The 72,089-nt window shown below is 40.1% G+C and overlaps 3 protein-coding genes and 1 long non-coding RNA gene across 5 annotated transcripts; 2 read left to right on the forward strand and 2 right to left on the reverse strand.

The window, feature by feature from the left end:
• Positions 9,832-12,127, forward strand: LOC8065903 (ATP-dependent 6-phosphofructokinase 6). The gene is made up of 4 exons (XM_002439370.2): positions 9,832-10,231; positions 10,341-10,387; positions 10,489-11,611; positions 11,702-12,127. The coding sequence occupies exons 1-4, from the start codon at positions 10,016-10,018 to the stop codon at positions 11,924-11,926; spliced, it is 1,611 nt and encodes a 536-aa protein (XP_002439415.1). The 5' UTR covers positions 9,832-10,015; the 3' UTR covers positions 11,927-12,127.
• Positions 13,995-14,303, reverse strand: LOC110430394. The gene has a single exon (XM_021448058.1). The coding sequence runs from the start codon at positions 14,301-14,303 to the stop codon at positions 13,995-13,997; it is 309 nt and encodes a 102-aa protein (XP_021303733.1).
• On the reverse strand, positions 19,643-22,488 carry LOC8055712 (phosphoribosylformylglycinamidine cyclo-ligase, chloroplastic/mitochondrial). The gene is made up of 8 exons (XM_002440708.2): positions 22,124-22,488; positions 21,641-21,735; positions 21,459-21,560; positions 21,310-21,369; positions 20,744-20,916; positions 20,484-20,595; positions 20,248-20,406; positions 19,643-20,131 (listed from the first exon to the last, which is right to left on the reverse strand). Exons 1-8 carry the CDS (start codon positions 22,413-22,415, stop codon positions 19,961-19,963), a joined length of 1,164 nt encoding a protein of 387 aa, XP_002440753.1. The 5' UTR covers positions 22,416-22,488; the 3' UTR covers positions 19,643-19,960.
• Positions 28,703-32,241, forward strand: LOC110430161. Of its 2 annotated transcripts, none has more exons than XR_002447464.1 (4): positions 28,703-28,852; positions 30,603-30,714; positions 30,867-31,721; positions 31,990-32,241. It is a non-coding gene; the product is annotated as an uncharacterized LOC110430161 (long non-coding RNA). The 2 variants fall into 2 exon arrangements; XR_002447465.1 differs by having other exon boundaries at positions 30,939-31,721.

Consider the following 72,089-nt stretch of genomic DNA (forward strand, 5'->3'; position numbering starts at 1 on the left):
CTTCGCGGGTGAATTTTGCTAAAGAGCCCCTCCCTTCTTCTCCATTAGAACCTGCAGTCCTTTACACCTTTAGGAAATACGCCTTGTTCTGTTGAAAACGTAAACTATCACGGCTTGCTTCAAAATACGTTTTCAGTATTTACAGTTTTGCCACCGAGTTTGTTTTGGCCATAAAATATTCGTTTTAGCTCTGATTTGAACCGTTCCAATTGCGTTAGATTCGTAGTCACGAGATCTACATGTTAGTAAACTTGGTTTAACAATTTGAAACTTTTTAATTTTGTGGCCCTATTTAATTAATTATTTTTCTATATAAAATCTTAGAAAATTCATATCATCTCCGTTTTAGCTCCGATTCGATCCGTTCAAATTGCGTTAGTTTCATAATTTTATAAGCTTCACGTTGGTATCCTTGTTGCCTAGATTCACCACTGTTAGGTTTCCTAGATAAATACAAGTCCGTAGATAGCCTTTGCAGTCCCGTTTCCGTTTAATGAGTAGATTTCGCATCGTAACTCCGTTTTCCATGAATTTCTCGTTGACGTGATCGTAGCAGCGTGTAGATGATTTTGGAAAACTTTTATTTGCATTTATTTAATCCTGGTGTACTGTTCTAATTGTAATCTTGTTTGCTTCGTGTATGTCTGTCTCCGATTGTTTTTGTGTTGATGATGATGATCGAGAGTAGACGGTGAGCTTTACTTCGGTGATCAAGATCAGAGCCTTGGAAGCAAGTAAGATCAGCAGGACCAGCAGGAGCAATTGGATCAAGGCAAGTATAGCATTTGGGTTTTAATTCTATGACCATGATCTTGTGACTAGATTGATATAAAGCAACAAATGATAATAATGACTTTTTAACAACTCAGGATTTATTCGTAAGTGATAACCGGGATGAAAGTGCAACCATGAGGGCTATAATGGCTCTGGCTTTAGTCAAGTATGAGTAACTTTTCTAGCTTGTTAGAGGTTACCCGTGTGGCTCAAATGGGGGATAGCAGACCGTGGATCCCCTGCGGGGTACAATCACATGGACTGACTACCGAAACCAAGCGGCCCTAACTTGTTAGACGAACCTTTGAAAGACTTCATAGTGATCCCTGCCGACCTACCTTGGTAGTGGGTTACGAGGCTGATCACCTCGGGCAAAAAGGTAAATCATGATTCATGGGTAAAGATGTACAACCTCTGCAGAGTGTTAAAAACTGGTATACTAGCCGTGCTCACGGTCACGAGCGGCCTTGGGGATTCTTACATTAAGGGTGATGAATCTTGTTGTGTTAAGATACTCATTGTTTATTGTTTAATGCTCTATATTATTTATGTCACATTGATCATGAGATTGTGGGATCTATACAATCTAGTTGTTATACTTGCGGAGTTCGTCTTGGACTCACTCTTGCTATCTCCCCCCACACCTCAGGAGAAGTATTGGGCTTGTGATCAACGAGTCAGTTGGATCCTGTAGAGTGAGGTTAACACCCGAAGTTTGGAGTTATCTTCCGTGTTTGCTGCCCAAGGTTGTTTCTAATTTATTATCTACGCTATATAATTTATGTGTTGTCCTTTGATATTACCCCTTATTTGTAGCTATATGTGAGGTTTGTCCTCTAAAACTCACATATGGTGCATATCTGATTTTGTTCTTAAAATCAGGTGTTACATGATGCCACATCCAAATATGGCTCTGTATTTTGAAAATCATCTAGTTATACTTTTTTTAAAAAATGTTTCATTTTTGAAGGAGAAGACGGTACAGCATTAATTTTTAGGCGGGAGAGAACATTTAACAGCCAACTAAATGGTTCTTCTTGGTCACGTCACAGAGGCGCTAAAAAATAGTAGACGTGAGAAGACCTCTCGAGACTATATGTGCTAGTCCTTCTTTGGTGTCTACGTACACTATCTTATTGTTTCATTATTAAGCATATTTTTCATTCCAAAACAAACAGTTGATTTTTTTTTTGTTGGGAAGATGTTTGTTGTATAAAACATTATATAGTAAAGAGTACGCGGAATCAAATTTTGGATGCTAATACTTCATGTAAGTACAGTTAAATCAAATATTATTATGAAATGTGGTTAATTTATACCTAGTATTTTGATTAGTGGGCATAGTTTAATGAAAGTCCACTAGTCCCTTTTTGATGCTAAAATTTATTTTGATTTTGACAGCTTGTAGAAAAAATCAAATAAATGGTCTTGGAGTTAATGGCTACGCCTAGTTTTGCATGGACACTGAAGGATCGACGGATCCGCTCGACAAATTTGGAGTACATTTATGTTCCTTTGTAGTGAAATAGCCATGCTTCTTTAATTGTCTGTATGATGGGGACAAATGTTTATAGTGGAGTACACCCAAAAACTAAACAAAGCATGCATCTGTATATTCTCATCCCTAGTGGAACTATGTACGGCATAGGCACCTCCAGCAAACTTGGCGGCCCTTGTTTTCTTCTTCGTTGGTTTTGTTTGAAGAAAACAACTACATGCATCGTTCAACTGTTCAAGGTATCAAGACAAGAAGATCCTTATTCAATTCGGGTCAGACAGCATGTTCGTCTCTGCGGCTCTTTTGTCTCTCACTCTCTGCTGCATGCAAAGTCCACCCAGGCGGCCAGGCCAAGGTATTGGTAAACTTGCAAAAACATTCTCTACAATAAGCATACAAAAATTAGATAATATAATATTTTCTCATTCCAAATTATAAGTGGAATGCTTTTCTCATTTCAAAACACACCTTACAATTTGGTTTGGTGGGAGTATAATATAAGCAGTATAATATATTCTGTATTTTCTGTTTTAATAAAATTAATATATTTCTGGTTAGTTCACCCCAAAAAGCAAAAAGTTTTCAAGATTTCCCGTCACATCGAATCTTGTGGCACATGCATGAAACATTAAATATAGACAAAAGCTAAAACTAATTACACAGTTTAACTGGAAATCGCGATACGAATCTTTTGATCCTAGTTAGTCCATAATTAAATAATATTTGTCACAAACAAACGAAAATGCTACAGTACCGAAATCCGAAATCTTTTCGGAACTAAACAAGGCCCTATTTGGCAGAGCTCCACCACTTGAAAAAGTGAATATGGATCCCTGATTTACCTGGATCCACCATGGATCTGATATTCGTAAAAGTGTTTGATACAGCTTTACCTCCCTCTCTATGTCACTTCCACATGGGCCCCAAGTGTCAGGGGGTAAAATAAAAAAATGAAAAAAAGACTTTTCTTCTTCCTCCCTCTTGCATGTGCAGGAAGGGTAGGTGCTCGTGACTGGCGGCACTGGGCCGGTGCGGGCATGGCTCGGAGGGGCGCGTAGGATGGTCGAAGCTCCCGCGAGGAGCTTGCGCGCAGGACGGAAGGAGACAAGCACGCGCCCGTGGTTAGGGTCCACGGTCGGGAGACCAGGGATGGTGGGTCCTCACAACCTGGCCCTTGTCCTTGTGGAAGCTTTCCCGCCGTCTTCGGAGGACGTGGAGCACGGGCCGCAGCTGGGCTACCTCTGCATAGCCGGACGCACGGCTGTAGCCACTACAAAGAAGCGCTACACAGGTGATGGAATATAATTTTTAGGGTTTAGGGTTTAGGGTTTAGGGTAATTTTTACAGGCGGTTTTAATTAAACAACGTCTGTGGAAAAAATCGGTTTGCCCGACTAAAAAACCGCCTATGAAAATTAATTTTCACAGGCGGTTTTTCTAACAAAACCGCCTATAGAAATCATGTATTTCAACAGGCGGTTCTCCTAAGAAACCGCCAGTGAAAATTATATTTCTACATGCGGTTTCTTAAGAAAACCGCATGTAGAAATAATTTGAAATTGAATTTTTTGAGCTTTTCAAATGATCTCATTTGAAAAAACCATCAAAATGAAAGTTATAGATCTCAAAAAGTTATGAAACTTTATAGTTGATAAGTTTTTCATTTGAAATCTTCTTGTCGTCAAAAACTACGTTTGAATTTCTCAAATTTGAAATTCAAATTTTATAAATGACCTCGGATGGAGAAACTATCAATACAAAAGTTGTAGATCTTGAAAAATTGTGAAACTTGTAGTTGACAACTTTTCTATTGGAATCCGTTTAGGGCTTCAAATAATTAATATATGCTCGGTTTAGGATAATATGTGGGGAACTAAACTCTAATATAGACATAACTGAGTGATAGGTGGAGTGGTAGAGGAGGCTATGCACGAGGGCGAGGTCTGTGGGGGTATAAACTCCTATACCCTCATGGGTCTATATGGGTCGCACCATCAGAGGTGGCTCGGCCCACAGGATGAAGACGTGCGGCGCACGACTAGTCGGCGTGCACCGCAAGGCTACAAGATATTGTACCAAATAGGATACTTTGCTTGTAACTCTGTCCCTTCACGATATATAAGGAGGGGCAGGGGTCCCCTAGAGGACAGATCATAGACAGATCATACACACGATTCTCTCAACACAAATCAATACAATCAGACGCAGGACGTAGGTATTACGCCAACTCGGCGGCCGAACCTGGATAAAAAGCTTGTTCGTGTCTTGCGTCACCATCGAGTTCGTAGTTTGCGCACCGTCTACCGATAAACTACTACCGTGGGTATACCCCAAGGTAGACTGCCGACTAGCTTTCGTCGACAGTGGCGCGCCAGGTAGGGGGTGTGCGTACAGCTCTCTAAGACGAACAAGATGGCCATCATCCCCGACTTCGCGGCCATGGCGGGCGACTTCACGTTCACCGTAAGCTTCAACAGCTTCACCGCCATGACCACGGAGGAGGCGTAGATCTGATCTGCGCCAATCACTTCTTCATCGACGTCGGTCGCGACTCCAACCACGCTGGCTACGACTCCAACTACTCCAGCAACGTTTCCGACCACGTCGACAACGCGTCACCTGCTTCCCTGCTACAAAGGGAGGCAAATCGACAACACCGACCTGCTCGGGCTATCGACCAAATTGTTTGGCCTACTTGCTCTGACCACCAGTCGCAATAATAATCGCCGCGAAGAACGGCGCTACGACAACAGCGACCACCGTCATGACAGGTCGAAAAGCTCGAGGGCCAGACAATTTTGTCGTCACCGACCAAACTTCCGTCCAAAGATAAGTGCACTCCTAATATTTTATTTATTTTTGGCATAATATTTTTAATATTATTATTCTTCAAAATAACTTTTTTAGCCGGCTAGTTTTTTCTCCTACACGAGCTTTCCAGAGCCGGTACTGTCTCCGACTCCTCCCTACACGTGCACGAGATCCGTCCTCTGCGTTCCGGGTGGTCGGCAGTAGCTCTCTGACGTGGCTGACAATCCTACACGTGCCTAGGTTCCGCACCTCATGCTGATTGTTGGCTAGACCAGAGCTGGTACAAGCTCTAGGACGAATTAACTACTCGTGCTAATTTTATAACAAAAAATCTAAAACTTAGTACTGATTTTTTATCTAAAGGTTATTTATACATCATGTACTACCTATTCTTTATATTTATTTTTCAGGAGTTTGGTCCAGTCGACAAGCTACGCTCGGGGACTCGTCGACTATTCCCTACGCTGTGCCCGGGGACTGCTCCGACCACCGAGCACATTTACGTTCCCAACCACGCTCGGGGACTTGTCGACTAGTCTCTATGCTGTGCTCGAAGACTGTGCCGACCACCGAGCACGTTTACGTTCCCAACCACGCTCGGGGACTTGTCCACCGGTCCCTACGCCGTGCTCGGGGACTGTGCCGACCACCGAGCACTATACGCTTGGGGACTGGTCGACCAGCTCACCAATTTGAGAGTTTGGGGATTGCACCGACCACCGAGCACTATACGCTCGGGGACTGGTCGACCAGCCCACCAATTTAAGAATTCAGGGACTGTACTGACCACCGAGCGTTATATGCTCGGGGACTGGTCGATTAGTCTATTCAATTGCAGACGAGCATGATATGCTCGGGGACTGGTAAATTCAATTTTTTTAGACCTTGCTACAAGGCTCATACTTCGCCTTCCAGCAAGCTCGGGGACTACATCGGTACGATGCATCTGGCGATGCATCTCAGTTTTAGAATTTCTATAATTTTCTTTTTAGACCCTGGCACCACATGCCTACGTCACCTACTACCAGGCTCGGGGACTAAGTGGGCACACTTCACCTTGCGGTGAATATGCTTGCTTTTTTGAGGTCTATACTTTTCAGAAAAGTAAAGTGGGCACACTTCACCAGGAAAGAAATCTTTTTTAATTAAGAGCACCATGCATTCTTCGAACAACCTGCTTCTTCGATGTCAATGTTGATCAACTGTCTTTTGAGTTGGTCAAAATACCGTTGCAACTGTTTGGGTGACTTTCCTACTTATTGAAGACGTCAAGCCTCACTGATCGAAGAAGCTCAAGACGGCGTGTTACATCACAATACATGGTGCTCGGGGACTAGCTGTGGGGGTATAAACCCCTATACCCTCATGGGTCTATATGGGTCGCACCATCAGAGGTGGCTCGGCCCACAGGATGAAGACGTGCGGCGCACGACTAGTCGGCGTGCACCGCAAGGCTACAAGATATTGTACCAAATAGGATACTTTGCTTGTAACTCTGTCCCTTCACGATATATAAGGAGGGGCAGGGGTCCCCTAGAGGACAGATCATAGACAGATCATACACACGATTCTCTCAACACAAATCAATACAATCAGACGCAGGACGTAGGTATTACGCCAACTCGGCGGCCGAACCTGGATAAAAAGCTTGTTCGTGTCTTGCGTCACCATCGAGTTCGTAGTTTGCGCACCGTCTACCGATAAACTACTACCGTGGGTATACCCCAAGGTAGACTGCCGACTAGCTTTCGTCGACAAGGTCCGTCTGTGGAAATGCACTTCTACAGGCGGGTGGCATAACTGAACCGCCTGTAGAAATGGATTTTAATAGGCGGTTCCTGATTATCTGCTTGTGGAAAAATTTATTTCCACAGGCACCTAGCGCAGGTGGTTCGCCAATCCGCCTGTAGAAAGAGGTGACGAACCGCCTATACTACCTTTATGTACTAGTGAGCTCATGAACGCGTTTGGTGAGCTTGCAAGCGCGGCAGCTGGCCAAGGGGCTCGCGCGGCAGGCAATGGGTGATGCGGCAACCAAGGGCACGCGTGGCCAGCGATGGGCGGCATGACGACCGAGGACGGTCGGTGCGGTGATCAGGGTTGGGAGCACAAGCGAGATGCAACAGTGAAGAGATGGAAAATAATAGAAGGAACTATTTTTTATGTAATCAATGGTATGTGGGTAATTTTTCTTAGCTCCATCAAACTTGGATTTGGTGTATAGATGGCCATCGGGCCATGCTGGCCCGGCCCAGCGGCCCGGCGTGCTGTGCCGGGCCACGCTGTGCCGTCGTGCCGGCCAGGCCGTGCCATCATCGTGCCTCGTGCCGGGGTATGGCCCGAAGGCACGGCGGGCCACCAGGCCAAGGTCGTGTCAGGCCAGTAGCAGGTCTATATTTTCTTTTTTTTATTTAGAATTAGTAGGCTACATTTCTTAACAGGCCAATTAGGATGGATGAATGAGCCAACAGTCCTACATTTTTTTTAAATTAAAAAGCTATATTTTTTACTGGACAATTAAACATCGGGCCGTGCCTGAGCCATGCCACGGGCCACGGTGGCGGCCCAGGCACGGCTCGATGCCTCGGGCCGGGCCGGCCCGGTCCCGGGCCCGGTAGTTGTCGGGCCGGGCCAAAATGCCGGGCCGTGGGGCGGGCCAACGGACCACGGACTGCATGTCCAACTCTAATTTGGTGGTGCTCCACAGGTGTTCCACCAATTTGGTGAATCTTGGGGGAAGATCTATTGTTTTGGTGGATCGGATCTATGGTGGAGCTGGAAGCGTTTGGTGAAAAATTAGATCTAGGAGTTTAGTGAATCTAGAGCTAATGAATCTCTACCAAACATGCCCTAAAAATTTATTCTCCGAGAAATCCGCTCTACTCTCCAAACCTCAACCAACAAATAAGCATGCCATAATGACGCCGTTCATGTAAAAGTAAAGTCATTCTCTCAACTTCTCTTATGCAATATGCATTATTAGGATAAAGCATGTGTAGAGCTTCTTCTTTTTTAGGACTAATAAACAACTTGGACAAGCTGCCATAACAATGTTCATATGTAAAGAGCTAAAAAAGAATACCACAGAAAAGCAAAGGACTTGGAAGCAATATAATATGGTCTACTAATTTTTTCGCCAACCCCGGCCCGTCTCCTCGGCCCCTCTCTAAAAGTCTGGTCTAAGTTGACACCAGAATCCCATTTGCAGTATTGGAGTCATTGCACGACCGGCAGCGGCAGGCGGCAACTTGTTTTGTTTCTTTGGTTGCGGCGGCCGGCGGCTCCCTCCAGCACTCCAGTGATTAATTAATTACGAATAGTTGAATTAATTAACTTCAAGCTTGATGGCTGCCTGATTGACCAATGGGGCCCGTGGCCGTGGGTCATCCTCGCCGCATCTTCCCGTTGCTGATGAGGCCGCCAGCCCCCCATTTCTTCCTAATATGTCCACGTGATTAATCGCTTACCCGGGTCAAAACGGAGTTTTCGGTATTTTCTATTCTGTTAACTAATATATAATAACTGGCCAACCGTCGCATGCAGCTTTTGTAAATATAGACCATGTAACACTTTTGGACATGGGAACCGCCGGACATGTAAATTTAGTTGCTATTCCTTCATTTCAAATTATAAGTTATTTTGACTCTTCTAGATGTATAGTTTTTGTTATATATCTAAACATAGTATATATCTAGTTGCATATTGAAAACCATGTGCCTAGAAAAGCCAAAATGACATGTAATTTGGAGCAAGGTATGTGAAAATGGTAGCTAAATAGTATTCCCTCTTTATCAGTCAGAATTATAAATGTATTTTGTATAGGAAAAGATCAAAATTTGACAAAATTTGACCGTCAATTAGTCAAATTGTACAAAGTATAGGACATAAAACCTAAACCAAAAGATCGGTATTCAAAGTACATCTAAGATGATATTGATTGTTTAGCTAAAAGTAACATATTGTAAGAGAAACTAATGATTAAAATCTATTTTATATGATTTTTTTCTTGTCATAATATTCGTATCATGCAGCGACGGAGAGTAAATATATATTATGTTCTTGTCAAATGAAATTATACTGTTCTCACCAAACCTAAATTGTACAGCATGGAACTGTCCACATTGAAATAATGATGGTCACCCTAAAGATTTTCAAGAACATTTTAATATTTACTTTTTATTAGATGTACACACTATATAGGATTAGTGTACTGCCGCGGTTGACATTAAATCATTGATGAACTAATGGTCCGTTTATCTCATTTTCAAAATTATTTCACAAAGAATATGAAGTGTTCAATATTTATCTGTTTTTTCCAACTAATGATGTTAATGGCCCTAAAATACCTTCTCTTATAAAGATAAACATATATATATATATTTTTTTTGTTAGCATAATAAAGATAAACATATCATAAAAATAGTTAGGAAATACCATTAGTATGATTAAGGTAACGCCACAATGGTTAGCTACGAAGAATCGAATCTGCCAAATGATTTCACAAACTCACAAAGGAGTTTGAAACGTCCAGTTTTCTTTTACATATATAAAAAAATAAATAAAGAACAAACAACGGGAGAAAAAGACGTGAGCTGAGAATCCGAGGGCTGAAACCCACGCGCTGTCCAACTCCGATACCGAAAACGCCGACTCCGACTCCTCTGTTTTGTCTGTCCTGCACGCGCTCGCCGCAACGCAAACGCAGCAGCACTTCGTTCTGCCACCGCCCGCCCCGGCCGGCTATATAAACCCTGCACCCGATTTCCCGCCTTCTCACACCAATCCCAAGTCTCATCACGACTACAAGAATTTAGTAGCGCTCCTCGCTCTCCCCATCAATTCCGGCGAATTCAGTCGTCGGACAGCGCCCCCTCGTCCAACCGATCCGTGAGTCCGCCGATCAACCATCCCAAGCTTTGCTTGACTGCGATCGATGGAGACCGCCACCGTCGTCGTCGCGCCGGCTCCGGTGTCCATCACCCAGCCGCCGCAGCACAAGCTTATGGAATTGAAGCCAGCCTTCGCCGCCGTGGCGAAACCGTCGCCGGCGAGGAAGGCCAAGCCGGCCAAGAAGAAGCTCGCCGGCGGCTGCGGCGGGTATGTCCTTGAGGACGTCCCGCACCTCACCGACTACCTTCCCGAGCTCAAGGTGAGTCGCAAGTCAATTCATCTAATCATCTTGTCGACAAAGATTGCTTTAGTTAATCAGATGGATTGGATTGCGTTTGCTCATGTTCTTGATTCTTGTTCATGCGCAGAGCTACCCGAATCCCCTGCAAGACCACCCTGCCTACTCTGTCGTCAAGTAAGGCAATCTGATGAATTCTTGTTCTACCGTCTTGGATTTCTTGTTTCTTGAATGAAATAAGGGCAACAAATTCAAACCGGGTTTGCTGAATCGCGCAGGCAGTACTTCGTGAACCCTGACGACACGGTGGCGAAGAAGATCGTGGTGCACAAGAGCAGCGCGCGCGGGACGCACTTCCGTCGCGCCGGCCCGCGGCAGCGCGTCTACTTCCAGCCCGACGAGGTGACGGCGGCGATCGTCACCTGCGGCGGCCTGTGCCCGGGCCTCAACACGGTGATCCGCGAGCTGGTGTGCGGCCTCCACGACATGTACGGCGTGAGCAGCATCTACGGCATCGAGGGCGGGTACAAGGGTTTCTACGCGCGCAACACGGTGGAGCTGACGCCGCGGTCCGTGAACGACATCCACAAGCGCGGCGGCACGGTGCTGGGCACCTCCCGCGGCGGCCAGGACACGGCCAAGATCGTGGACAGCATCCAGGACCGCGGCGTGAACCAGGTGTACATCATCGGCGGCGACGGCACGCAGAAGGGCGCGGCGTCCATCCACGAGGAGGTGCAGCGGCGCGGGCTCAAGTGCGCCGTGGTCGGCGTGCCCAAGACCATCGACAACGACATCGCCGTCATCGACAAGTCGTTCGGCTTCGACACCGCCGTCGAGGAGGCGCAGCGCGCCATCAACGCGGCGCACGTCGAGGCCGAGAGCGCCGAGAACGGCATCGGGGTCGTCAAGCTCATGGGCCGGAACAGCGGGTTCATCGCCATGTACGCCACGCTCGCCAGCCGCGACGTCGACTGCTGCCTCATCCCGGAGTCGCCCTTCTTCCTCGACGGCAAGGGCGGCCTGCTCGAGTTCGTGGAGAAGCGCCTCCGCGACAACGGCCACATGGTCATCGTCGTGGCCGAGGGCGCCGGCCAGGACCTCATCGCCAAGAGCATGAACTTCGCCGACACCCACGACGCCTCCGGCAACAAGGTGCTCCTCGACGTCGGGCTCTGGCTCTCCCACAAGATCAAGGAGCATTTCAAGAAGAAGCCCAGCTTCCCCATCACACTCAAGTACATCGACCCGACGTACATGATCCGCGCCGTGCCGTCCAACGCCTCCGACAACGTCTACTGCACGCTGCTGGCACACAGCGCCCTGCACGGCGCCATGGCCGGCTACACCGGCTTCACCGTCGCGCCGGTGAACGGCAGACACGCCTACATCCCCTTCTACGTAAGCCCCCCTCAACTCAAATCCAATCCATGTAGCTTTTCTACTCTCCCTGCAGTAGTGAACTGACATCTATTGAATTGGATCTTGCAGAGGATCACCGAGAAGCAGAACAAGGTGGTGATCACGGACAGGATGTGGGCGCGGGTGCTGTGCTCGACGAACCAGCCGTGCTTCCTGACGCACGAGGACGTCGAGGGGGCGGCGGGGCTGGACGAGGAGGAGCCGCACATGCCGCTCGTTGAGGGAGAGTACGCATTGGTCAGGAGCCCGTCCATGTGCAACGGCAATGGCCACCTCTGCAGTGGCGCGGCCTGAAGGCGCAGCAGGGACAGTTCATTCAGATGTCTATGCAAATTGCAAAGCTAAGAGTCCAAATGTGGTTTGTGATGTAGGATTTCTTGGTAGCTTCCTTTTGTTCATTCTTTGGATGATGTAGTAAGATGTATACCAAGTATTGGCAAGAGGAGAATAACTTATTTCTGCGCTGAATCTATCCAGCAGCCATGGTTCAACTTATTCAGGCAGCGGTACAGTGATCACTTGCTCAACAGAAGTTTTGACACAATTTATCACCAAAACAGATCATCGAACAAAAAAAAAGAAATCCATGTAATGCTGCCAACACTGTATTCTAGTTTCGCTCCTCCATAGCTGTATAATTCACTGTATTTGCAATACAACCCACCAGAAACCTTATGTTTCAAGCACAGTATCAACAAACCAAACATCGCAACATCGCCTGAACAGATCCAAAATTTCATGCGACTGATACATAGGAAAAGTGAGAAAAAAAAGGAGCAGTTTATTTCACGGAAAATTCAATTCTTGGCAAAAGCAGAATGTTGACCAAACGATGTGGAGCCTGAAAAAAGATAAGCAAGGCATTAGGAAAAATACTGGAAACAAAATATTGTAATTTTAGTCCTAGTGATCTATATGTGTGATACTATTGATGAAAAAAAAGGAACGGGACCAAGTTTAGTCCAAGTGATCTTCTACTATAACCGTTGTTTTCTTTTTTTAAAAAAATCAAATTAGAAGAGTGTCTCAAATTTGATATATATTAAGGAAAACAAAAGCCTATCACTAGCTGTTCTCACATTGTGAAAGTCACATATTTAGGGTGAAATTGAACACCGTTGTGCCATGGGTAGGGATGAAAACGGATCGGATACGGACGGATATCATCGATATCATATTTGTTTTCATATTTCTGGTCGGATTCGGATTCGAATACGGATAATATCAATCATGTCGGATAAGATACGATTGGATGTCGACATCATAAATATACTAGGTCAAAATGATCTCCCTTTTGAATTGATGATTCTCCTATGGGAAGTTCCTCGGCTTTGCCAAGCAGACCTTTGTTATGGTGTCGATGTAGACCACAAATATAACCAGCCAAATATGATTCTTTCCACAAAGAAAATGTAATGACAGAGTTATGGCCATCCCTTTTTTGTCACTCCGCGAGGCAACTCCGTCCTTACGCCTACATCTTTCGCATCCCCTCCCTCTTTCAATCCCTCTCTCTCTCCTAGCAACCTCCTCTTGACAGCATGGCCACGCCTGGCGGGCTCCTCCCCGCGCGTCGCGCACCACTGCCTCCCCATAACCGCGCCAAGCTCCTTCCCCCCATCCGCGCCAAGCTCCTTCCCCCACACCACACCAGTCATGGCAGATCTGTTGGATATGACGATGGCCATGGCGGATCTGACGAGGTAGGCCTCCTCCTCCTGGATCTTTGAGCTAGGCTTGCGAGGAGCTCTCTCTATCATCTCCCCTATTTCTGGCAGGCTTCCTCCTCCTGGATCTCTGAGCTAGGTTACAACGAGCTCTCCCTATCATCTCTCCCAACTCCGGTAGGCTTAGAAAGAAATGTTTAGGGAGGAGGATGGCTGACCAGGCGGTGGGGATGGTTATTAGAGGACGCTTGGCCATAGGGCCCTAACGATGGTGGAGGCGGCCTAGTCAGGTCGGGACTAGGGAGTTCCAGCAAGGGTAGGCTCTAGCTAGGGGAGGGGAGGTGGCCACTGCGGGCGCACTTGGGCTTGGCCGAAGTTCCGTGGTCATGGCCGTCGCAGAGCTCCGACCAAGTCCTATTGTGCCACAGGCCCACGATGGTGGGAGGGGGCAGTAATGGGGGGAGGGTCACCGGCGACAACGAGGAAGAAGGGGAAGGGGGCAGCACGATGTACATGACAGTCGTGCGTTAGGCAAACACATAGACGGCCGTGTGTTAGCCGTGTCCTAAAGAAAACGCAAAGGTTGATTCATGATATGTTATGCAGATGGTACAATACACATTCAAATCATATATAGACCTTTATTCCATTATACTGCCACAAGTGGCGTTACATAAAGCTAGTCATTGTGCAGCTCAATGAACAATGTAGCCAGCACAGTTGGTTCCTACGGGCAAGGCGTTCCCACACACTCTTGTTACCGCAGCCCATTTCCATAGATCAATTTTTGCCTTGTCTTGGTCAGTAAAGTCATGACAAACATTTACAACGTTTGCTCCTCGCACGTCCTGGCAGCAGGCACTAGATGATGGCGGGAACGGTGAACCGATATTTTTGAAGATGTAAAACCTGCAGTGAACCATGATGTCATCTTTCACAGCTAGCACCTGGTACGCGCTAGAGGTAGAAGAGAATATCGCAAAGATGACGAGCATGATGCACATGGACACTCCTGTCGCTCTAGCACTACCCATCTTTCTCTTGTGTGTTTTGATCGATGTGATGTGCAGATGAGTTATTTTTTTGAGAATTATGTACATATGACTTATGCACTCTATGGTTCTATATATACCACGGCAGTGCCTGCGGTGTAGATCCTTTTAATGGAATTAGAATCAGAATCTATTTGTTTTTATTTAGTATTGTTATTATGGAATCTATGATAGCAGCACTATATCCTAATGTATTTGCACCTTCGGATTTAATAATAAATCTAATATATAATAATAAGCATGTATGTATTATATGTTACATAAAAAAACTTAGATATCTAATCATTAATTTCAACTGCTTATTAAAGATATAGGCCCGTGGAATCTTCAAATATAGTCGCATCTATTATTAGTAATATATTAGTAATAGATACTCCATCCATTTTAAATTATAAGTTAGTTTGATTTTTTTGGTACATCTATTTTGCTATGTATCTAGACATATATTATATCTTGGTACATAGCAAAATAAATATAGAGGGACTTTATAATTTGAAATAGAGAGAGTAGTATTTAACTAGAGTATACTAGCTCCACTCGTCGAATAAATACAGGGTATACTTGCTTCGTCTGAAATTTTTTATGTTTTAGGATTTAGTAAGATAGATTAATATAGATAAATAAATTGTGGTATCCATGATAGCTGCACTGTATCCTAATGAGGATAACATACATCTCCAACAACTCCCTAAATCCACTTGCTATTCTATTTTTTTTGGCAAAAACTCAAAAACACCTCTCCAACAACTCCCTAAATCCACTTGGTATTTTCCCAACTTGGAAAAAACCACCCTCCGCGCGCGTATCTATCCGCGCGCGTAGAGCGTGCGTATCGCCCCTGCTCCGTCGCGCGTGCCGCTCCGCCGCCGCGCACCGCCCGCCCGCACGCCAACTCCGGATGGATCGCAAGCCAAGATCCGATCGATCCCTCTTCTCCTCGCCGAAGCCTGGTCGGCCGATCCATCGCTCTTCTCCTCGCGAAGTCCGGCCGGTCTCTTCCGTACGGTGCCTTCCGTACATACGGTGCTAGCCGCCTCTTCGGTGCCGGCACTGCATGAATGCATGGCCCATCGTAGCTCCATGCATATCTCCGTCGCTGAGCGAGACAGAGCCGGACGACGACGACAGCGACTGGAGTGGCCAGTGGCCGCCCGCGCCTTCGCCTGACTGGACAGGGTCGTCCGTCTCCGTCGCTAGCTCCTCGACGTCGACGGACGGGATGACAGAGAACGCGTTAAGGGTTCAAACTTTTGACGGTGACTTATCCCGATGGCTTCGTCTCGTCGAGACGAAGCCAACAGTGGTGGTGGTTTCATCGGAAACCTTGCCGTCGTCGAAGAAAACAGCCGGCGACGCTCGTTCCTAAGGCGCAGGGACTAAATACATGATAGATTTTCTTTTTCGGACTTTTCTAAAAAAGTATCAGACACAAAGAATTTTAGATACGCCCTTAGTTGATTTTGGAAAAGTTTAGAGACTAATATGCAAAGTGGTTATCACGGGATTTACCAAGTAAGGATACAAAGTTGTTGGAGATACACCTTTTTTTTACTTGCAAAATAAAATAGCAAGTTGCTAAAACACAAGATATACCAAGTGAAATATTGGGAGTTGTTGGAGATATAAACCCTTGCATTTAATAAGAAATCTAGAATATAATAATTAGGATATGCAGAATATATCCATCCAAAATACTAAGATACATAATCATTTATTTGAATCGCTTATGGAATATATAGGTCCATGGAATTTTCAAATCTACTTGCATTTATTAGTAGTCGATAGTAGATAACTAATTAACTAGAGTATACTCTCGTTCGATAAGTATAGGGTATATACTTCATCCATCCTAAAGATACATTTTAGGATTTAGTAAGAGAGATTAGTGGATATGTAATGGATATGTAATGAATTGTGGTATTCATGATAGCAGCACCGTACTGAGGATAACATACATACATCCTTGCATTTAATAAGAAATCTGGAATATAATAATTAGTATATATATTTTATATATGTTTCATCGAAAAACAAAGATATCTAATCATTAGCTTGAACCACTTATGAAAGATATAAGCCATGAAAGATATCTAGGTACATCTATTTATTAGTAATAGATAGTACTCCATCAATTCCAAATTCCAAATTATTTTGACTTTTTTGGTTCCTTTATTTTACTATGTATCTAGACATATTATTATACCTAGATACATAGCTAAATAGATGTACCAAAAAATTAAAACGACTTATAATTTGGAACGGTGAGAATAGATAACTAGGGTATACTCTTCCATCCCATAGATATAGGGTATATCCATATGGTAGCAGCACCATATCCTAACGAGGATAACATATACTTACACCCCTTGCATTTAATAAGAAATCTGAAATATTTACGCTAAGAGTAAATTAAAATTGTTATGTTAATGTTGTATTATTTAATATAAAATAAATTTAGAGACAAGATGAGACTTGTATTGCCAATGGTGTGAACTACATGTTTATGCTAACACTTTGGACTTGGTGATAGTCATCATAAAGATGATATGTAGACCTCTAATGATGTGAACATCATCTTTATGTATAGTAGATGCCAAATGTGTATGCAATTTGTGTAACAAATTTTAAAATAATCATCAAAAGTTTATGTAGACCTTTGTAATTCACAAAGGAATTAGGTATGCACATTGAGGATAGTCACTAAGTCATAAACTTAGTGTAGCTCCCATAGTAGTAACTTGGTACTACCTTGTGTATGGCCAATGGAAATGTGAATTAATGGTAGTTATCTTGTGAAAAGTATTTTATGTTAGGTACACACGTTGAGGATAGTCACTTAGTTGGAACTTAGTGTGGATCTTGCAGTAGCAACTATGGTGCTACCTTGTGTATAGCCAACATATAATGTGGAACATTTGTGTTATACAGTACAAATTATAGTGTAATACACTTAATGGACTTTGCAATAAAAATGTAAGCACTTTGAGCTATAAATAAAGTATAAATGAGCTTAACATAATATAAAAATTCAAATAACAAAGTAATTACAATAAAAGAGTCGTGATAATAATATTACATGTTTTTTGGGTTTGTGAATTTGGACACACACTTTGAACAATGTAATGATAATACTACATGTTTATTGGGTTCGCCAATTTGAACAAACACTTTGAACATGTATGTTAATAATACATGTTTATTGAGTTTGCCAATTTGGACAAACACTTTGAATAGTACTAAAAACTCCAAAAAACATAGTATCTAGATAGCGAATTTACATGAGGTAAATTAGAACATTATGCAATGACATAAGTTATTATGCAACTTCGGAAGATCAATGAGTCCCGAATCATACTTACGTAGGTAAATATGGTGCATTATGGTTTGTTTTTAGCCCAAGAATAGGCTTTGTTATATCTTTTGCTTTTTTGCAATAAATTTATAGGATATTTGGGACTAAAAACATAAGCTAAATATATGGTACCAATGTTTTTACTTTTATAACCTTACCACCATAGGTTTATTTCACAGGTGGGGACTTCATCGCTCCTCGCTCGTCCTTGATCTCGTATGTTGAAATTGAAGGTTACAGGCTGTTGTCCAGTTAGGCCTAGTTTAGTTCGTGAAAATTTTTAGGTTTAGCTACTATAGTACTTTTGTTTGTAATTATTCAACAATGGACTAACTAGGCTCCAAAGACTTGTCTCGTAAATTACAGACAAACTGTGCAATTAATTATTTTTTATTTATATTTAATGTTTCATGCATGTGTCTAAAGATTTGATGTGACAGAGAATTTTGAAAAAATTTTGGAACTAAACAAGGCCTCAGTGCCTCTACACCTCCAAAAAGTTGATGTCATAGGAGTTTTGGCAGCAAGTGCCAGTGTGAGTGTAGGATGTTAGGCTACACTTCTATTGTTTTGCATACTTCCATCTACTTGATGTTAGGCTACACTTCCATTGTCTTGCAGACTTCCACCTACTTCTATGAAATGGCCTCTGCCTCTCTCTTTGCAGATAGAGCTAAGCAGTACGGTGATGATACAGAACTTCGTGCCTCTGTTGTTCTCCTTCTTGTTCGTAGAGCAAAGTGCTAATAACGTGTTAGAAGTGAAATGAAATGAACAAGTGATTGAAAAAAATTGTGGTTTGCATTAATCTGAGACTAAATATTGGTGTGAGGAAACGATGTCTTGTCACGAAAAGACAAGACAACCATTCCCACTCATGCCAAAGGACATGCCCCTTTGGTGGCCATGTTAACTATTTAGGCCTTGTTCAGTTTACTAAAAAATCAAAAACTTTTTAAGATTTCTCGTCACATTAAATCTTACGGTATAAAAATTAATTGCGCAGTTTGCCTGTAAATTACCCATCACATTAAAACAAAAACTAATTGCATAATTTGCATGTAAATTGCGAGATGAATCTTTTGAGTCTAGTTAGTCCATGATTAGAAAATAATTATCAAATAAAAACGAAAGTGCTACAGTATTCCTGAACCAAAATTGTTTTGGAAACTAAGGCCTTGTTTAGTTCCGAAAAGATTTTGGATTTCGCTATTGTAGCACTTTCGTTTGTTTGTGATAAATATTGTCTAATTATAGACTAACTAGGATCAAAAGATTCGTCTCGCGATTTACAGGCAAACTGTGTAATTAGTTTTTTATTTTCGTCTATATATAAAGCTTCATGCATGTACCGCAAGATTCGATATGACGAGAAATCTTGAAAATTTTTTGGTTTTTGGGGTGAATTAAACAAGGCCTAGGACAGTTACTAATGCCTACTCTCTTGATAAAATCACTCCTGAAGTGGTGTAGAGGTGCCTGTTCGAAGAGGCACATGTTTAGCAACATAATACTACGCGGAATTGACATAACCACAAAACTGCACTTCCTTTTAACTCAGACAACGCATATTATCACAACTTGTAAAATACCAATTTTTTGAGCGGCATATCACCTTATGCCTGACCCAAACAAGTTCATTTTTCATCGCAAAGAAAACGCACAATCTTGGAACACTTCCCGTGATAAATCTGCGAAAAATCACTAAGGCCCCGTTCGGTTACGTCGGAATGGGCTGGGAACGGCATGGAACAGTTCCCGACTAGTTCAAAATTGCGAATGAAGTCTGTGGCTGGGAATCATTCCCGTAAAACCGAACCAAGCCTAACAGTGTTCCACTTGTTGACCTCAAAATGTCTATGGCATATCCAGGTTTGCACGTTTTGTTTTGTGACAACATAAGCCAAGTATGTGCAGTTAAATGCAAACGATTAAAATGTACCAAATAAATAAATTTAGTTATTTAAATTTACTCAAACGAAACTGATACCGCTCTGCATGAAAATTCTGGACATCTGAATTTCACCCCAGTGGCCTTCTCTGGACAAAAGGACCATGTCCCAAATAACAGTATCAGCCGTTTCAGGGCAAGTTCCCGTGGAACCACTCAAATAATTATTTGGTTACCCTTCGCTTTCTAGCGGTAGCAGTGGTGCAGAACTTAACCCCACAAGATTATGTTGTTACATAAACTGGGCTGCTTTGCCCAGCCAACCAACAAGTCTCAAGCCACTACAAGCAATGAAGGCATAAAAGGTCAGACATACTGAACCCCGTCACCCTCGATCACCTCTCCAATGTGATAAGCATGATTTGACCCATGGGTGTCTTCGATAATTCTGTCCGCTGACTCTCTGCTTACCACAAGAACCATTCCAATTCCCATATTGAATGTTCGCCGCATCTCTGCATCATCAATGTTTCCAGCCTACAAAATATGTAATGATAGATGTTAAAGGTAACTAGATCTAGGTACAGAGTATCTATCCAGCACATGCAGATGCTGAAAATCATAGGTGAAGCTTGAGGATCATTTGTCCTTGCCTGTTGAAGCCAGTTGAAGACAGGAGGCACTTCCCATGACCCAGTAAAAATCTTTGCCCCGAGTCCAGAAGGAAATACTCTTGGGATATTGTCAGTAAAACCACCACCAGTGATGTGGGCTAGTCCTTTCACACCACCTTTCTTAATAATCTCAAGCACCTTTTTCATTTCAAATTAAAATTTCTGTAAAAGCCTGAAGGAAATATGAGATATAGATACACATAAGAAAACCCAACCTGCTTAACATAGATGACAGTTGGTGCCATTAGAGCTTCACCAACAGTAGTTGTTATGCCATCATTTCTTGGGAGCTGGTCACTCAAGGAAAGTCCGCTTTTCTCCAGTACCCTTGAAAATTAAGGATTTTCAACCATCATTAACCAGATACATATAGTGTTCATCAAACTGGAAGTACGAAGAGATAAATAAATAAATTCATAAATCCAATGATATATTACAGATTTGAAACGAATGGAATTCAAAAAGGGTACAATACCTTCTAACAAGAGAGAACCCATTAGAATGAACCCCACTGGAAGGAAGACCTATAAGGACATCTCCCTTAACAATGTTTTTTCCGTCAATGACTTTATCCTTCTTCACAACACCCACAGCAAAACCACTTAGATCATATTCACCCTCTGCATAGAAACCAGGCATTTCTGCTGTCTGTAACGATCAAATATTCAATGATCAGTTCAACTGTTTTTGGCTTTTCGTAAAAGTAATAAACATGCAACGCTTCATGTGGATTCAATTGAATTGATATGGAATTAAAGGTATAAAAAGCAAAAAAAAAAGTGAGAATATTTTGTTACTCTGATATTATTAATCAACAAGCATAAACATTAATATCCCTGCTTCTTAGTAAAGGGAGTTATCCAAATGATTGCAGATAAATAATCAAGCAAACAATTATAAGATAACAAACATGCAGCAATGGTAGACAGTCTGGCAGTTGGAGACATTTGATCCATTCATATACAGCTAATGAGCTTACAAGGATAATAGTACCGCATCGTTGAATTGCTAAGTAATGGTAAATTCAATAGGAAATCTTACCTCCCCTCCTAGGAGAGCACAATCTGATTGTTCACACCCATCCCTAATCCCCTTGATAACCTACAAAATTTTACAAAGTATTTATGGGTAAATAAATATGAACAGGGCGAAAATTATTTCATTTCAGTGAGAAAATAAACTGTAAGTACCTTCTCTGCAAGATCAACATCAAGCTTGCTCGTCGCATAGTAATCTAGGAAGAACAATGGTTTTGCACCTAAAGTTACAATGTCATTGACGCTCATTGCCACCTGCCACAATAACCTAAATCCATTCAGCAAATTTGCAACAGAGATAATAAAAACAGTGTACATCGCAAGTAAGCTCATACCAGGTCAATGCCGATTGTGTCATGAATGCCAGTTTCGAAAGCAAGCTTCAGCTTTGTCCCCACCCCGTCGGTGCTACCAACAAGATAATCGTCATCTGTTCAAATAAAGCAACAGGAAAGCAAAATTTCAGAATTAGCAGTGCAAGGAAGGATCACAAAATTGGTATTATATTGCTGCATCAGGTGAGCAGTAGCAAATAAACCGTCCAAAACACTACATGGTGCATACTGCAGACTTCTCCTACAATTGTCGCACTGACATATCTCTAACAAGATCATTAAATTTGCATCTTTCACCAGCTAAAATTGATAATTAATTCACATTTAATTGACAACCATTCTTCACCCAACTTATTTTTGCTCACTCCCTGCTTGAGTTGCAAATCGCGGCACATGTAGAAGAATCCTCAGAAAAAAAAAATGGCTGCTTCAAACAAAAGTGGATAATAAGTTAGCAGAGATTAAGTGATGCAAGCTCATTACTGTAGGGGAAGAGACCGCCGAAGCCGCCAATCCCGGGTGCCATCTTGGCGATGCGGCGCACGAGCTCGGCGCCGGCGTCTATGTCCACGCCAGCATCCTTGTACGTCAGTCCCCCCTCCCGGCCAGAGCTAGTGCCCGAGCAGGACAGGGACGCGCGCCGCATCACCGCAGCTCCCTGACAGAAGTGGACGCCCTGCGCCTGTAGAGGACCCCGGCGAGCCGCGCGGGTAGGGGCCGCAGCCGGAGAGCCTGTCGGCGCTCGGAGAAAGTGGAGGAGACGGTCGGTGGTCATGGGTATGGGATGTGATGCGCGTCGAGAGGAGCGAGAGAGGAGGCCGGGGAGGCGGCGGCGCCGAAAGCGATGCCTTTGTAGGCGCGAGTGGGAGGTGGTCGAGAGTAGGGATGCGGCGGCGCTGTGTTGGGCCGTGCTAAAGCAAGTGGCAAGGTCAGCCCACTGAAACGAAACAAGGTTCCTTCGACCCAATAATAATAAGGCCTGGTTTAGGGTGTGTTTAGTTAGAGATGTTAAAATTTAAGCATTTTCGTTTTATTTTAATTTAATAATTAGTGTCTAATACTAGACTAATTAGGCTCAAAATATTAGTCTCACAAATTATTCTCTATTTGTGTTTTTAGTTTTGTAAATAATCTATATTTAGTATTCGATGCATGTGTCTAAACATTCGATGTGATAGATGAAGCTTTTGATATCGTAGCATTTTCGTTTGTATTTGATAATTATTATCTAACCATCAACTAAGTGGCTCAAAAATTTGTCTTATAAATTATGAACAAACTGTATAATTAATTATTTTTTATATATATTTAATGCTCTATGCATATGCCGTAAAATTTGATGTGATGAGAAATCTTAAAAAGTTTTTAGATATTGGACGTGACTAAACAAAGCCTAAGATTAATTAAAGGGACCTTTCCCGTAAGGCCGTAAATTTTCAACAATCAACGATCAACGCCCATCTCAAACGTGAGTTCATCCGTCTTTTTTTTAACTGACTCTCTAAAATCTTTGTTTAAGAAGTCATTCCAAGAAAAAGCATTCAATATATCTCTTCACACACCAACAATTCCTAGCCAGTTTGTTTCAGCGTTCTAGGAGCTTTTGATCGCAGCTTTGGGACTTTCCACAATCCAAAAACCTCACACGGTCTTGTTTTATTTCTCATAAATTTTACAAAAAAAAATTAAGATTCCCCGTCACATCGGATCTTGCGGCACATGTATGGAGCATTAAATATATAAAAAATAAGTAATTACACAGTTTGCCTATAATTTACGAGACAAATCTTTTGAACCTAGTTAATCTATGATTGGATAATATTTATCAAATACAAACGAAAGTGATATAATATCTTTTTTGCAAAAAATTTTGCAACTAAATAAGACCTAAGCCAAAAGAAGAGCTTCTGGCTTTGGGGCCTATTTGTCTAGGCATTCTGAGAGATTTGGACCTCAGCTTTAGAACCTTCCGAAAGATAAAAAGATCTTGAAAGCCAAAAGCCATAAGCTCCAAAGTGAGCTTTTAGCTCATGAGAGCTTTTTGGCTTTTAGAAGATCCCAAAGCTGAGATCCAAAAGCTACCAAGAAGCTAAAACAAATAGAGCCTTTGACTTCATTCCAAATTTAATTTACATAATTATTAGTTTACAAGTACTCCCTCGTTTTAAATTATAATATTTTGGTTTTTTAGACATATATAGCTTTTGTTATGTACTCCCTCTATTCCAAAATGTAACTTTGAATTTTTGGATACATTATTTTGCTATATATCTAGACAAAGTGTGTGTTTAAATGCATAGCAAAAACTACATATCTAAAAATGTCAAAAAGTCTTGTAATTTGGAATGTAGTGAATATTTAGATATCAACATGTTTAGGCATATAATTCGCAAAAAAATTGAGGGGAACATATAATTCAAATTGAGAGAGTAGTTTTTTTTAAAAAAAGGAGAGAGAGAGAGAGAGAGAGAGAGAGAGAGAGAGAGAGATAGATAGAGCAGTTTTTAAGGAGTCTGGATATGCTGCTCTAACAGACATTTTGCTAACTTTCACGAAAGTTAACTCTAAAACTGGACAAACCACCTCCCTCAACTTTTCAAATCGTGTATTTTATCTCCCTCGAGCAGTTTTGAAGGCAGTTTTGTTACAGTAGATGGTGGTTTTGCTATAGTGACGGTGGTTTTGTCTTTTTATTTTTTAATTATTTCAGCTAAATCTTTGAAAAATGGAACAATAGCTATTTGGTCCCTCAACTGTTACTCGATGTCCAATTTCATTCCTAAACTTTCAAAATGACTATTTAGGTCCTTAAACTTTAGTTTTAGGCTTAATTTTGTATTTTAGGCTCAATTTCATCCATAAACTATCAAAGTGCATTTAACCTTTATTTTCAACTAAATTTTGTCTATTTCAAAATAAAACTTTATATTTTAGGAACAATTTCATCCATAAATTATCAAAATTATAGATCTGCTAGTGTTTCAATATATCCATATATTCTAAAAGAATAAATAGTGTCCAATGCGACTATAATTGCTCCCACAAATATCATTTAGTCGGATATATAAATGGTATAATTATAAGGTAACAATAAAAATAATAGTTTGGAATTATTAATGGTGATGAAAGAGTTTTTGGATGAATATTATTTTTCTATCTCCAATTGCTGGTGGTATTGGAGCTACCCATGTGCAAAAAGAGCACCGTTCCACATACAATGTAGATAAAATTGAGTTGAAAATAAAAGTTTAAAGAACAAATACAGTTGGATAGTTTATAAATGAAATTGACCCTAAAATATGAGTTTGTGGACTAAACGACTGTCTTCATAGTTTTTGATGAAATTAAGCCTAAAAGTAGAGTTTAAGGACTAAAATGACTATTTTGAAAGTTTAGGGATGAAACTGAACCTCGAGTAAGAGCTGAGGGATTAAAATGGCTATTCTGCTCAAAAACCATAAAATGAAAAATCCAATTTTATTGCACTCTACATGAGTAGATCTACACAGTGAACATATAATATAGTATGCTTTAGTACAAAGTTTTTGTTATGAAGGTTTTGTCTTTTTCTTTTCTTTATTTAGCTGAATCTTAAAAAATCATAGTAAATGACAATTTTCTTGTACTCTACATGAGTAGATATACATAGTGAATATATAATATGGTATGGTTTAGTCCAACAAAATAATTATAGAAGCCACAACTATGAATTATTTTAATTAATTACAGAAAAACATAGATCTAAATCTACAACACAAAATTTGTACTAAAGTATACCATATTATATATTCACTGTGTAGATATGCTCATGTGAAGTCTAATAAAATTTGATTTTAAATTTTATGATTTTTCTGTAATTTACTATAATTTTTAAAAAAATTTAGCCAAAATAAATTAAAAAGGAAAGACAAAACCTTCATAGCAAAAACTTTATACTAAAGTATACAATATTATATATTCACAACGTAAATCTATTTATGTGGAGTCTAACAAAATTAAAAATTTTATTTTATATATTTTTGTGATTTACTATGATTTTTTCAAAGTTTTGGTCGAAAGAAATAAAAAAAGAAAAAGACAAAACCACCGCTACTGTAGCAAACCACCATTCACTGTAGCAAAACTGTCTTCAAAATCACTCAAGAGAGGTAAAATGCACGGTTTAAAAAATTAAGAGAGAGATTTTCCCGATTTTAGTGTTGAGAGAGAAAAAACGACTATCGCATAAGTTAAGGAGAAAAAGTAGACTTTTTCCTTTTTCAAAAAAAGATTCCCAACATAATACGATTCGGCCCATAACTGGATCATGATCCGGTCCAAAAAAAAAGGAAAAAGTCCACTCTAGGTCTCTCAACTTTCGCGAAAGTCTACTTTTCATCTTTGAACTTCAAAACCGGATAAAATACATCCCTTAACTTTTAAAACCATGCATATTACGTCCCTGACATGGTTATGAGCGGTTTTGAAGGTAGTTTTGTCTTTTTCATTTTTATTTATTTCCGTTGAATATTTGTAAAATTATAGTAAATCACATAAAATTCATAAAATAGTAAATATGATTTTGTTGGACTCCAACTAAGTAGATCTACACAGTGAACATATAATATGGTATGCTTTAGTACAAAGTTTTTTGTTGTAGCTTTAGATCTATGTTTTTCTATAATTAATTCGAATAATTCATAGCTATATGTTGTATGGCCCAATTGTGGTGAATTTTTTATGTTGTGCTAATTATTATATGTTTAAACTATGGTAAAAGTTTCATACTCATTAGATCATGTATAAATTAGTTATAGATTTATTAAGATTTAACAAACATAAACTTGAATAAATCTATAACTAAGTAATACATGATCCAAAGAGTATGAAATTTTTACTACAACTCAATCATAGAATAATTAGCCCACTATATAATTTTTATCACAATTGGACCATAAAAACTATAGCTATAATTAGTCTAATTGATTATAGAAAAGCATAAATCTAAAACTGCATAAAAAAATTTATACTAAAACATACTATATTATATATTCAATGTGTAGATGTACTCATTTGAAGTCCAACAAAATTGAGTTTTCTATTTTATGATTTCTATGTGATTTACTGTGATTTTTCAAAAAATTCAGCCAAAATAAATAAAAAGAAAAGGACAAAACCGTTTTCAAAACTAGGTCAGTGATGTAATGTGCACGGATTTAAAAGTTGAGAGATGTATTTTATCCGGTTTTAGAGTTCAGGGATAAAAATTAGACTTTCGTGAAAGTTGAGGACCTAAAGTGGATTTTTTTTAAAAAAATAACATTTGTTTTTGAGCTGCCCCGTTTCCTAATCCTGGGCCATTGAATTCCTAATTGGGCAGGATTCTAGTGCGTTTTTGAGCTGCTCCGTTTCCTAATCTTGGTAATGCTGAAAAAAGAGAAAAAAAAGAAGTCTTCCTGTTTATGGGCTTCCTTGTCTCCCAATGTACTGCAATGGGCTAGATTTCACTTGTGTCGCACTGTCTGTTCCGTGTAAATAAGGAAGAAGTCCACTTTAGGTCCTTCAACTTTTGTAAAAGTCTATTTTTCGTTCCTGAACTTCAAAACCGGGTAAAATACATCTCTCAATTTTTGAAACCATACATATTACGTCCCTGATATGGTTACGAGCGGTTTTGAAGGCAGTTTTGTCTTTTTCTTTTTTATTTATTTTGGCTGAATATTTATAAAATTATAGTAAAACACATAAAATTTATAAAATAGTAAATCTGATTTTGTTGGACTTCAGATAAGTAGATCTATATAGTGAACATATAAAATAGTTAGACCTGGGCAACGGGCCGGCCCGGCACGTTGCCTAACGGGCCGAGGGGGCACGTCGTGCCCGGCGGGCCGTGCCCTACCGGCCTGCGTGCGTGACCTCCGGCCCAGGCACGGGTTCGTGGGCCTTTTTGCGTACCGGGCTGACCCGTCAGGCACGGCAAAAATGGAGGGCCGGGCCAGCCCATAGCCCGTTGAACAGATAATTTATCAATAAACATAGATTTAAAAGCATATTTCAAACACATTCATCAATTCATCACTTCATCAGTATAAAGAACACATTCAAATACATATGACAGATGTAGAGAATAGATTTAGATATCAAAATGACTTGTTTTGTGCAATGTCGTTATTTGGCAGGCCGGGTCGGGCTGGCCTGCGGGCCTGAAGTGCGGCCCAAGCACGGCTTGCACTCCCGTGCCGTGCCAGCCCGCGCCCAATGACCTTCGTGCTAGGGCCGGGCTAGGGCCGGGCCAAATTGACGGGCTTTGGGCCGTGCTCACGGGCTCGAGCTACATGCCCAGGTGTAAATATAGTATACTTTAGTACGAAATTTTTATTGTAGCTTTAGATTTGTGTTTTTCTATAATTAATTAGAATAATTCATAGCTATAGTTGTATGGTCCAATTGTGGTGAATTTTTTATGTTAGACTAATTATTATATGTTTAAACTATGGTAAAAATTTCATACTCATTAGATCATGTATAACTTAGTTATAGATTTATTATAATTTAACAAGCATAAACCTAAATAAATCTATAACTAAGTAATACATGATGCAATGAGTATAAAATTTTTACTATAACTCAAATATAGAATAATTAGCTCACCATAAAAATTTCATCACAATTGGACCATAGAAAATGTAGCTATAATTAGTCTAATTAATTACAGGAAAAACATAGATCTAAAGATGCATCAAAAATTTATACTAGAACATACTATATTATATATTCAATGTGTAGATCTACTGATCTGAAGTCCAAGAAAATTGAGTTTTCTATTTTATGATTTTTATGTGATTTACTGTGATTTTTCAAAAATTTCAGCCAAAATAAATAAAAAGAAAAAGGTAAACCGTTTTCAAAACCAGATCAAGGACGGTACCTAAAGTAGACTTTTTCCTCTAAATAAAGGCCGTTATCAACCATGGACAAGGCCCAGTGGCCCACTACTTCCTATGGTGGGCCCGGAAGGCCGGAAAGGCCCATCGGTCGGCGCCGCCGCTTCAACCTTCCGCAGTCGGGCGGCTACTCGGCTTTCGTCTTGCTGGCTGCTTCCGCCCATTCTTAGCGCCGCGCCCCGCCGCGCCGCGCGGCGCGCAATGGGGAGCCAGTGGGCAAGCCGACGACATACTTCTTCCCGTTAGGGTTTTCGCTGCGCTGCGTCATACGCCGCGGCTTTGCGAGGTGCGTGCGGTTCCTTCCTAGTTCTCCTTCACTTCGTACCCTTGCGGCGATTGCTGATGTGCGGACGTTCGATCTCGTCTGGTCCCTGGACGGTGAAAGGATCGGATTAGTTTGCAACTTGCAAGTTACAGCGAACGAACCGCTTAATTCGACAGAATTTTGGAATACTTAGGGGTCTCCATTCCAATTTTCGTTCAATGCCATGGTCATATACTTATTAGGCGTGCTATAGCAGGTAGACCCTAACTATAAGGCCCTGTTTAGTCCAAAAAAATTTGCATAGACAGTTAGACACTGTAGAATTTTCATTTGTATTTGACAAATATTGTCCAATCATGGATTAATTAGGCTCAAAAGATTCGTCTGGTAAATTACAGACAAACTGTAAAATTAATTATTATTTTTATTTATATCTAATGCTTCATGTATGCACCGTAAGATTTGATGTGACGGGGAATCTGAAATTTTTTGCAAAATTTCGTGAGGACTAAACGAGGCCTAAACAGAATAGAAGGTTAACTGAAACTTCGTAGCTGATTTATTTACTGGACTCTCATGCCTGTTTGCATAGACATGATGATCCCATGTATGCTCGCATGGAAAGTTTGGTGTTTGTAAATTTTGGTAATCCGAAAATCCTTTTGATGAACTAAATGAAATGGAAAAGGTATAAATCAACCATTCGAAAGGGTTCATAGCCATCGTGCTCCCCCTGAGGTTTTGATCAAATCAAGATATATAGTTCTCCCAATTGCAAATAAATGTCCAGCTAGATTTGTCCTAGGTGAATATTTTTGGGCTTCGACCATCAATATAGATTGACAAGACGTGGTTGATTCACTATGAAAAGCTTTGACCATATATAATTATTTTCATTGAAGACAGTATATTTTTTTTTCTAGATATTACTAGTAAAATAAAAGTTTTAAAAGATTGACTTAGGACAAACCTAGAAGGACCTGTATTTGTTAAAAGAGGAAGTAGCTTATGAGGCATGTGAGCTTGCGTATAAGGTGTCCAGTTCCACAGTTTATCAACTGATAATAGTAGCTATAGTTCTGTGTTTTGAAACAAGAACAGAAAAAAGAACATATTCACTGGATGAAAAGAAAATTATGTTCTTTCTTAGCCTTTGTGCACATGCCACACATTGCCACTGATATGCAAGGCAGCACAATAAAGTGAGCAAAGGTGGTGCAAGTGTAGGGAGCAGCGTGTTTGGAGAGACTTTTATGTCAAAAGCACTGCACTGAGGATAATGACAAGCAGTATGATCAGACTGCTGCTCATGTTTTTCCGTACACCTGTTATGAGGCCCCCGGGTATCAAGGAGTTATGTCTTGGTTGTTCATTGCATGGTTTGGATCTAACTAGATGGTCTCTCTCTCTGTAGAGAAATTATTAAATGGGGTCTGTTCATTTATTTGATAACATAGAGGCAGTTGTTACAGTTTTGTCTGGTGGGCGTGTCCTGATACCCTCTTCAACTTTATTATGCTTAAGATCTATGAAAATAGTAGTAATCTATCAGTACTTTTAACTATCATTCTTGTCTATTTGCTCTTCATGAACAGTTCTTTAATCAGATGGCATCAAAAAAACTGTACTAGCGTAGACTGTACAACAGTAGCAGAGTGTTTCATCATACTACTATTGGCTTGGCAGAAGGCTTTAGACTGGCTGATCTCAATAGCATGATGAATTTCCTGTATTATTAATCATGTTGTGTGATCAATTCCTGGTCCGCTAGGTGTCATGAACAGATCGTGCTTGATGGATTGATGGTAGTAGTGAAGCCGACTGAAAGCAGCTTCACCGTGCGATGCAGACATTGAGCATCACGACAATTTTTCTTTCTCAAGGTAGGCAGTCACTGCACTAGCATCCCAGACCCTCCCAGTCCCACTTTAGCAGCATCATGCATATCGTACCGTCCTTGATATCTTGTCATCGAATTCTGGTGTGTTATGTGTCTGATAGCCTTAATAGAATGTGATACCTCTGATAACTTCAGGATTAAGATAACTTCTGTCCACAAAGCAGCAGTCACATGGACCTCTGCTCCATTACTGTGAGAACATTGCAGGCAACAGGTTTACCAGCACCACATCAGATCCTCTTGAAAATGAAGCACAAGAGCCGATTCTTGCATTGATTATTTGATTCACTGACGATCGCTTTACCTGACGCGGAAAGGGACTCAAACCATTGGAAGATGTGGCACTTCCAATCTCACCGGGTTACTGGGGAACATGTTGCCCTCTAAATGTGCCACAGATGGACGGACCGGGATCACTGACGCATGAACATGACGCAGCGGTCTATTTCTTTGCAGAATGCAGGGTCCTTGCTCCGAAAGCGACGGACATGTACTCTTTGGACATCCCAACGGCTGCAAAACCTTGTGCACTCATCAGGTGACACCTGCATCTGCCGGTGTAGTTGCAGTACCACAGCAATAATTCAGTGTACATCATATATAGATGGGGGCATCTTTGGAATCTGAAAGTAGCCAGAAGGATCCAGCAGCAGTGTTAATTAAGATACATAATTGACCAGTCTGTCCTTGCATCGATCAATAACTGACGGATTCTTGTGCCTTCAATTGCTTGTTTCTTCAGAGTTTAGAAATAAGACTGGAGCTGCTGCCGGTTGCTTTCCTGAGGATGGACCAAATTAAGTGTCTGGATCTCACTGTTGAGCACTAAAATGCCTAGTCAGGGCGCAGTATTTGGTGGATGAAGAAAGCCAGTTATCGCGTGATGCTGCTTTAATCTCTACTTCCAGTTATTAGGGAGCTTCACAGTTAAGCAGGGTTAAAGGATAATTCGTCCTTCAGATGATGTGGTGGCATTGCAAGGTTTACCAGGTCAGGTCATAGTCGATATATTCACTCAATGACTTCAATTGGGGAATGACGAATCTTGTATATAGTATGAAATTGGCGCTTTGCGCTACATAACTGTTCATATAAATAAACAAAAAAACAATTGCACTGCCAAAGGATGATAAAACAAAAGAGAGTGGGTGTTAGCTACTATACCAAGTGAATATTAAAATTTATCTGCCCTATTTTTTGGATTATGTCAATCTTTGGTGGTGGCATGATGTTTTATAATGTACTTTGCTCTTATCAGGTTGATTTTATGGTCATGTGCACTGCTGAGATATTTTGATCAGGTAAAGCATGAAAGGAACACTAGTGGCAGATCTTGTAACTGTTACGTCTCATCCTTTCTTAGGATCTGTTGACGTCGCTGCTGCTGCCAAATTCTTCTTTGGCTTTTCACCTGTCTCATATTCTGTTCATCTTAATTTACAGAGAGATAACTACTGCTTATACCACTTATAGTTATTAATTTGGACAGCGTTGTCAGAGCTATTTTCAATCTTATCATATCCTCTTGTGTCATGATGTAGATGTTGATATTTGGTTTGGTCTTTAACCTTCAATCCTCCTGCTATAGCATTCACGCATTCCACGTCAATCCTGTCTCGCATTACCGGGTAGGTACTGATCTGAGACCTGATGTTGGCTCCGATCTGAATCCTGTGGTTGCCCACAAAATAAACCTAACTCGTCTGATGGTTTACATCATGAGTGATGGTACCATGTTTCCTTTCTGCATGTCCCGACAGTTTCTGTGGTACCATGTTTAGGCAACTAGTCCAACTGCTATTTGGTCAAAATCGAAGTGCTAATCCAACTACTATTTGGTCAAAATCAAAGTGATGAATTATGTGGGCAGGAAGAGTTTCATGCTTTATGTGAAATTCCGGTCTGGTCTTATGTTTATGATCACAACGTGGGCAGTTCCTAATTCACTAGTGCCAGGATTCTTGGAAAGCAGAGATTAAAGTCATCAAAGCAAATCAGTAGCCTAACCTTCAAAATTTTCCCATAACACGCACGCGCCAACGTGGCACATATGAACCTCTATGAATTGCTGATGTAGCGCTTACTTTTGCCATATGGCACTGAGATATATTGTGTAATCGTGTGTGGTTATTGTTATTCTTATGGGTTACTGGTCAAAAGATAACAGCACGATGGATGTAAAGAGATCGTGCACCGGAAGAAAGGGGAAAGAGACACTAGTCTTCAATTAGGCCCTGTTTGGTTCCACCAACTAAATTTTAGCTAGCTAAACTTTAGTCATTTTAGTAGCTAAAGTTCCAAACACATTGACTAAAAAGAGCTAAAATAGTTTAGTTCCATTAGTCACCTAAGAGTACCTAAAATAATTTTAGCTAGCTAAAATTTAGTTGGTGGAACCAAACAGGGCCTTAATCTGCCTGCCCTAACCCCTGTACCTTTTATTACATCTTTGTCTAGCTTAATTAGAATCAACAGCAAGGTTAGTTAATTCTACCTTGTCACTAGCTAGTATTTTCATTCTTCTTCGACGGAAAACACCTCTCCATGAGCACCTTTTACTTCTCTATAGTTAAAGGTTAGTCCTAAAGTTCCAAACAGAAGGGTTATACGATTGTTGAAGCCATAATCGATGTTGTTTTAACTCAAGAAGAGAAGACGAAGGAAAGGAGTATGTTATCATTTATAGCGGTCGATGTTTCTTTTGACCCCAAGACAAGATATGCCCATGTTGAAAAATGAGTAAAATCTATCACTCGCTCCTTAAAATTGTTCAGGTTTGTCATCCCAGTTTCTAAACTCGCAAAACGACCATTTAGATACCTAACGTTCGGACTTGAAAATCTCCTATATAGGTCCTCAAACTTGTTCAGTTGTGTCATCCTAGTCTCAGACTTATTTTTAAGTCTCATCTGGATCAAAACAGGGCGAATCTAAAAACTCTATATGGAAAAAAAACTCTAACTTCTTTTATATTAACTCAAATAAAGATAAACTTTATATTAAAATTGTAACCAACAACGCGATTTACAACCATGTAGTTGAAAAGTATTTAAATTAAAATCATTTAGGGTCTCAAAAAAAGTGGTACCAAAATATTCCAAGGAATCTCAAAATAAAGTTTTGTGTCATAAAAGAAAAAAGATCGGAACCACAACTAGAAAGCAAGTCTATTTCTAAAGCTCCAACCATGTCTTGCAAATAATTCCATCGCGTCCGTTTCAATGGTCGTGCACCCCCCCCTCCCCCCCATCTTCACTAAATGGTGATCCTCCTTTTGTAACAGGGACCAAAACCTGATCCAGTAAGTACTCTTGAAGATAGCCTGCAAAAGATGGTGCTACAACTTTATCAAACACTATATCATTTCTGGTTAACCAAATTGCCCAACAAAATGAACTTGCACCTACGAGAATTTGAGATTTCAATTTTCTATTTATCCATTCCACCCACCCTGTAAACATATTGTGTACACTAGTTGGCGGTAAAAGATTAAAAGAAACCTGAATAATTCTCCAAATGAACTTAGCAAAATGACAGTCAAAAAGTAGATGTTATATAGATTCGTTCATCTTGCTAGATTATCTTTGGTTAGAATTACTCCCTTGTACAAGTACCACATGAAGACTTTGAATTTTAGAGGTAATTTTAGTTTCCAGATAAAAGTGTTATAAGGTATGGCTTTTGCTCCTAATAAAGCCCTATACATTGACAGAAAAAACCCCATTCTGATGTAACCCCCACACAAAGCGGTCTCTCTGATTTGCAAGTTGTACTGTTGCTACCATAGCCACGACATTATACCATGCTTGCAAATTAGCACCCACCAGAGATCTCCTGAAGACAACATTGAATGGTGCCGTAGATAATACTAAACTTACAGACACACTTTTCTTTCTCATAATTTATCTTGTACTCCTTGGATGAATCCGAACTTTAAATAAGACACTCATGTTCCATGTGAATTCGATAACGGATAACTTAGAAATACTCCTTGGTGAAACCTACATCGATATCTATATACTCACGGATTGTTAAATACAACAATATGACTCGAATTCATATTCCTTGGTTTGTTACTGGAATTCGCATCAACACTTTTTTGCTTCGTCTTTTTAAATGTGATAAATGTTTAAATGTTTTCGACGGACTTAGTTTGAAAATCAGATAAAATCACTCCAACTGCTTCAACTACGCAATATGTCACATCCTTTCTGTTTCAATACAATAATATTTTGAAGAAATAATACAAATTTTTAGGGGTAAACAGTATAAACTTGCTTACAAGTTTCTCGGTTGCAAGAGGAGTTTCCAAAAAAATTTGCAAAATTTTTCAGATTCCCCGTCACATCAAATCTTTAGACACATGCATGAAGTATTAAATATAGACAAATAAAAACTAATAGTACAGTTTGGTCGGAATTGACGAGACGAATCCTTTGAGTCTAGTTAGTCTATGATTGGATAATATTTGTCAAATACAAACAAAAGTGGTATTATTCCTATTTTGCAAAAATTTTTGGAATTAAACAAGGCCTAGAGAGAGAGAGAGAGAGAGGTGCACCTAGCTTTTGAGGCTAGCCTAGTTAAATAAACTAACCCTCTTGCTTCTTTTCAAACCTATGAAATTCGTGTTCTCATCCATCCATGGTTGTCACTTTCAACAATTGGTCTTCTCCCGCTGCTTATCGAAATCGATGTTGCCGGCCGATCACACAACACACGAGATCTAACAAGTCACCCTTTTCGTTTCTTTATTTATGCCACCTCCATTATTAACGTGTTTTAAGGGATGTTTGTGGATCAGCCAATTGTCAGCTAATAGGTATACCCCACCTAACAAGGAGTATTTCACTACAACTTAACTAATACTATTAACCTTAAAAAAATGTAATTTAATATATCTGGTCTAAGGGTCTGTTTGGATTTTCTCCTCTAAACTTTAGAGCTCAAAACTTTAGAGCTAAAGCTTCAAACAAGTGGTCTAAAATAAGCTCTAAATTTTAACGCACCTCACATTATATTAGATCTTTAGAGCTCAAAAGTGAAATAAAGTGCTCTAAAGCTTTTAGAGTTCTAAAGTTTAGAGGAGAGGATCCAAACAGACCCTCAAATAAGTGTAACTAAATTTATAAAGAATTATTATCTCACATAGATATACTATGAAAAATATATGTCAAGGTGAATCTAATGATACTTAGGTCATGTTGGATCCACTAGAAGCTAATGACTACCTGACTGATATTAACTAGCTAACATTAGCTGGGTGTTGTTTGGATCGAGAGCTGCAAGGTTGATAAAGAGATTGTTTTGTTTATAATACCTTTCAACTTTTAGAAACATTAATAGAGCATGTGGATAGGGCTATATGTGAGAGGGTAAAACTGCCATTTCGTAGTATCTTAGCTGTTAGTAACAGGGTTGGAATAGCCAATGGTATTGTTGTTAGCTTGATGACCAAAGTAACAATTAGCTAATCTATTAATTGATTGGGTCCACCCACTAATTTTGGAAGAAGTCCATTTTTGCTCACCAAATTATTATCCGAGCTCCATTTCGACCATCAAATTCCAAAACTATACCCTCCGTCTCAAAAAGACTGTTGTTGTTGACTTTGACCAATTATGTTTGACCACTCGTCTTATTCAAAATTTTTATGCAAATTATAAAATAAATAAATCATTATAAAAGTACCTCTAATAATCAAATAAGTCATACTAAAATAGTTGATATTTATAAAAAAAGTTATAATAAGACGGATGGTCAAACAAGATGTCTGAAAGTCAACAACAATGGTCTTTTTGAGACGGAGGGAGTAGATATATTTGACCATTGAACTATTAAAAACGAACAACTTTGAACATTATGTCGATTTCAATGGTGTTTTTTCCTATATATGTTTTCTAAAATAATAAAAAAAATTGATGAAATCTCTAAAAATTCATAACTAGTTCATCTTAAATTACAAAATATGAAATATATTACTAGAATTTAACCAAAATGATCTAATGGATTATGAGTAAATGGATGATTTAAAAGATGATGCTAATATCATAGATGCCATGCTCCACATTTAGACATTACATTGCTATTGCTTTACATTATTCTGATTGCTAGATCACATATATTAAGTTTCAAATAAGGCATTTGCTCCAATATCATACAATCAACATAAAGTAAACTGCAAAACGGCACTTTAAATGTAAATGCCGTGACTATGAGCAATAAAACATTAACAACAACAATAAGTAAGACTAGAGAAGTCTAAATAGAGCACCAATAGAAAGTAAAAAACAATTGGTGCTCATTTCATTTTTTATATGAAATGAATAACTTATCAACTTTTTGCTATTTAACAATTTTTATTGTTTTTAGAAAAAATACATAGAGAGGAAAAACCACATTTCAAACTAGTTGAGGACCAATCCAGTTTTTATGGCTCAATGGCTAAAGACATCTGTTTTTTGGACTGCGACAACCCAAATTAGACTCGATGATGATCCAATGGCTAAAAGTAGACTTTTGCTAATCATTATGCAAAACCAAACATTGCATAATTTGACCAATATTTTTATTAATAAATAGTTTTGTAATGCAAAATTGATGTTGTTAGATCCAAATTTATGATTATATTTTGCATCGCATAACTGACATATTAATTGGTGGCTCAAGTTATATCCCAGCAAAACAAAATATGTATTATAATTTCAAAGGAAGGTAGTACAATAGTTGCATCTTCTTTCCCTAAAAAATATTCCACTACTCTTGCAGGCCTCGTGTGGTAGGGCTTCTCTAGCGGCTTTAGAAGCTGTTTGGAGTCATTTTCTGCCAAATAGGGTAAAATAAAACGGCTCCACCGACGAAGCCCCTAAAAATGTGCTCTCACAGAGCTTTAGGATAGGAAGAAGGCAAAAATTATGGCTTCACCTCGTCCTACATAGCGTTTTGCGACAGTATATTTTAAGAAAATCTACATGTGGAGTTGTTTTGCTAAACAATTTCCACCAATAAAACTGTTCATAGAGCTAAAGCCTGAAAAAGGGCTTCAGTAGCGAAGTGAAGCCCTGCCAAATGAAATCTTAATTATTACCAAGGCGGTTCTAGTGTATTCATAGACCGTGGATAGGTGACCAGGCAATTACTATCAAGACCTCAATACCTATAAACACATTTGTCATGACCGGGAAACGACGCTATTAATAATTATTTTTACTGCAATTTGCGTTTTGTGTGTGATGTGTAGTAGTATAAGTTGATTGGGTGGATAAATTTAAGTCTTGCAACTTGATCCACCACCTTAGAAATTAGGGCTAACTTCCCCACCCCCTCCCCTTCCGAAGTTGACATGCACAAATTTCAATGGACTGCACAACGAGTTGCTTGTGGATAGGATGGATATCTGTGAAAGACACTCTCCTACTATGAAAAACATCTAGTTTGGTCTACCTCCATTTTGAAATAATTTGTCACTTCAACAATTAAATTTAAGTAACATATGTGAAAATAATTATAGATATATGCAGTTCATATTGACGTACTTTTGATGGAAATTAAATCTGATAAGGTTGGTGTGGTTTAACATATTTTTAAAACATCAATATTTTATATAATTATTTGAAAAAAGGTTCTAGGTCAATATAAAACTGGATATGTCAATATCAAATTTTGGGCAATAGTCCGGATCGATACATTTGCGAGTGACATCTCATCACAATCCTAACTCGTGAGACGTGTTTATGAGCACTTACTCGAAGGCCATATCCTTTTTTCACCCAGAACCTTGTGTTTAACGCTCAACTTTGTTGTGTATTGTGCACTTTGAAAGGGTATTTGGCTCGATATGATCGGAAGGAGTGAAAGAACGAACATGCATGCAGAGAGTTGCAGATCCATTGGATTGAGAGTAGCTCGACAGCGTTCTGTCCAAGACAAGTTTGTTGTGTTCTGGGATAACCACTTTACCTTATATATCTTGCAATTATCATTATGATTTATCTTGACATTTTTCATGTCCCTATCTACAGCACTTTTTTTGGGTGGGGGGCACCTACCTACAGCACTTCATGATTTATATCCCTAAAAAAAAGTAAAAACAGTGACTATATCTAAATTTTCACCATGTATGCACCCTCTATGACATATATTTATGTGTCCATGGAGATAATTATAGTCCATATAATTTGCTCCTAGTTTCTCCGCTGTGTTTTCGTAGACTTGAATGTGCACATGTGTGTTTATGACCATGTGTACATGTGCTGTAGTAATACCATCATTGTACTGATACAGAAATAAATGTCAACATAGGATTTGATTTGCTCATGGTATTGGGTCAACCCGCCTCCGCTAATATAATCACCCAAGCTATTACTTTGTTATCAGTGAAATTTTATGTTTGTGTCAAGTTAATGACTTTAGATTTAAAAAAAAAGATAAAAAGACTTTAGAATTCCTTCTGAATCTTTTGCTACCAGTCACCTTATGGAAAGCCAATGCTAGCCAGAAATCAGCAGTAGCTTTAAGAAAAAAACACAGTGGCGAAGCAGTTTCACCCGCCCTTTCGTCTCATCAGACGCATTTCAGAAAAGCGATGTGCTGACTGCTGAGGAACCCAACTGTATGTTCTATGTGATCTTGTATTACCCGATTTTAAGGACAAAACCAGATATGCACCACATGTGAGTTTTAGAAACCAAATCTCACATATAGCTACAAATAAGGGGTAATATCAAAAGACAATGCGTAAATATATAACGTACTTAGTATAAAAGAGATAACCTTTAATAACAAACAACGGATCGACAACTCCAACTGCGGGTATTAACTTCTCTCCACAGGATCCAACTGACTGGTTGATCACAAGCCTAAACTTCTCCTGAGGTTTGGGGGAAATAGCAAGAGTGAGTCCATGTCGAACTCCACAAGTATAGCAACTAGATTATATAGCTTCCACAATCTCATGATCAATGTGACATAAATAATGTAGAGCATTAAATAATAAATAATGAGCATATTTAACACACAAGAGTCATCACCGTCGATGCAAGAATCCCCAAGGCCGCTCATGACCGTGAGCACGGCTAGTATACCAGTTTTACACTCTGCAGAGGTTGTACATCTTTACCCATGAGTCATGATTTACCCTTTCGCCCGAGGCCCGTCGACCTCTTAACCCACTACCAAGGAAGGTCGGCAGGGATCACTATGAAGCCTTTCAAAAGTTCGTCTAACATGTTAGGGCCGCAAGGTTTCCTTTGCGCGCAGATATAGATACCCCCCTGCCGAATGGCACATTGACGCGCAGCCTATACACATAAGGACAGGGGCTCGCACTATACCCAAAACGGTTCAGCCCCTCCGCCCTTTCGGGTAACCTCTAACAAGCTAGAAAAGGTCTTCATACTGAGCTAAAGCCAGAGCCATTATAGCCCTCATGGTTGCACTGTTGTCCCGGTTATCACTTACAGATAAATCATCAAGTGGCTAAAAAGTCATTTTTATCATTTATTACTTAACATTAATCTAGTCACAGGATCATGGTCACAGAATATAAAACCCAAATGCTATACTTGCCTTAATCCAATTGCTCTTGCTGATCCTGCTGGTCTTACTAGTTGCCAAGGCTCTGATCTTGATCACTGAAGCACTCTTGATCACCACGAATTGCTCACCGACTAATTCCGACCATCGATCACAAACATACGACAACAAACATACACGAAGCAAACAATAGAACTAAATTAGAACAAACACCAAACAATAAAAATGGTTTGAAAACTAATCTACGCATTGCTACAAGCATCAAGACGAAAAACACCCTAATCGGAGCTACGCCAAAATAGAAACAACTACCAAAGGATTTACTTTAGAAGCTTTTTATTTTTAATTATATACGGTATAGAATATTCTAGAGAAATATCATGTTAAGTCAATTTGTATTTTGAATTAGAAACCAAGGTAAACTAATTATATTTTATCTATAAATCCAATTGCATAATTATTATTCAAGTTAGGATTTAAACCATGAAATTCATTAGACAGTCTACAAAGTTACTACGGAATATCTTCAAGATATATAAAATATAGATTTTCTTGAATTGAGGAATAAATAGACAATAGTGATTTATTGTGCATGAATGACATAAGCACTCCTATTTATTATTTTTATTGCAGGGAAACGGATATTGCACCAAAGTGATGACATCAGCACATGATTTAGTCAATAGAATAATGTGAGAGGGAACTGATCTCGCCGCTAACCTTTCGTTAATCATGGTGCACTTTTAGCGTATGCTTTACCAGCTATCTCGCGAGGTCAGGACGATCACAGCTGAGATATATACTTCATGCCAGCGAACACGGACGTAGTGGTTAGATGTGTATAGAAGATGTAGTTGAACACAAGATAGCCTGCTAGCTTATGCCTTCGTGACCGGCAACTACTTCTTGCTTTGCGGAAGTTCCTAGCTGGAAACAGATCGATGATAGATCGATGATAAAACTGGTACACGGCCGAAGATGATATAGGTACAGAAAAGTAACGGTGACCGTACCAGTGGTGTTTCATATCGTTGTGCTCCTCCGTACGAGAAGCAAGGCACGTGGCATGGCATGTCGAGATGTCGACGAAGCAGCACGGCAGCGAACCAAGCATCGACAGCGGCAGCTAGGGCTTGGGCGACGTAACCCTGGCTGATGGAGATTCCGTTGTAGAGAAAGAAAGAGAAAATATAATTTTATTTTACTACTTTAGGAATTCTCAAATTAGAGGCTTCCCATATGATAGTCTTTGATGTGCTTTGCCTAAGGAGTTGGTACATATATATAGGGAGAGAAACTCCCCCACCTCCACGTCAACTAGCGATATGGTATTAATTGATTTGCAACCTTCATCTTTACTAATAGGCCTAATTAATTATTAAAGCCCATTAGTAAAAAAAAACATTTGGCCTTTGAAATTATGGGCTGAGCGTTGAGATAAAATGAAGGATTTATTATTTTCGGAATTAATTATTTTTGTCAATAAAATAATCCTATAAAAGTCCATAATTACTATTTACACTGCGAAAATACTCCAAAAGCTCTGAAAATTCAGGGAAAATTCTTGGAGACATTACGGAACATGAAGAACCCAAATAAAGTATTTGGAGCTCATGATAAGATAATTTGGAGCATCTAAAATTTAGATTATGCTCCACGGAAAAGTGAGAACAGAAACTGGAAAAATTTCCGAAAAGTTTGTAGAGATTGCTTGATGGACGAGGAACTAAAAGAAGTGATTTGGGTGACAAGGAAAAGATTTTAGAAAGCTTCTAATAAAAAGTTGAGCCGAGAAACAAGGAATTTGGTTATAGATAAAGATAAAGACGTACTGGTCAAGGAAGATCGATCTACTAAACACATTTTAAAAACTTTGCTCACTCAACACATAAAGGAGCAACAAGCCAACATCACATCAAAACATATGCACCAGCATGTATGCATAATAGTATTGCTAAGCCTTATGATAAATTTTAATTTAATGGAAAAAATTATTTTTTTTTATATTTTCATGAGCACAAAAATATAAAATTAAATCATTTTCACCTATTTCAAAAAGTAATAAATTTTAGGGTGTTACAGATCTAGGGGTCTCTGACTGATCGATACTCTTATCCATCTGCCTGCTGCTGCCCTGCACCAGCTGCCATGATGTCCAATGATTCCCAATCATAGTCGACGCACAGCAAGTTGTGTGCTTTATGAGACGTAAATAAAGATGAACACTCCATTAGATCTACAAGTAAAAGCAGCAGCATATTGTTACCTTCCTCCAATCACATTCCTCTGATTGAGTCCATGAGAAAAGAGCCAGTTGGAGCTAAAGCCCACTGCATTACAAAAGTTACTCTGGTTTGTCACCAAACTGAGTGCAAAAGGACAATGGATTCTTGGATTATGTGTGCTGAAAAAGGGATCAATCCTCGGATAAACATCAAACTATGGATGCTTTGCTTGGACTGTCTGTGCCAGATCACTCATCACTCGGCTTTCCAAACTGCGGATGTTGTTTGCATCGGTTTTGACCTAGGCACCTACATGACAGTAGATAATGATCTTAATTCTTTGTTTTTATAACTATATGCTTATGATTTTTTTTTTCTATATTTTAAATTTCTTCCTAGGCCCTACAACTGATAGCTACAATGTTTATCTAGCCTTGAGGCAGTTGTAAGCTCTTGCATGCATTATATATTTGTTGTGCCCAACAGCCTTGAACCAGTAGCAACTGGTGGAGTAATTTGGCGTCAAAAGACGGTGATAACCTTATCCGCTGGAAATCCTTAACTGTCGTCTTCCCCTGGACACGTCGCTGTCCACCAATTCCTCCAATCCAAAAGGAGTAGAAAATATATATAAGTCCATCCAGATTTTAACTTTGCCTAGCAGAATTTGAAATTTCATATAGGGTAAAATAATTTTTTGTATTATTAGGTTTATTTATGAAAAATACTTTTACAGTATATGTTTTTTGCGAGGTCCATTATAGTTGTAAATGTTCATATACACAAGGACACCCATATATATGAAAGCAGGCATGCATAGGTTACCCCTATGAGCATGTGGACTGACAAATCATGAGATTGGCGAAGTCATTATAGGCGCATCGATGTCGACTTGCATGTCGTATACCACTAGAAAAATAGCGTCGTTAAGTCCTAAAATAAATAAAAAAAATACAAACACCCCACGTCAAATCAAAGACCTAAATAAACCTGGCTGGTCAGATTCCACTATTAGAAACTCATAAACCTTTTTATTTAAGATAATATATTTTGTAGATTGTTATTGTCAAACTGGAGATTGCACACCCATGTCCCAATGGACTTATATATTTCTTATATGGGACGAAGTAGGAAATTGTTGGCACCTGCAGGCACATGTTAATAATAAACTAAATGTTCATCGTAGGAGATATTTATGTTTGCCAAGTTGGCACGCAGCAGTACGTTGCAATCCTATCCTTGTACAACTGTAAAGTATTGCTAGTTGCACGATCTTGGTTGGAGGAGAGCATAGGACCGGATATGCATGCTTCGCCTCCAGGCAGCAGCTGGTCAAAAAAGAAATAAAGCTTGTTAAGCAAGTACACTAGTGTGTAGCACTGGATGTGCTTCTAGGATTACTTAACTAGTTGCTCATGTTCTTTGACCCTACCATATGACAGTGATGCCATCAACGATCTGTTCTCAGTTATCCGATCGATACCCTGATGTGAACTCAACGTCAGCTGGTTGTAAGGATCCTACTTAGGCCCCGTTCGTTTCCCCGGGAACCACTCCTGGAAGAATTTCTGGCCGGAAGCGTTAGTCAATTTATACAAGTTAACGAGCCCTTAAGCATGGAGGAGAGGGAGATTAAGCCCTCATTGCTTGTACATCGATTTCGCTAGCTTATTTTCAGAATAAAAACATATGAAAACGTTAATCTATCTAGCTGTGACCAACAAACCAATGCTGAAGTGGTGTTGCCGATTTGTGTTGCCGATTGTTCATTTGGTTTATAAGTTATGATACAAGATATGTTGTGAGAGAAAAACACTGCTAAATGGCTCAGCTACAAACTAAGTTAGCCTATTCACTTGAGCTTATCAGCCGAATCTATAAGTCATTCAATAGTGTTTTTCAACAAATCAGCTCACACTAAGGCGTTGATCGGCTGGTTAGCGTCACGGTGTTCTCGTGAATCCCTTTCGAGATGGTCGCCGTCGCGCGCGGACAATACGCGCATCATGCGCGATCGATGCACAAGCCTGCTGACTTTTTCTTGACGACGGAGAGCAGAGCACGGGGGTACAGTACAGTTCATGCCTTGTTTTTCCACCCCTCTTGTCGAATCCTGATGGCGATCGGCCAGAGATTTCGGAAGCCTCTAGAAGCGCTGTACACAGCCCTGATCCAAAGCGGTTGCTTGGCTTCCTTGGCAGTGGAGTTAAAAAATTAGCTATGCTCGACAAGCTAGCTTGACTCGGCAAGGTTTTCCTTGCCCGCGTGGGCGAGCCATGTCCACTCTCCCGAGCTGGCATTCGGCTGTTTAGGTCTTGTTTAGTTCCTCCTTTAAATGTTTACACCCTATCCTATTGAATGTTTGAATACATGCATAAAATATTAAATATAGACTAAAAAATAACTAACTACTGTAACACCCTAAAATCTGCTCCTTTTAAAATAGATGAAAATTGATTTAGTTTTGTATTTGAGTGCTCATGAAAATATAAAAAAATAATTTTGCTCCTTGTTCGGCACATCTTTATTCCTTGTTTTCCAGCCTGTGCTTTCGTTTCGAGTTTCCCAAAATCTTTTCTGTGTAACCCAAATCACTCCTTTCAGTTCTTCACCCGTCAATCAATCTCTAAAAAGTTACCGGAAATTATTTCAGCATTTTTCTGAAACTCGTTCCACTTTTCTGTGAGCATAATCTAATTTTTAGATATTCCTATATATCTTTTATGAGCTCTAAATACTTTATTTGGGTTCTTCATGTTCTAAAATATCTCTAAGAATTTTCTCATAATTTTTGGAGTCTTCAGAGTATTTTTCAGACGCCAAATATCAATTCTGGACTTTCTGGAATTATTTTTATTCACGAAATTAATTAAATCCGAAAATAATAAAATATCCAATTTTTCCATAACATCAAACCCTAACAATATATATATGTCGGCGTAGCCCTTAACGCGCTGTTTCCAAACATACAATCGTTTTTCCAAGCCGCCACTCCTATCGTCCTAGATCTAAAGCCGAAGTTTCAAAACCTAGAGCTCCGACGAACTTCCGGCGAATCTTCGGCGAGCTTTTACGACCACGTTTCTCATCTGCAGTGAATTCCGTTTCCACCCCGAGGTTTGTCTAATCGGCCTCTACACCGGCATGTCATCTTTTTTTGAATCCATACTCATTTAATCGTTCCCTAACTTTTTCTCTCTTCTCCGGCGACAAAACTCCATTGCCGGCGGTGCTAACCTCGGTTCCCTGCGTTCTTTGTAGTTTTGCGCTTCTTCTTCAGCCATTCTGGCCCACTCTCGCTGCTGCTCCTGGAGCCATCCCACGTGGATGTGGGCAGCCGCCGCTCGGTGCCCTGTCTTGCGTCCCTGTGCAGCTGGACAGAGCAGGCCGCTGCCGCTCGGTGCCCTCCTCGAGATGAGTCCGCGGGCTGCCTCGCTCTGCGGGCCTCGTAGCCTGGTGTGCCGCGCTGCCATCAGCAGACGCCGCCCGGTCGCCCCTCCCCACCCCGGTACGAAACAGCAGCAAGTCTTCCTCCATGGACAGAACACGGTCGTGAGGAAGAAGGCAAGGTAGAAGATGATCTTAATTACGGTTTTACCACTGCTCGTTTAATCTCTGCTATTTATTTACTTTATGTCCGATTTGAGTGATTCAAATTGCGTTAAATTCGAGTAATGGCGTTCTACGCAGTAGTATAAATGTTTATTGTATAACCTACTTTTGAATTTATTTATTTAAATTTATTTGGTATTTATTAAATAGCTTTCTAATTAATTAAAATCAACCTAGGGTTATAATTCCTTTTTGTTGCATTGTGACCATGTCGACTTAAAGCTATGTGTTAGCAACGATGTTTGTCATGTTATGAGTTTTATAAATTTAATTAATTATATTAATTTGGTTCATGCTTATGTAATGTCTTATTGAATTAAAACGATATAGGTTTATAATTTTAATCTTTATAAATAAATAAGTGCTAACGTAATTAATAATAACTTAAATGTTTCTTAATTATAGTTGTTTGGTTAAACATGAAATATGTAACTAATATGATTAATGTTTATCTCCTGTCTTTTAATTTATTAAAAGCAACATTACGACTGCGCCGACCATAAACCAAATGTTACTAGGATCTTTTAACATGTCTCACATCATCGAACTTTATAAGTCAAATATTAATTTGATTTATGCGGATGTCATTGAATTCCTAAGCAAAAATAACATAGGTTTATACTTAGATCTTTCATAAATTTAAGTTAATCTATTTAATATCAACCTTAATGCCTTTTAAATTATAATATGCTTATTTCAACCTTGAAACTAAGTGCTTTGGCTTAGGTGTCACGTGTTTTTATATATCTAAACATTAAATTTATAATACATATGCACAACTATTTTTTTTATAATCAAATGTAGCATATGTTTTACACCTGGTGTTTCATATACAAATATTAACGTGATGTAATTGCTATGCTTTTAAGTTATATTTTGTTTAGCTGAATCTACGTCATATGCAGGTCGAATAGATGGTTTCACATATTAATTCCTATGCAAGCTAAAGTTTGAATAGCCTAAATACATACGAGACATATTTAGAAATAAAAGTTTGCTAGATTTAGCACTGTTTTTCATTTAAAATGCATAGCGGTTAATCTAAATTAATGTCACTCACATGATTTTGTTCAAATAAAATAAATCAAGCATGTATATTTTTCTTTATAATATAAAATAATAAAATAACATAGAACTCTCAATAGTCGTTTCTTTGTAACGATAGTTTCGTATTTAGCGTTTCTTGTGACCTCGTAGCACTAGCTATCTATTAGTACGCTCTTTTATCTTGTGTGATGTATTGTTCTTAGTTATTTCTGTTTGTTGCTTGTATGTTTGCCTATGTGTGGTGCTTGCTACAAGTAATGAGAACCGTTTGTGAGCGCCGAAGAAGGTGATGACCAAAAGCTGATGATGTGAGAATTGAGCAAGTGTTTAAACTTTTAATACATATATCATATGCATGTGTCCACCTTGATGACCTTAGCAAAATCATAGATGATTGTTATCTTTGAATTCCTTGTTACCTATTTGGATATGCATTTGGGTAGTTTTGCTAGTGCTTTATTATAATCCATGATCTTGTAACATGAATATTTGAATATACAATAAACAATAAAATAAGCTTTCTAGCAACTTGAATATAAAGGGTGGAAAGAACTCTGGCTTTTGCTGGATTGATCTTGACCCTCCATAAGGACTTATCCCTTGGCAAAAGCTGGGACAACTCGTACAACCATGAGGGCTATATGGCTCTGGCTTTAGTCAAGTATGAGTAAGCTTTTCTAGCTTGTTAGAGGTTACCCGAAAGGGCGGAGGGGCTGAACCGTTTTGGGTATAGTGCGAGCCCCTGTCTTTATGTGTATAGGCTGCGCGTCATTGTGCCATTTGGAAGGGGGGTATCTATATCTGCGCGCAAAGGAAACCTTGCGGCCCTAACTTGTTAGACGAACCTTTGAAAGACTTCATAGTGAACCCTGCCGACCTTCCTTGGTAGTGGGTTAAGAGGCTGATCACCTCGGGCGAAAGGGTAAATCACGACTCATGGGTAAAGATGTACAACCTCTGCAGAGTGTTAAATCTGGTATACTAGCCGTGCCCACGGATACGGGCGGCCCGGAAAACTGACGGAATAGATGGACACTGATGAACGTGAATAATGATAATAAATGATGGTTTATTATGTTGTTTATATGTATTATTCTTAATTCTTGTGTACATTGATCATGTGGTTATGGGATTTAATTATTCTACCTTGATATTTGTTATCTAAATATAAACATGATATCTACGTATAAAAGCTAAATGCAGTCAAACCAGTGTCAGCTTTTTGAGCCTCATGAACCCCTGGTTATACTTGTTGAGTACGATATGTGCTCACTCTTGCTATTTTCCACCACTCCAGTCCACTAGAAAGAGTTGATTAGAAGGATGGAGTCATAAAGGATGTTCTCAAGATACAAGAAGTGCTAGGCATATGTTACCCCCAGTCAACCGTCCCTGTGAAGATTGAGCCTGAAGATTAGTTACCATTCCATGATTCTCTGATGTAAGTGTTAATTATAAGTATGTTTTCGCTATATAACATTGTTTTTTATACTATTGCTTCTGTTGTTGTATGTGTGGACTTCCTGGGCACACATACGGCTAGCCTGGTTTTGTTCTTTAAAACCGGGTGTGACAGATTGGTATCAAAGCAGTGTTGACTGTAGGACGTATGCCTAGGTAGAACTGGTCGATTAGAAAAGTCTAATTTGCTATAAAACTATTTTACTATCCCTTGACTCTTTGATTTTGATTATTTCTCAATCCTTGTCCCGTTGTATCCTCTCCTTGATAGCTTCCTTTGAGCTATTACTGCTTACTCTCTTGTTTTTGTTCTATGTAAGTTTATTAAAAGTTTTGTGATCCTATTTCATTCAAAAGTTTGATCGCCTTATATCATCTCTCATCTGCCCTTTAGGATGACCACCATTGTTGAAGAAACAGGTGTAGAATCGATGATGTGTTGTGTGCTTGTCTTGTTTGTATGATGCCTGTGTGTTGTCTTTGTTCTTGTGTTTCGAAGGAGATCTGGAAGGTACCGTCGTGAGAAGTAGCTCAATCTTGTTAATTGGGGTAGCGTCCGCTACCGTTAAGTATCTTAAGTTTCAAGACATGAAAATCTAACGATCAATCTTATCCTTCTTGTATAGCAAACGTCATCTTTTCTATCATCAATCATTATCTTATACTCTATTTAGTATTTGCCCCTTATCATTACCTTGTAATATGATGACCTACAGGTCAACTTCACCTTTCTAGTGTACTTTTTTTTGTCATCGATCTTTGTGTTTCTTGTGACCAGCTAGTATTTTCTATTTAACCCTTGTCAGTCTACAATCATCTTATCATCTCTCATCATAAAGCTCGAAATAACCTTAAAAACCAATCTTTGTTCTCCTATCGATCCTTGTTAAGTTATAATATTTCATCATAAACCTCATAAATCTTGAATTAAGGATTTCTGAGCACTATAAGATGTATCTTTATCTTTTATATATTCTCTTACTGATCTTCACTCCTTGACTTTAAACCTCATAATTTGAAGACCCCGTGATCAACTTTTATTTATCTTTTTAACCTTTGTTGATATTTCTCCTCCACATATGCTGATCTTCAATCCTTTGATCTCATGTCATAAATCCTGAATTAATCTTGAGAGCCAATCCTTGATATCTTTGTCAACTTTTGTTAATCATTAATCCCTAAATCATCTCGTCAAAAGTCTCAAAGCAATCTTGATGATCACCTTTATCATTATCTCTAGTCTCTTCGAATCTCGGGACGAGATTCCTGTTAAGTGGGGTAGAATTCTAACACCCTAAAATCTGCTCCTTTTAAAATAGATGAAAATTGATTTAGTTTTGTATTTGAGTGCTCATGAAAATATAAAAAAATAATTTTGCTCCTTGTTCGGCACATCTTTATTCCTTGTTTTCCAGCCTGTGCTTTCGTTTCGAGTTTCCCAAAATCTTTTCTGTGTAACCCAAATCACTCCTTTCAGTTCTTCACCCGTCAATCAATCTCTAAAAAGTTACCGGAAATTATTTCAGCATTTTTCTGAAACTCGTTCCACTTTTCTGTGAGCATAATCTAATTTTTAGATATTCCTATATATCTTTTATGAGCTCTAAATACTTTATTTGGGTTCTTCATGTTCTAAAATATCTCTAAGAATTTTCTCATAATTTTTGGAGTCTTCAGAGTATTTTTCAGACGCCAAATATCAATTCTGGACTTTCTGGAATTATTTTTATTCACGAAATTAATTAAATCCGAAAATAATAAAATATCCAATTTTTCCATAACATCAAACCCTAACAATATATATATGCCGGCGTAGCCCTTAACGCGCTGTTTCCAAACATACAATCGTTTTTCCAAGCCGCCACTCCTATCGTCCTAGATCTAAAGCCGAAGTTTCAAAACCTAGAGCTCCGACGAACTTCCGGCGAATCTTCGGCGAGCTTTTACGGCCACGTTTCTCATCTGCAGTGAATTCCGTTTCCACCCCGAGGTTTGTCTAATCGGCCTCTACACCGGCATGTCATCTTTTTTTGAATCCATACTCATTTAACCGTTCCCTAACTTTTTCTCTCTTCTCCGGCGACAAAACTCCATTGCCGGCGGTGCTAACCTCGGTTCCCTGCGTTCTTTGTAGTTTTGCGCTTCTTCTTCAGCCATTCTGGCCCACTCTCGCTGCTGCTCCTGGAGCCATCCCACGTGGATGTGGGCAGCCGCCGCTCGGTGCCCTGTCTTGCGTCCCTGTGCAGCTGGACAGAGCAGGCCGCTGCCGCTCGGTGCCCTCCTCGAGATGAGTCCGCGGGCTGCCTCGCTCTGCGGGCCTCGTAGCCTGGTGTGCCGCGCTGCCATCAGCAGACGCCGCCCGGTCGCCCCTCCCCACCCCGGTACGAAACAACAGCAAGTCTTCCTCCATGGACAGAACACGGTCGTGAGGAAGAAGGCAAGGTAGAAGATGATCTTAATTACGGTTTTACCACTGCTCGTTTAATCTCTGCTATTTATTTACTTTATGTCCGATTTGAGTGATTCAAATTGCGTTAAATTCGAGTAATGGCGTTCTACGCAGTAGTATAAATGTTTATTGTATAACCTACTTTTGAATTTATTTATTTAAATTTATTTGGTATTTATTAAATAGCTTTCTAATTAATTAAAATCAACCTAGGGTTATAATTCCTTTTTGTTGCATTGTGACCATGTCGACTTAAAGCTATGTGTTAGCAACGATGTTTGTCATGTTATGAGTTTTATAAATTTAATTAATTATATTAATTTGGTTCATGCTTATGTAATGTCTTATTGAATTAAAACGATATAGGTTTATAATTTTAATCTTTATAAATAAATAAGTGCTAACGTAATTAATAATAACTTAAATGTTTCTTAATTATAGTTGTTTGGTTAAACATGAAATATGTAACTAATATGATTAATGTTTATCTCCTGTCTTTTAATTTATTAAAAGCAACATTACGACTGCGCCGACCATAAACCAAATGTTACTAGGATCTTTTAACATGTCTCACATCATCGAACTTTATAAGTCAAATATTAATTTGATTTATGCGGATGTCATTGAATTCCTAAGCAAAAATAACATAGGTTTATACTTAGATCTTTCATAAATTTAAGTTAATCTATTTAATATCAACCTTAATGCCTTTTAAATTATAATATGCTTATTTCAACCTTGAAACTAAGTGCTTTGGCTTAGGTGTCACGTGTTTTTATATATCTAAACATTAAATTTATAATACATATGCACAACTATTTTTTTATAATCAAATGTAGCATATGTTTTACACCTGGTGTTTCATATACAAATATTAACGTGATGTAATTGCTATGCTTTTAAGTTATATTTTGTTTAGCTGAATCTACGTCATATGCAGGTCGAATAGATGGTTTCACATATTAATTCCTATGCAAGCTAAAGTTTGAATAGCCTAAATACATACGAGACATATTTAGAAATAAAAGTTTGCTAGATTTAGCACGGTTTTTCATTTAAAATGCATAGCGGTTAATCTAAATTAATGTCACTCACATGATTTTGTTCAAATAAAATAAATCAAGCATGTATATTTTTCTTTATAATATAAAATAATAAAATAACATAGAACTCTCAATAGTCGTTTCTTTGTAACGATAGTTTCGTATTTAGCGTTTCTTGTGACCTCGTAGCACTAGCTATCTATTAGTACGCTCTTTTATCTTGTGTGATGTATTGTTCTTAGTTATTTCTGTTTGTTGCTTGTATGTTTGCCTATGTGTGGTGCTTGCTACAAGTAATGAGAACCGTTTGTGAGCGCCGAAGAAGGTGATGACCAAAAGCTGATGATGTGAGAATTGAGCAAGTGTTTAAGGCAAGTATAACTTGGGATCATCCTTGTTACCTACACACTTTTAATACATATATCATATGCATGTGTCCACCTTGATGACCTTAGCAAAATCATAGATGATTGTTATCTTTGAATTCCTTGTTACCTATTTGGATATGCATTTGGGTAGTTTTGCTAGTGCTTTATTATAATCCATGATCTTGTAACATGAATATTTGAATATACAATAAACAATAAAATAAGCTTTCTAGCAACTTGAATATAAAGGGTGGAAAGAACTCTGGCTTTTGCTGGATTGATCTTGACCCTCCATAAGGACTTATCCCTTGGCAAAAGCTGGGACAACTCGTACAACCATGAGGGCTATATGGCTCTGGCTTTAGTCAAGTATGAGTAAGCTTTTCTAGCTTGTTAGAGGTTACCCGAAAGGGCGGAGGGGCTGAACCGTTTTGGGTATAGTGCGAGCCCCTGTCTTTATGTGTATAGGCTGCGCGTCATTGTGCCATTTGGAAGGGGGGTATCTATATCTGCGCGCAAAGGAAATCTTGCGGCCCTAACTTGTTAGACGAACCTTTGAAAGACTTCATAGTGAACCCTGCCGACCTTCCTTGGTAGTGGGTTAAGAGGCTGATCACCTCGGGCGAAAGGGTAAATCACGACTCATGGGTAAAGATGTACAACCTCTGCAGAGTGTTAAATCTGGTATACTAGCCGTGCCCACGGATACGGGCGGCCCGGAAAACTGACGGAATAGATGGACACTGATGAACGTGAATAATGATAATAAATGATGGTTTATTATGTTGTTTATATGTATTATTCTTAATTCTTGTGTACATCGATCATGTGGTTATGGGATTTAATTATTCTACCTTGATATTTGTTATCTAAATATAAACATGATATCTACGTATAAAAGCTAAATGCAGTCAAACCAGTGTCAGCTTTTTGAGCCTCATGAACCCCTGGTTATACTTGTTGAGTACGATATGTGCTCACTCTTGCTATTTTCCACCACTCCAGTCCACTAGAAAGAGTTGATTAGAAGGATGGAGTCATAAAGGATGTTCTCAAGATACAAGAAGTGCTAGGCATATGTTACCCCCAGTCAACCGTCCCTGTGAAGATTGAGCCTGAAGATTAGTTACCATTCCATGATTCTCTGATGTAAGTGTTAATTATAAGTATGTTTTCGCTATATAACATTGTTTTTTATACTATTGCTTCTGTTGTTGTATGTGTGGACTTCCTGGGCACACATACGGCTAGCCTGGTTTTGTTCTTTAAAACCGGGTGTGACAACTACACATGTTACGACTACTTTGCGAGACGAATCTTTTAAGCCTAATTAGTCTATAATTTGACACTAAAGTGCTACAGTAACACATATACTAATGACAGATTAATTAGACTTAATAAATTTGTCTCGCGGCTTACTAACGTATTCTATAATTTATTTTTCAGTATCCGAACACCACATGTGATACCCCTATGTGACACCCTGAAACTTTATATTTTGAAAATTAGAGATGAAAACGGATCGGATACGAATGGATATCACTGATATTATATTTGTTTTCATATTCTGATACTATAAAAACTAGGGATAAAAGCGGATCGGATACGAACGGATATCACTGATATTATATTTATTTTCATATTTCTGTCCGAATTCAAATTTGAATATGGATAGTGTGTATCATGTCGGATAGGATACGATTAGATGTTGACATTATAAATATGTGATTTGAGTATTCAGATATGGATACGGTATTGGATGCATGTTAATATATGGACTCGGATACGAACAAAAACCCCTCTAAATAAATTCGATCTCGAATAAGATCGAAAAATATCCATACCATTTTTACCTATGTCGAAAACTAAACAAGGCCAAGCAGTGGGAAGAGAGCATATGATCGACATGACAAACCAAACACGGATAACGCTTTGCTTCCATCGCCAATCCTTGCCTAGTAAGGAGAGTGCAACAAGGCCAGGAGAGCTCGGTAAATGATCCAAATAGACTTAATAATTGTTTTCTAGATCGTAGTGCCTAAGGTCTTGAATTATGGAATTCGGATAAAAAGAATCCCTGCATCCTAGTATCTCAACCAAATGCTGTAGATTTTAGTGGAAGTTCAACTCATAGATTTTTAGAATTCTAAAATTCAATAAAATTGTTGCGATTTTTTTATCCAGATTTTGAGAATCCGATGGGGTTCTAAAGGCACCAACCACTGCTATAACAATGAGATGACTTGGTAGATGGTTTGGGTGATGATGAGGCCACGGACGTGCCATTTTCTAAAACAAAGACAGTGTTTAGGGACGTAGGCCCAGGAGATCACTTGTGTCGCAGAAAAGGCTGTGGTAACAAGGAAGGGACACCAAGGGAGTTCGGATCGATTTGCATAATGTTGTTCATGCTTGTTGGATCTCCACAAGGGAGTCCATGGAAGGTCGTTATAATGGCAATCGTTGAAGACGAACAAGAGTGGTGCTCCAGCAGGTTGATTTTGTCATATGCAAATGAGAGGACAGGCAATGGGGCTTGTGAGCAATACAACTATGGCAGAGAGGATAGCGGTGACATGCTAGTCATATCATGGGACAAAGACGATGACAGGATCAATGATGGAAACATAGGAGCATGCATGGAGGCTAATGGAGTTTCTTGTTCTCTATGACGTGGTGACACATGGTGCCAACTTAGGATGTGGTTTTGCATCGAAGGGTTATACATGCTTCCATGATAGCAATGCAAGGTAAGCGGATCAATTCAATTGCATGCGGGAGTGTGGATTGAAGATGTCAAAGGCCAAATATCGAAAGGAAGTATAAATGACAAATGTTAGTACTTGCAATTGAGTAATCAGGTTAGTCAGGACTGTAGGAGGCTACAATGTAAGATGTTGAGCACATCATTTCAACAAAAACAGAAGAGCCAACTAATATGTTAATTTCCATATGTGGCTCGAATAGTGGTTGTGATGTTCTTAGTGTTACATGTGGAGTCAGATCAAGTGTGGTAGTGGACTCAATAAGCTTGTGTGGTGCCTAATATGGAGTAGACATGCTTCAGAGAATTGGGCATGTCATGGTTGGAGAACAATCTAATTTAACTCACTAGAGATTGTGGTGATGAAGAGAAGGGTGTGTAACTATAGGTAGGGTCATGGACTATATAGTTGCAGGAATAGCTGAGGTTCTTGTCAACAAATCAAGTTTATGTATATGGAGGTACATGCATGGAAGACTTCAAGGTAACGTGCATATTCGACAAAGTAGAGTTTATTAGATATGTGTTGAATATGTGTACAATTTAGTTACGCTATGATTTGAGTTATATTAGGGGCTAGGATAGAGTTAGACTCAAACTTTGTATCTAGGAGGCCATAAATATGATGCAACCCCTATTGTAATAGGGAGAAGACTTGGCGGCTGGTTTGGGTGGTCGTGAGGCCACAAAAGCAATCTGATGTTGATGTGGTGGCTATATATGTGTATGAGCACTAGTTGTCATGCCCCGAGTGAAGGGTCAAGATGTCCAACTAGAGAGGGGTGAATAGTCCTTTCTAAAAACTTATCGTGTGAGCTAATCAAAACAAATACGGAATTAAAACTATTGGTGTAGCCAAGACTATACCTCTCTATCTAAGTTCTCTAACATCATGTAAAGGATCCTAAACAATCAAACAAGGTTTTGCCTTAGCAAGGGCTCATCTCACCAAATCTAGGAGCAAGGTCACACAAACCTATGCTACTAATACTTTGCAAACTGGAAGAGCTCCTACACAACTAGTAAGTAAAAGCACAAAGCTCCTAAGGTCACTAGCAATGCTCAATAACAAGGCAACCAATACCAAACTAGAGAGCGTGAAGTACATAGCTACACAAACTAAGCAATATGACTAATATGGTTACACAAACCAAATTAGCCACGCAAGGGAACTACTTCTAGCTACACAAGCAAGAAAATAACTAGCAAGCTACACAAGCTAACTAATTACAAGAGCAACTACACAAGCATAAAATTCAATAAAATTGTTGTGATTTTTTTAATCCAGATTCTTAGAATCCTATGGGATTCTAAAGGCACCAAACTAAAATTTAAGACCCTTCGATATAATAAACATCTATTATCGCAACATGTAATGAGTAACGCAACTAGGTATAGACCGCTAATCCATGGTCTTTAGACAAATAGAGAATGATTTATTTGGTAATTACAAAAAAATCACAATCTGATGAACTTATGTACAATTGTGAGGTTTGTTCGCTAATAATAATGTAGTAATTTTGTTGAAGGAAAAAATAATTCATAGAAGTAATAAGAAGTGCCTAGAAGGGGAGATCTCAATTAGTCCCATGTTCTTTGTATGGATCTCTTAATTATTGATCAGAGGGTTGTCCAAATGTGATATATAGAGCATATCAAGTAAATCTTTTATTTTTCTCAAACAACTACCATCAAGAGTTGTCCCGGATATGTAATGATAAACAAGGAGAAGGTTACAAAATACAACACCACAAACCCACACAGCGACCAACCAAAGAAACCTAAGGACTGAGCGAGGTTGAACGATCACCATATGTGGTATTAGATATATGTCGAATATGTGTATAGTTTGGTCACACTATGATTTGAGTTGTATTAGGACGGATAGAGTTGTAGTTAAACTTTCTATCATACGGGTCATAAATATGAGGCAATCACTGCTATCACAATGAGATGACTTGGTAGAAGGTTTGGGTGATGATGAGGCCACAGACTTGCTATTTTCTAAACCAAAGACAGTGTTTAGGCGACGTAGGCCTAGGAGATCACTTGTGTCACAGAAAAGGCTATGGTAACAATGAAGGGACACCAAGGGAGTTTGGATCGATTTGCATAATGGTGTTCACGCTTGTTGGATCTCCACAAGAGCAAGAGAAGTCCATGGAAGGTTGTTATAATGGCAATCGTTGTGACTAGATGATTGAAGATGAACAACGAGTGGTGCTCAAGTAGGTTGATTTTGTCATCTGCAAGTGACAGGACAGACAATGGGGCTTGTGAGCAATACAACTATGGCAGAGAGGATAGCGGTGACATGCTAGTCATATCATGGGACAAAGACGATGACAGGATCAATGATGGAAACATAGGAGCATACATGGAGGCTAACAGAGTTTTTTGTTCTCTATGACGTGGTGACACATGGTGCCAACTTAGGATCTGGTTTTGCATCGAAGGTTTCTACATGCTTCCATGATAGCAATGCAAGGTATGCAGATCAATTCAATTGCATGTGGGAGTGTGGATTGAAGATGTCAAAGGCTAAATCGAAAGGAAGTATAAATGATAGATGTTAGTACTTGCAATTGAGTAATCAGGTTAGTCAGGATTGTAGGAGGCTACAATGTAAGATGTTGAGCACAACATTTCAACAAAAATAGAAGAGCAAGCTAATATGTTAATTTACATATGTGGCTCGAATAGTGGTTGTGATGTTCTTAGTGTCAAATGTGGAGTCAGATCAAGTATGGTAGTGGACTCAATAAGCTTGTGTGGTGCCTAACATGGAGTAGACATGCTTCAGAGAGTTGGGCGTGTCAGGGTTGGAGAATAATCTAATTTAACTCACTAGAGATTGTGGTCATGAAGAGAAGGGTGCGTAACTATAGGTAGGGTCATGGACTATATAGTTTCAGGAATAGCTGAGGTTCTTGTCAACAAATCAAGTTTATGTATATGGAGGTACAGGCATGGATGACTTCAAGGTAACGTGCATATTCGACAAAGTAGAGTTTGTTAGATATGTGTTGAATATGTGTACAATTTAGTTACGCTATGATTTGAGTTATATTAGGGGCTAGGATAGAGTTAGACTCGAACTTTGTATCCTAGGAGGTCATAAATATGGTGCAACCCCTATTGTAATTGGGAGAAGACTTGGCTGCTGGTTTGGGTGGTGGTGAGGCCACAAAAGCTATCTGATGTCGATGCAGTGGCTATATATGTGGATAAGCACTAGTAGTCATGCCCCGAGTGAAGGGTCAAGATGGCAAACTAGAGGGGGGTGAATAGTCTTTTCTAAAAACTTATTGCGTGAGCTAATCAAAACAAATGCATAATTAAAACTATCAGTCTAGCCAAGACTATACCTCTCTATCTAAGTTCTCTAACATCATGTAAAGGATCCTAAACAAGCAAACAAGGTTCCGCCTTAGCAAGGGCTCATCTCACCAAATCTCGGAGCAAGGTCACACAAACCTATGCCACTAGTACTTTGCAAACTGGAAGAGCTCCTACACAACTAGTAAGTAAAAGCACAAAGCTCCTAAGGTCACTAGCAATGCTCAATAACAAGGCAACCAATACCAAACTAGAGAGCGTGAAGTACATAGCTACACAAACTAAGCAATGTGACTAACATGGTTACACAAACCAAATTAGCCATGTAGTGAAACTACTTCTAGCTACATAAGCAAGAAAGTAACTAGCAAGCTACACAAGCTAACTAATTACAAGAGCAACTATACAAGCATAATGTATATGAAGTAAATATAAACTTGTGTTCGCGGATTGCAAACCAACGGGAAGGACAATGTTGACATGATGATTTTCTCCCATTCATTTGGTTGCCACCAAGCTACGTCCCCATTGAGACAAGTTCCAAGGTTACTTTGGTCCTCTTGCTAGTGGTGACCCGCAAATCACACTCTCCCACGTGGAGTGCTTACCTCAAGATCTAGCACTTGACCCGACCAGACTACTTGTCATCCTTCACGTCTCGCTCTACTAGAGTTGCTCTTCACAATCCCTACGAGGTGAGCACTGTACCCCTTGTTGACGGTTCTTAAGTATCAATTTTAATCATCAAATAAATAAGGAAAAGGACCTATATGCAAGCAACACCTAGAATTAGGGTTTGATCTGATAGAATTCCACGAGTTTTGCTGTTTATCTATTTCTGCAGGGGGTTATCAGGAAATATGGAAGAAAGGCCCACATGTCGGGTTTACATAGAGATATTAACTTGGGCGCTAATTTTCCTCAAACTAGAAGAGTCCAGAAGCAACACGAGCGAGCGGGATGCCGAGCGGGCCCACAGACAGGGCGCCCGCCCTGCCCCCCTGGGCACCCACCCACCTATGGTGGCCAATCAGGGTGCATCACGAGGATTATGCTCCACCGCCTCTGAGGATTAAGGAAAACCATTCAATTAAGGTCGGTTTGATCCGACGGCCCAGATTCACTTGAGGGGACTATATAAGCAGGACCCCTGGCCCCTGGAGGAGGGCAATCCCATTATTCATTAGCATATTTTCCAGAGAGGATTCAGAGAGAGAGGTTCCTTTAGGGTTCCAACCTCATAGGGCTTAGCATCCAATGTGAGAGTAGAATTAGTTCTACTAGATTGAGAGAGATAGAGTGGAGGTGTAGATCGGAGGAAGCCTGGCCTGTTGGTGTCTACTCCGAGGTTGTACCTGTGGGATCAAGTCTCTTAACCCGAGGCTTGCTCCTAGGATTCTTCAGTATTTCGACTTCTAAATTCTAGTAAGTTCTTTGTTTTATTGTTCTTTGGTTTATGAGTTTACTTTGATCTCTTCGCGTAGAGTTTAGAGTAATCATCTCTAGCGTAAACGTGGTGTTTGTGCTAGGATACTCATAGATATCCCCTGTCTAGCCGGACCGTGGTAGTAGCGAGGAACGTGACATTTCCGAGCTACCTTTGTAGCCCATAATCCCGTTAGCAGGATCGATAGAGTTTATAGGTGCGGGTCGAACATCCTCTGTGGTGTCTAGATTCCGTGAGCCTCCCCAACAGAGCAGTAGATCATCTTACCAAGGTTAGAACGAGGGTGCAGTTGAAGTCTTCTCTATACACCACTCACATCGAATCATAGTGGTTGTAGCCTAAAGGTTAGTAGTAATAGATTTGGTTAGTCAGATGCACGCTTTCTCCTAGTGGTAAAAATATAAATACGATACTCTAGATAACATCCCGGGTGAAGTGCTCACCGATATCCATGCGCTTGCGGATTAATTCCTGATTGCGTTACCAAATATCAACAAGCATTTCTGGCGCTGTTGCCGGGGAGAAAGACGGTTTGCTGAGATAACCTTGAGTCTTACTACTAGCTTGTATCTATACTTTTATCATTTTACTTATCTTTTTTTATATATTTTTATTTTTCTTTATTTTTACCTTATGGAAAACCAAAATTCTAAATCGATCCATGAATCTGCAACACCTTCAGTAACTGACCTTTTACCATGGGAGTCATCACAGCCTATCCAAACATCCTAGTATAGGTTAAGTTCCAGGTTGATTGCCATGATTCAAAACCTATCTTTTTCGGGAATGGAAGACGAAAACCCTTACCTTCATATTAGAGATTTTGAGCAAACATGTGATTGTCTTCGCATTGAAGGCATTTCTGATAAAACTTTACGTTGGAAGCTTTTTCCTTTTTCTCTAAGGGGAGAAGCTAGACGATGGTATAGTCAGAAGGTAAGTCAACAATAAGGTGAATGGGGAGTTTTACAAGCCAACTTTTGTCTAGATTTTTATTCCCTCGACCGTATCAGCGACCTTAGACTCGAAGTCCTATCTTTTAAACAAAAAGATAATGAAACTTTGGGAAAATCCTAGAAATATTTTTCTGATATTTTAGAATCTAGTCCAAAACTTAATCTTGAAGACCCTGTTCTTTTATTTCACTTTTTTCGAGGTCTTCAAAAAGATCATAAAAAAATGCTACATACAATGTCTAGAGGTTCTTTCTTTCACATCCCTACTCATGACGCTAGAGCGGTCCTTGATAGAATCCTAGAAGGTGAGATGTATAATACCCTTCATGATGAAACCCATGAAGCCGAAGTAGACACTCTGCCAAATTCTCCATCTACTTTAGCTATCCCAAGTTCTGAGTCACAAAAGGAAGAAATTCCACCATCTGATTTCATGCTGGATATAGAATTTGATCTTTTGCCAATTTTGGAAATATTTCAAACTACCATTCTATAGACAGACCCCAAAACGGTCATTTTAGCATTTGTTTGCCAGGTGAACATCAATTGAGAGAGCTTATCTTAGTCATGAGTAGCGAATGGTTGGAGGAGTCAGAGCTTTCCTCTGATGTGATCCGTTTGGACACACCTCCTATAACTATACGTTGTGCTTATGATTCTGATCAATTTGATGCTCTCTATAATCCTGTTGGGGGGATCAATATCATGTCTGAAGCCTTTGCACTTAAATTATTTGGAAAACTGGTCTTAACCCCCACAACAAAGGTCATAAAGGAATCTTCAGGACGATTAGTCCCCAGTCTTGGAGTTATTATTGTCCTACCCTTTATGGTAGAAGGCTCCATGGTTCATTTGAACTTTTATATATTTGATACATGGGACTTCGACCTGTTGATAGGGCAGCCTTTTAGAAGACTCCTTTATGAAGGTCAAACTGGAAAGCTACACATTTCTTTTGGAAAAGATTTTAAATTTCCAATAACGATTTCTCACTCCTTAAATAATAAGACCGAGTTATATCTTTTGCCCGATCCTATGGAGGAGGTAAAGGCTGCATCTCTAGAGCTTTTAGATGAACCAGACTGAGAAGAAGAAGCTCCTTTCTTCATAGAAGAAGAGGCCGAACCTTCTGAATCTGAACCCTTAGACGAGTTTGCAGAAACACCTAGACCTCCCATAGAGCTTAAAACTTTACCACCTGGTCTTACCTATGCTTTCCTAAATAATAATCCAGAGTTTCCTGTGATCATTAGTGATAAACTCACTTAGGAGCAAACTCTGCGATTGATGACCATTCTTGAGAAACATCACTCAGTTTTCGGCTACTCACTCCAAGATCTTACAGGAATCAGTCCTATGATTTGTACCCATCGTATTCCGATAGATCCTTCTGTTTCACCTTCCCGAGAACCCCAACGTAGACTCAACAACACGATGAGAGAGGTAGTTAAAAAGGAAGTTATAAAGTTGTTGTATGCAGGAATTATATATCCTGTGCCGCATAGTGAGTGGGTGAGCCCAGTTCAAGTTGTGCCTAAAAAGGGAGGCATGATTGTCGTTACGAATGAAAAGAACGAGCTAATTCCGCAGCGCACCGTCACAGGGTGGCAGATGTGCATAGACTATAGGAAACTGAACAAAGCCATGAAAAAGGATCATTTTCCTTTACCTCTCATAGATGAGATGCTAGAGCGATTAGCGAACCATTCGTTCTTCTGTTTCTTAGATGGATATTCAGGGTATCACCAGATCTCGATCCATCCCGATGATCAAAGCAAAACCACTTTTACATGCCTATACGGAACTTATGCTTATCGTAGAATGTCTTTTGGGTTATGTAATGCACCAGCTTCTTTTCAAAGATGCATGATGTTTATATTTTCTGATATGATTGAAGAGATTATGGAAGTTTTCATGGATGATTTCTCTATATATGGAAAAACTTTTGATAGTTGTCTTGAAAACTTAGACAAGGTTTTGCAAAGATGTGAAGAAAAGCACTTAGTCCTTAATTGGGAAAATGTCATTTTATGGTTAGGGAAGGAATAGTGCTGGGACACCTAGTGTCTGAAAGAGGTATTGAGGTAGACAAAGCTAAAATTGAAGTAATTGAACAACTACCTCCACCTGTGAATATAAAAGGAATTCAAAGCTTTCTTGGCCATGCTGGTTTTTATCGTAGATTCATAAAAGATTTTTCATTTATTGCTAGACCACTTACTCTTTTGCTAGCCAAGGATGCTCCTTTCGAATTTGATGATGCATGTCTAACATCTTTCAATTTATTAAAAAATGCACTCATCTCTGCACCAATCATTCAACCCCCTTATTGGTCGTTGCCTTTTGAAATTATGTGTGATGCTAGTGATTATGCTGTGGGGGCAGTTTTGGGACAAACTAAAAATAAGAAGCATCATGCAATTGCTTATGCCAGTAAAACTTTGACAGGAGCTCAACTTAATTATGCAACCACTAAAAAAGAGCTTCTCGCTGTTGTCTTTGCCATTGATAAATTTAGATCTTATTTAGTTGGAGCTAAAATAATTGTTTACACTGATCATGCTGCACTAAAATATCTGCTCACTAAAAAAGATGCTAAACCTCGCCTGATTAGATGGATCTTATTACTTCAAAATTTTGACTTAGAAATAAAAGATAAAAAAGGGAGTAGAAAATTCTGTTGCTGATCACTTGTCTAGAATGCATTTTAAGAATCCACAGGGAACCCCCATTAATGATTCACTCTGGGACGACATGCTCTACGGGATTAACAGGTCTGACCCCTAGTATGCAGATATTGTTAATTTTATGGTTTCAGGGTATGTACCACCAGGAGCGAACAAGAAGAAGCTTATTCAAGAAAGTCGTTCACATATATGGGATGAGCCATACCTCTTCTGAGTATGCTCTGATGGCTTACTCAGGAGATGTGTGACCACCAAGGAAGGATGGAAGATCATCGACAGATGTCATTCATCACCATATGGAGGTCATTATGGAGCATTCCATACACATTCAAAGATCTGGCAGTGTGGATTCTACTGGCCTACAATGTATGAAGACACGAAGCAATATATCAGAAGATGTGGGCCATGTCAAAGGCACAGAAACATAAACACAAGAGATTCCATGCCACTCACCAACAACATTTAGATTGAGCTCTTTGATGTCTGGGGAATAGACTACATGGGTCCATTTCCCCCATTAAAGAAGTGTGAGTTCATCTTGGTGGCAGTTGACTACGTCTCCAAGTGGGTAGAGGCACTACCTTGCAAACACGCCGACAACATCAGTTCAAAGAGGATATTTGAAGAAATCATATTTCCAAGATTTGGAGTCCCCAGAGTAGTGATAAGTGATGGAGGAACACACTTCATTGACAAACGCTTCGAGCACTATCTATCAAAACATGGAATCCGTTACAACGTCGCTACCCCCTATCATCCTCAGACAAGTGGCCAAGCAGAGACTTCCAACAAGCAAATCAAGAATATTCTTCAGAAGACAATCAATGAGATGGGAACGGCATGGAAGGACAAGTTACCCGATGCACTCTGGGCATACCGGACAGCATACAAGACCCCAATTGGAATGTCCCCGTGCCAATTGGTGTACGGGAAGACTTGCCACCTACCTGTTGAACTAGAGTTCAAAGCACACTGGGCCGTAAGGAGATGGAATATGGACCTAGATGTCGCTGGAGATCATAGAAGAATGCAACTATCAGAACTGGAAGAATGGCGAGAGAAAGCATATCACAATTCGAAGATCTACAAAGAAAGAGTCAAAAGGTGGCATGAAAAGAGGATCAAGAAGAAGGAGTTCGCACCCAGAGATAAGGTATTACTTTTTAATTCCAGGGTGAAGCTTTTTGGGCATGGAAAACTCTGGAGTAAATGGGAAGGACCATTCAAGGTAATCAATTCATCATCCCACGGAGCTATCACACTTCAAAATGACGAAGAAAACAAGTATGGGGGAGATCCCCCGACATGCCAAACGCACTTCGACCACACCACTCCACGATTCAGGTACATACTCTGCACGCTTTACACATACACATACACATATATCTTGGTTCGTGCAGAATATTGTCTCTAACATGGTAAATTAAAAAGATAAAAATACTTCTAATCATAATCGATCTCACTCTATGATATTTCCTAAAAACCTACAATTATTAAAAATCATTTAAAAACCCTATGTTACTTAAGTCACTGTGGAATGTGAGATGGTAGAGTATAAGTACCTTATTTTTGATATCTTTGTCGCTTGGAGAATTTATTTCAAAATCTTCAAAAATTCTAGCTACCATCCTTAGTGTTTTAAATGCCTGCTAAACCTGAAAATATAAATTATAAAAGCTATCTACTTTGTATTGAGTTTGTTCAAAACGAGTTAGACCCTTGTTGAGAGATTTATCATGCTCCTAAGATCAAGACATTTATTCAGAAAGATTCACTCTTCCGAAGTATTATTGCGTTAGAGGCATGGGCTATGCAAAAAATATGAATATTTCGAGGAAATAAAAAGGAGCAAGTGCTCGACAACCTCACAGAAAAAAATGGACAAGTGTCCGGCAGTAGAATTAGGGGTACCTCAGTATCCACCTGAAAAAAATGAGATATGATAAAAATATGATAAAAAAAGAAAATGTTAGCCCATGGACCCTCTAATAAGCAATATGCCAGTAAGAGTTGATAAGTTTTAAATTTTCAAAGTCTTTGATCTAAGAGTATGACATTCCTCTCCCCGGATCCCGTTTTGATTAGGCAATAAATGCAAGGTAAGAATGCTTGAGAATTTCTGCAAATTAAAACAGCCTCAGTGAGATCTATAAAAGATAAATGAGCGATCTGAGAGAACCTATGAGGATAAAGGTATGCTAAATTTCTTTTCAAAAATATACAAAAACACCAAGTGACAGGATTGAGAAGAAGAAAGGATCTCTACTTTTGACCATATATTTCTCTGACTACGGTACACAGTGGATTTTTACAACACCCTGTAGGTATGAAAAGAATGCTTTACAATGTTTTAACCCTAGATATTTTTCTAAACCATCCTTTTTCTCGAGGACGAGTAAAAGCCTAAGTATGGGGGTGTTTGTTGACGATTCTTAAGTATCAATTTTAATCATCAAATAAATAAGGAAAAAGGACCTATATGCAAGCAACACCTAGAATTAGGGTTTGATCTGACAAAATTCCACGAGTTTTGCTATTTATCTATTTCTGTAGGGGGTTATCAGGAAATATGGAAGAAAGACCCACACGTTGGGTTTACATAGAGATATTAACTTGGGCGCTAATTTTCCTCAAACTAGAAGAGTCCAGAAGCAACACGAGCGAGCGGGAAGCCGAGCGGGCCCACATACAGGGTGCCCACCCTGCCCCCCTGGGCGCCCGCCCACCTATGGTGGCCAATGAGGGTGCATCACGAGGATTATGCTCCACCACCTCTGAGGATTAAGGAAAACCGTTCAATTAAGGTCGGTTTGATCCGACGACCCAGATTCACTTGAGGGGACTATATAAGCAGGACCCCTGGCCCCTGGAGGAGGGCAATCCCATTATTCATTAGCATATTTTCCAGAGAGGATTCAGAGAGAGAGGTTCCTTTAGGGTTCCAACCTCATAGGGCTTAGCATCTAATGTGAGAGTAGAATTAGTTCTACTAGATTGAGAGAGATAGAGTGGAGGTGTAGATCGGAGGAAGCCTGGCCTGTCGGTGTCTACTCCGAGGTTGTACCTACGGGATCAAGTCTCTTAACCCGAGGCTTGCTCCTAGGATTCTTCAGTATTTTGACTTCTAAATTCTAGTAAGTTCTTTGTTTTATTGTTCTTTGATTTATGAGTTTACTTTGATCTCTTTGCGTAGAGTTTAGAGTAATCATCTCCAGCGTAAATGTGGTGTTTGGGCTAGGATACTCATAGATATCCCCTGTCTAGCCGGACCGTGGTAGTAGCGAGGAACGTGACATTTTCGAGCTACCTTTGTAGCCCATAATCCAGTTAGCAGGATCGATAGGGTTTATAGGTGCGGGTCAAACATCCTCTGTGGTGTCTAGATTCCGTGAGCTTCCCCAATAGAGTAGTAGATCATCCTTACCAAGGTTAGAGCGAGGGTGCAGTTGAAGTCTTCTCTATACATCACTCACATCGAATCATAGTGGTTGTAGCCTAAAGGTTAGTAGTAATAGATTTGGTTAGTCACATGCATGCTTTCTCCTAGTGGTAAAAATATAAATACAATACTCTGGATAACATCCCGGGTGAAGTGCTCACCGATATCCATGCGCTTGCGGATTAATTCCTGATTGCGTTACCAAATATCAACACCCCTCACAAATCCTCCTCCAAAGCACCACACAATCTTTTCGTGTGTTTCAACGGAGTCACCAGACACCAAGCCATCTAGGAGGTGCAACCTCCAAGAGTAACAAACACCACTAGCTTGCAACACGACACCTAGTGCCACTCGATGCAACCTCAAGATGAAATTGCACTAGAATCGTTGTCTCACTCGATTGGATGAACACTATCAAGCATGAGTGAGTTAGAGGGCACCCAAGCACCACCACACAAGGCACCAAGGCCTTAGTGTGCTCAGCAAAATAGTCTAAGGCCGATTATCACTTATATTTATAGCCCCAAGGGCTAAACTAGCCATTGCCTCTTCACTGAGCAAAAGTCAGGGGCGTCGAACATGCCTCCCCAGCATCTAACGCTCACAGCACAACCATGTGTCGCTAGCTATTTAAACTTAACTGTTGCTGCAACCGTTCAACCAGACCAACCAATGGTGTATGATCATCGATGTTAATTCCCCACATAGGCAGCTAGACACGAAGAGCCACCTTCAGCTGGTTGTCACTGTTGTAGAAGACTGGTCGCAGACATGCGTGACCCTCCACCACGGCACCAGTCTACATGAACCACAACCAACCGAGTTGTCATCAACTCCTTGTGGTGCCAATCTGCAAGTTTCCCACGAGATCAGAGGATTTTGGATCAGAACTAGGAACATCTGGATTTGGTCAAGGAATGAATGTTGATACTTCGCCGTGGAATTTTTTTATTTTTAGCCCATTTTTAAAACAAATTTCAAATTTAGGCCGCTTCTCAAAAAAATTTCAAATCTAGGCCGTTTGGCCCCACCACCATGCATGGCGGGGCAAAATCACTGAACCCCGCCATGCATGGTGGCGGGGTTGACCCTGCCACGTGGCCACTACATGGCCCTGTGTGCTGACGTGTGTTGTGGCCACTGAACCCCGCCTATTTCAAAAATGAAATAAACAACATTAGTACAATTAATAACATTAGTAATAAGACAAAGCAAGTAAATTTGAAGATGAATAACATAAATGCATGTTTACTAAGAATTTTGATAAGCACAAAGATTAATAAACAACCTCTTGTCTACCCCTCCTATGAAATCTAGCGTTATGACCAGGTTTCTTGCAAATGTTGCACAGGTTCTGCGCACGTTCTTCGTTGAAGTCACCGCCACCATACATGTCATCGCCATAACCTTTCATATTGTCCATATCGCCTTTTAGTCGCTTCTTCTTCCTCCTTCCCTTCCCTACCTTTCTTAGGTCCGGATAAGGCACGTAGTCCTCACCATAATATGGAGGCCACTGCGACTCGTCAAGGTACGGCTCGAAGCTCTTCTCCCAAACATTTAGGGTGTTGGCATGGAGATACAAGAGTGACATGTATGGTTCAACTGTATGGTCAAAACCTCTAAGCCGACAAGACGTAATCATGTGTGAGCAAGGGGCATGCATGATCTAAGGTACGTTGCAATTGCATTCTACTTTTTCAAGATCCACACGGTACGTTCGCCCACCAAATCGTTCGCCGCCAAGGTTTGTGCCCCCTCTAGCTCATACGCTAAAAACAAGTCTTTCTCGTCCATAGGCCTCGCCAACCTGTTGCTTGGACAACTCCTCAGCCTCCTGCAAATATTCGTGTGCAGCCTTCCCCCATCTTCCAAGCTCCTCTTCATTCCTCAGGGCTAGGCCATACCGCGTTACAAAATATTCATTGCACTTCTTAAAAGAGAACTCAACAATACCAGACACTGGTAGAGATCGAACGCCTTTGAACACACGATTGAAAGACTCAGAGGAGTTTGTTGTCATTATGTCGTACCGAAACCCACCCTCAAAATATGCTAATGCCCACTTCGCTTTATTTTCCATCTGCTGATCTAACCATGCCTTGCCCGCTCGGTTCATCATCTTCTGTAGTTCCGCCATTGTCTCCTTAAACTCGTGTTCCGTACGTTTATCACAAAGTTCCTTTAACTTGTCTGCCACCTCCTTCTTTCGTTGACGGCGCCAGAAATTAGCGGCAAAATGCCTCATGCACCAACGGTGCACTAGAGGTGGGTGCCCATCAATGTGTTCACCGGCAGCATTAAGAATTCCAATGTGACGGTCCGATATCAAACAAATGGTGCGAGAAGGACCAAGGATGTGAAGACGGAGCAGACGCATGAACCATGACCACGAATCATTGTTCTCCCCCTCTGCCAAAGCAAAAGCCAGTGGCACAATTTGATTCTCAGGGTCTACAGCAGCAGCCATCATCAATGTACCTCTGTATTTGCCGGTGAGGAATGTGCCATCAACTAGAACAACTGGCCGGCAATACTGAAATGCATGCTTACACTGATCAAAATACCAGAACACACGGTACAGAATATGCCTCAATGGGTTCTGAAGATAAAACCCTCCTGTGTATATGAACCATCTCATGCTAGGGTTGAAGTGTTGCATTGCACACAAAATGCGTGGAACCCTGTTATAGGCTTCCTCCCAACTACCCCACCGAATTGCCAGGGCAATTTGCTTTGCCCGCCATGCCTTTCCATATGTTACCTCATACCCAACAAAAGTGACTATGGTCTCCTGCAAGAAAGACACCGATACGTCGTTGTCCGCATCTACAAGACCCAATATACGGCGAGCAAGGTACCGAGCCGTCTGAAAGGATCAAGATGCCCAAGAGGGGGGGTGAATTGGGCTTCTCTAAAAATTTAAGCAACCTATAAGCTCCAATTCAACCCCTTGTGCCTAGTGTGACCTAAAGAGCTACCGGATAAAAAGTTTTGCAACCTAGTTCCAATCCTATTCTAGCATGGCAATTCTAAGAATGTAAAAGCACAAGGTAAATGCTAGAAAGTAAAGGAGTAGTGGAGGAAAGTGCTCGGCGATGTTTTGTCGAGGTATCGGAGAGTCGCCACTCTCCACTAGTCCTCGTTGGAGCACCCGCGCAAGGGTCTTGCTCCCCCTTGGTCCGCGCAAGGACCAAGTGCTCTCTACGGGCTGATTCTTCGACACTCCGTCGCGGTGAATCGCCCAAAACCGCTCACAAGCTTGACACGAGCCACCCACAAGAACTCCGGGCGGTCTTCGTGCCACCAATCACCACCGAACCGTCTAGGTGATGGCGATCACCAAGAGTAACAAGCAAAGAACTCTACCTTGACCCAAACAAGGCTCTAGAGAGTGGTGGATGCACACTTGACTCTTGGAACTCACTAGAGAAGGATTCTCTCAAGAAATCACTCAAATCTCAATCCTCTCTAGGCTCTTGCTACTCTCTTGCTCCACAACAAGTTTCTCTGATGTTCAAATGGGCAAGAGAACTCTCATGGACGAGGTGGAGGAGTATAAATACTATCCACGAAGTCCAAAGGTCAGCCAACCGTTTTCCACTGAAAACGGGGTCACCGGACACACATTATGTTGCACCGGACGCACTGCACCGAGCGTCCGGTGCTTCATAACGGCTAACTGTACTTGCTTCTGACAGGTCACCGAACGCTAACTTCCAGCGTCCGGTGCACCGTCCGGTGCTCGGGGAAGATTTACATGCTCCCTGCGCATGGGACCGGACGCTACCCGGTGCGTCCGGTGCTAGCGTCCGGTGCTCGGGGAAGGTTTACAACCTCCCTGGGTAAGAGACCAGACGCTGCCCGGTGAGTCCGGTGCTTAATCCTAAGCACGGTACTGTTCCAACGGCTAAGGACCTCACCGGACGCACTCACAGAGCGTCCGGTGCCCCCTTGGGCACCCTAACTTCGTCGAAACGCGATCGCTCCAAAACGAAGTTGGTTCCTCTCGATCTAAGGACTATCTTTGAGCTGCCTAGTGCTAGGTTTACCAAGTGTGCACCACACCTAAACCTAAAGCCTTGCCTAAGTCAAGCTACTAGATCAAAGCCCCTCTTAATAGTACGGTCAAAGGAAAACAAAGTCCTAAACTACTCTAAGTGCCCTTCTTCACCATATGGCACTTAGACCTAGTCTAGTCTTGATGATGTCCATCCATCCTTTGAAAACAGAAACGATTTCCACTATTAAGTAGGCATGTACATCCCTGTCCATCGAGTGCCTATTTACCATGACCTTACCTATGACTTTGCCTCTGCAAAACACACGTTAGTCATAGTAATCAACAATGTCATTAATCACTGAAATCACTAGGGGCCTAGATGCTCTTTCAATCTCCCCCTTTTTGGTGATTGATGACAACCTCTAGTATGAAAAGAGTTGGGGTTTTCAAAATGACTTGGTTTCAATAAGCATGTTACAATAATAGCAAAGGGATTAGTCATGCTTATATCAACCAAGTCCAATATCCTGCATCCAAATATGTGAGTGGTATACGACAGGATATAAGCATAAGGCTCAAAAGAACATCGGAGTAAAACGCGAAAGCAAAGGTAATATGAGCCAAACACATGACATTAAGATATCACATTAAGCACAAGTCATGTCTCACAACCAAAATGTATCTCACACAAATGCAATGCATAAAAGTAAACGTGATGCATGATGGAGTAGCACACAAAAGAGTATCTCAAAAGAATAAAAGCTCCCTCTCTAGCTCCTAGCTCCCCCTAACTCCTAACTCTCATACTCGCACTCTCTCCCCCTTTGGCATCAAGCGCCAAAAACCTAAGAAGTCGGTGGAGGAGGCGAAGCAGTGGAGTCCCTCGGCACGGCCTCAAAGCGAGCTGCATCGTCTGAACTGTCGGCCGTCGAGGCGGAGTTGGTGGAGTGACCCTCTGAAGCTGCACGAGCTGGCGAAGCG

The sequence above is a fragment of the Sorghum bicolor genome, chromosome 9 (assembly GCF_000003195.3).
Source record: "Sorghum bicolor cultivar BTx623 chromosome 9, Sorghum_bicolor_NCBIv3, whole genome shotgun sequence".
Classification (NCBI taxonomy): domain Eukaryota; kingdom Viridiplantae; phylum Streptophyta; class Magnoliopsida; order Poales; family Poaceae; genus Sorghum; species Sorghum bicolor.

What these genes read in the sequence shown, in the direction of transcription:
- LOC8055712 (XM_002440708.2), bottom strand. Translation starts at nt 22,415, where the DNA reads ATGACCACCGACCGTCTCCTCCACTTTCTCCGAGCGCCGACAGGCTCT. An exon ending in CGGCGGTCTCTTCCCCTACA is followed by an intron (nt 21,736 to 22,123) that starts GTAATGAGCTTG and finishes TTATTTGAACAG; the next exon opens with ATGACGATTATCTTGTTGGT. An exon ending in ATGTTGATCTTGCAGAGAAG is followed by an intron (nt 21,370 to 21,458) that starts GTACTTACAGTT and finishes AAAATTTTGTAG; the next exon opens with GTTATCAAGGGGATTAGGGA.
- LOC8065903 (XM_002439370.2), top strand. Translation starts at nt 10,016, where the DNA reads ATGGAGACCGCCACCGTCGTCGTCGCGCCGGCTCCGGTGTCCATCACC. An exon ending in ACTACCTTCCCGAGCTCAAG is followed by an intron (nt 10,232 to 10,340) that starts GTGAGTCGCAAG and finishes GTTCATGCGCAG; the next exon opens with AGCTACCCGAATCCCCTGCA. An exon ending in ACGCCTACATCCCCTTCTAC is followed by an intron (nt 11,612 to 11,701) that starts GTAAGCCCCCCT and finishes TGGATCTTGCAG; the next exon opens with AGGATCACCGAGAAGCAGAA.
- LOC110430394 (XM_021448058.1), bottom strand. Translation starts at nt 14,303, where the DNA reads ATGTGCATCATGCTCGTCATCTTTGCGATATTCTCTTCTACCTCTAGC.